This window comes from Juglans regia, chromosome 10 (assembly GCF_001411555.2).
Source record: "Juglans regia cultivar Chandler chromosome 10, Walnut 2.0, whole genome shotgun sequence".
NCBI lineage: Eukaryota > Viridiplantae > Streptophyta > Magnoliopsida > Fagales > Juglandaceae > Juglans > Juglans regia.
The window spans coordinates 6,290,622-6,346,100 of NC_049910.1; the positions used below are offsets into that span (position 1 = coordinate 6,290,622).

Below are 55,479 nucleotides of genomic sequence, written 5' to 3' on the forward strand. Positions count from 1 at the left end.
TCGCATGGATTTGGCCATTAGCATACATATACATACATATATGTATGTATGTATGGATTATTATGACATTTCTATAAATACAGAGAAAATTAATATATTTTGCATTCCTATTATTTTTGTTTTTTCCAATTTTGCACAATGAACTTACCTATCAAAACTGTCAATTTGCACCATAAAAAAACTAACAAATTTTCACAATTTAATACTCAGATCTTGATTTAGGGTTCAGTTTGACATGAATTTTGGAAATAGTAGTTCATAAGGCAGAAATTGTTATTTTTGCATGAAAATACATGGCAAAAGGTTAGGAATTAGGAAGCGAGGTCAAAGGGAGGAGTTCAGAATTCTTACATTCTCAACTACACCCCTTTTAAGCCAGATTTTCTTCCTTGTCATTCGAAGAGCTTGAAGCCCCCAAACGAGCTTGAAGCCCCCAAACTCCTTACACCATTTTCACTACATACATGCAACCTGTGTCTTCCCATGTCATCATCTTCCCATGTCTTCCAATGAAATTACACTCTGTCCAGGAAAATGAATGGGAAAAAAAATTAAAAATAAAGGTAGGTACTGTGCAGAATATGTAGAACATGTCACCAAGAGATTTTTGGACCAATTAAAATGAGTGAAGGGAAAGTTAGTGTGAGCAAGAGTACTACTACTCCTCCTCCAATGCTTTCAAGTCATGAGGATGATGTTGTTGTTGTTGTACCTTGGAGAGTGACATTTTTGGCCAAGAAAGATTTTATAGATTGCCAGAATCATGGCTTTTCTCTAATGCTTTTCACTTTTCAGCACGTGTACTGGGAAACAATCGGGATAACGCATACGTAAGCTCTTTGTTCCTACAGGTTTAGCCATTACTAATTTCATGCATGGCATAATAATCACATAGTGGTAATTGGGTTTTCTTTCTTGGAACATAATATTATTTTTTTTTTTTTACCATTTTCCAAAAATAGTGGAAAAATTGAATTTTTTTTGGCATTTTTTTTTCAATTTATTATAAAATATGAACATTGAGAACCCTAAAATGAAATTTGATTTGCAGGAAATTCATCATCTCTTTTGGAAGCCATTTACATAAAAAAAAATAAAAATAAAAAATAAAAAACTAAATTTCTTTCTAAAATTGTAGCCCCCAAAAGGGCCCACCAGCAAATGATGGCACAAATAGGGCAAAAAAGCTAGCAATCTTTTTAGTGGATTATGAAAGAGCTTAAACTAGATTGTCTTGTACAAATGGTGGCACTCATGTTTCCAGTTGTAGTTGTGACATCCAACCTAGTTGTTTTGTGTCAATTACAAAGGGAAATTATTTTTGGAGAGTCAAAGGCTCCTCCCTCCAATATATGCAGTACACTGTGCTAGTCCCACCACTACACACTAGTTGACATCTCCTATTTCCCATCCAATGGCATCATTTGGGATTTCAATCTTCTTTTAGGCAAAAGGAGAATTTCTTTAAAAAAATATTGGAGGGGTTTTGCAATAGAGTTATTTTATTCTCAAATGGATCATTCTATTTAAATTTTAGATTTTACCTTCTAAATCAAATTATGTCGTGTAAGTACTTTACTAGGTATGTTCTACACACCAGCTTGAAAATATAATTTTTCTTTGCGATATTTATTTACCCGACTGTTTCAACAAGAATGAGATGAGTTGAAACTGTTATTATTCTTGACTTTCGTCCCATTTTCAACCATATGATAATAGCATATATATAATATATATATATATATATGAGAAAAACAAGTCATTTAAAAAAAAAAAAAAAAAAAAAGAAGAAGAAGAAGAAGAAGCGCCCCACTTGAATAAAAACTATGAAGAACCCCGTAAAGGTTATATTGCATATCATTTGAGAACTTTTATCGGATCCATAAGAAGTCTTTTTTTTTTCAAAGAAAAATGTTCAATTGAAAAGAAATTTGCATTTAAGAAAGTACAAAATTTTGTAAAAAAATAATAATTTTTATGGATTTAATTAAATTCTTTAAACCATGAAATAGGTTGCCATCAGTAGAAGATATTTTGAACCATAACATAATAGAATAATTTCATATATAATCATAAAGTGCGTAAACACTGCATAATCATTTAAAAAAATAGAGTACACTATTAAAAAATTAATTTTTTTCATATAGGTCTTATGTTATATTCACTTTTTTCACGTGGAGCACAATTTATGGTTACAAATTTCTATTCTCATATTAATCGTGAATTGTATAATCGCTGCATAATCGTTTTGAAAAAAATTAATAAAATATAAAATTTACATAAAAAAATTAATTTTTTAATATTAAATTTTATTTTTTTTAATAATTATGCGACGTTTATATACTTTACGATTATATATAAAATTATTCGATATAATATTGTATGCTATTTTTCCCAACATGCCCAACAAATCTTGGGCCATTGCGACTTCCACTTTCTGCCTTTCAATCTCTTTCCTGAAGAGGCAAGGTGCCTTTCCTAGGTGGGCTTTTTAGCCCTTAGGTACAGATAATCGTGGGACTCGAACTTGAAGTGGGATCAACAGATATTTGTTGGAGTAAAGAGCATCCTCAACGGAATAGGTAAAGGACTTGAATATCTAATTTTTGCTACAGTGAATGTAAAAAAATATCTATCTTTGATCTATACTATTCATCAACCAAATCTTATTTTAATAATTTTTTTCTACCTTCTCTCGACAATTTCCGTTTGTTCCCTCTCAAATTAAACGCTTGGTCCTATCTCTGCAGTCATCTTCCACCGTGAAGCCTCAAGGGAGAAGAAGCCACGAACTCACGCACCACCAACCCAAGTCTCAACTCCTTTGCCTGCGTGGATGCAGGTTCAACTCTTTGGCCTGCGTGGCAATTTGTTTTGGCTGGGAAATGATATTTTCCAACATGCTCAGCCCTTATAATAATTTAAATTATTTGAATATAGAAATTTTTATATTGAATTTTATATGAGTTTTTTTATATGAATTTTATATGAGTTTAACTAGATTTTTGTGTATATTATTAGCATTAAATAACCATTAAAAATATGATTTTTTAACCAATCATTTAATTATATTTTGATTAGTAATTGGTAAAAGAAGATAACAATTTTAATATAATTTTATTAATATATAATGTATAAATAGATAATTCAATGGAAATAAGATGTGAATAAAATAGACAAAGACATAATATAGTCATATTAGCTAAAATGGGGATTTTGTTATGCCTATTCTATTGAGAATGCTATAAATATCAGCACTTTTGATTAAAAAAAAAAATCCTTCTATTTATTAAGGGAAATGCTATGCATCTGTCCTACACCGGCACACACTTCACATCATTTTTTTTTTTTTTTACACTCAATAGGTTGAGTGTGTGCCGGTGTGGGGCAGATGCATATATTTTTCCATTTATTAATATGAGTGAAGTGCATCCATATTAAAATGTGTAAATTATGCACTCTTTTTGAAAAAAAAATAGAATTTTAGTTTCAGATTTATCTATTCTTTTTAAAGGGTATCATTTCTTTATTGTTTATATCGCTGATATTATAAGGGCGGACTTGAAATAGAAATATAAAGTAAATTTTTTAAAATTCTTTAATGATATGTGATTTCTCATAGATAGAAATATATCCAATTGATTTTTTTTTATATATAAATTATTTTGTCCAAAAAAGTTACATTAGCACTTATTTAGCACGTCCATCCCTTTTCAATCGAGCTTTATTATTTATTATTTATTATTTCTATGCATCATACATCATATTATTATTTTTTTATTTTTTTTATTTTTTTTAAACTAATTGAATTTCTCTATTTATCATCTATATATTATATATTTAGTAAGAAAAAAAAATAATAAATAAAATTTTTCTTCTCAAAAACAGCCAATGCTACATTTCCCATTGGGAAAACATTTCCTGCAGCAATATAAAAAGGCAACTACTCCTGGAAAATGGAGCATTGTCTAATTTTGGCCATTCAAAGCACCCAAGCTGCAAACGCACTACAGTATAAAGTCCTACACTGCTAATAAAATATATATATTAATTTAATAAAAATGATTTGTATAAATTTTAAATAGATAAATTTCGTATAAATCTTTATAAAAAAGTGAACTCTACCTTAAAAATATGTAAAAAAAAATTATTTTTTATTAATGAGACTTACTTTAAATAAATAAACAAAAAAAAAAAATTTGTATAAGACTTACCAAACTTAAATCTAGCATTACTCTTAATTTAGATTTACAGAGAAAGAGCACGAAAGAGGTTGCTATAAGATTCCAATGCTTGTTCACCGATCTCCCCAATGAGAACGGCCTTGGCTTTTCTTTGATCGCCATTTCTCAAACTTTTCTATCTCACTTCTTCTTCTTCTTTCTTCTTTTCGCATAAACTACCCTCTCTCCCCAACCACAGAGTCTCCATTAATGCAATGGCCATTGACTGCATCACAAGCATACCGTCGATGCCTGCTCACCCTCCAAAAGTAGAGCAGCGAACTGAGCAAAAAGACCTAGTTTTTGATGCGTCTGTGCTAAGATACCAACCCAATATCCCAAAGCAGTTCATATGGCCGGACGAGGAAAAGCCTTGCCCTAATGCGCCGGAACTTTCGGTCCCCCTTGTCGACTTAGGCGGCTTCCTCTCTGGCGACCCGGCTGCTGCAACCGAAGCCTCGAGACTCGTTGGCGAGGCTTGCAGAAAGCATGGATTCTTCCTTGTTGTCAATCATGGCGTGGATGACAATCTAATAGCTGATGCTCACGGCTGCATGGACTACTTCTTCGGGTTGCCTCTGTCGACAAAGCAGAGGGCTCAGAGGAAAGTTGGGGAGCACTGTGGTTATGCCAGTAGCTTCACTGGGAGGTTCTCCTCCAAGCTCCCTTGGAAAGAAACACTTTCCTTCCGCTATTCTGCAGACCATACATCATCCCATGTTGTCCGAGAGTATTTATGTAATACAATGGGTCCGGATTTCGAGCAATTCGGGTATGAAAACAGTATTACCATTTTGATTTTTTAATGTTGCTTGTTCTTGAAGTTTGAATTCCTTTTTTCTTGTGAACAGGAGGGTTTACCAGGACTACTGCGAGGCAATGAACACTCTTTCTCTGGGGATCATGGAACTCCTGGGAATGAGCCTAGGCGTAAACAGGGCCCATTTTAGGGAATATTTTGAGGAGAATGATTCGATAATGAGGCTCAACTACTATCCACCATGCCAGAAACCTGACCTTACTTTAGGCACCGGTCCTCATTGCGATCCAACATCGTTAACCATCCTTCACCAAGACCAGGTAGGTGGGCTTCAAGTGTTTGTAGACGAGTGGCGATCTATTATCCCAAATTTCAACGCTTTTGTTGTCAACATCGGCGACACCTTCATGGTAAGAAAGTTTGCAGTTTAGCAGACTCTTTTTTTTTTTTTTTTTCTTTTTGTAGTACTTCTTGCTGCAATTCTGTAAATCTGGGAATTTTTTATTTGTTTAGCTTTCATGAAGCTTGATTAGTGGCCGGGATAATCTTTGCAGGCACTTTCAAATGGAAGATACAAAAGTTGCTTGCATCGGGCAGTGGTGAACAGCAAGAGTCCAAGGAAATCTCTAGCTTTCTTTTTGTGTCCAAAAAATGATAAGGTGGTAAGCCCACCAAGTGAATTGGTGGACAGTACTGTTTGTCCAAGGATATATCCCGACTTCACATGGTCTATGCTGCTTGAATTCACTCAGAAGCATTACAGGGCTGACATGAATACCCTCGAAGTCTTTTCCAACTGGCTTCAACAGAAAAACAGCTGAAATTCCAAACAGACATGGCCACCTTAATGATCATTCTTCCGAACAAAATGACAATGATAAGAAGTTGAGAATGGAGGCAGAGAGATAGTTGGAGAGTTTTTTTCCTTAAAAAAGATGGGAGGAAGACAAGGCCAAAGTTGAAGGAAAAAGACAGTTTTTATGTTTTGTGGTTTGGCACAGTAACTTTTAAGGTTATGAACAAAAGCAAGAGAAAGAGATCTAGAGATATACAAGTAAGGAACCAATAAAGGGCCGTATTCAACAGCTATTTTTTTCTAATTTTCTTTGATAATATAGAAGCTTGTCATCAATAGTCTAGTGTCCCAACACCTTCAAAGTGTGTTTCATAAAGTCTAGTCTAATTAAGTATTTCTCTATTAGGAAAGAATTCCCCAATTTACTGTGTAGCCTGTGCTGGTAGGGTTCGAAAGGACCTAGTGGTCAAGGGAAAAGATTTCAAAACGACTAGAGCCCACCATTGATTGCAAACGGATTTTCTTTTTATTCACTTGCATGATTTACCCTTTTTGTCCATTACTTCGTGAAAATTATAATGGGGAAAAAAAAAAGAAAGGATTCTAGGTAGAGAAACATTTTAAGAGATCGATTCTATTAGACGTAAAACAATACGTGCATGTCTCCAATAAGAAAGATACAAGGAATTGTTGAGAAATAATCTCATATTACTTGTAGATAAGGTTTTACACATGTTAATAAGGAACGAATAAACATCTCTTGTAAAATCGGTTTTATGATATGAGTTAGGCCTATTAATTTTACATGGTATCAGAGCAGAAATCCTGAGTTTAAATATTGACTCTATACTTTATCTCATTTAATTAAATATTCTACGTGTTGGACCACTCATTGAGAGAGCGTCTAGTGCACACGTGAAGGAAATTGTTAAGATATAAAATAAATAATAAAAATCTACATCTTCCTATCAGTTTTAATTTTTAGAATAAATAGTAATTTCATATGATATCAGAGCACGCCACAGGACGAATGAGGGTCCACACTACTTACTTCGTGACAAGAACCAGGAAAAATATTAACCTGCACGTAAGGGATGATGTTGAGGAATAATTTCACATTACTTGTGGATAAGATTTTGGACATATTTATAAGGAATACATAATTATTTTCTATAGAATCGATTTTATAAGATGAATTAGACTCGTAAATTTCTTTAAGAACATGTATGTTTCACGTCGAATGAAACTGATTATAGTGAAAACTAAATACTCGTATAAGTACTGATCCCTCACACTTCAAAACAAATCCAACCCCAAGAGAATAGTTTGATATTGGATTGTACGTACAGGTAGAACAGCTTTCTACCTTGGTTTTAGTTCATGTATATCTGTTGCTAAAATATGTTAGTTTGTCAAAGAATGGTCAATCAAACCCATGGGTGGAGGGTACGTTATGAGACTCAAATTAATTGCATATATATATATATAGAAAAAACTATTGCTCCAGCTAGGGGCTATCGATTTTTTTTTTAATTTTTATTTTGTTTTAATAATTAAATAAATATTTTTTAATAATATTATAATTTTTTTAAAAAATATTAAAAAAAATACATATAAAAAAAAAATCAAAATCAACTGACAGGAGTCCAGCAGGAACTCCCAACAGTGAGAGCAGAGCCTCTGTATATAAACGTACACACATTTTGAGGATGTTCATGACCTCTTTCTGTTCTCACAAGGGGCATAGCCAACAAGTAAGGACGAAGGCAGTCCCATTCCCGTACTACCTTCCAAAAGGGCAGCTTCACGTGCAAACCAGTTTGTTGTTTGTTCTGGCACCACTCTCAAAACCATCTTTTTTTATTGTCCTTTTTTTTTCCCTTATTTAACACTACAACTACTCTTTCTTATATATAACGGTATATTTATAAATAATAATAAAATAATTTATGAATAATAGTTATATAATTTATAAATAATAATAAAATCATTTTTAAAAAATTTGAAAATACTTATATTCCTAAATAGACTCTTTGTTTATTTTTACAGATAAGATGAGATGAAATAGATTAAGATTAAAGATAAAAAATTGAATAAAAAACTGTTAAAATATATTTTTTAATATTATTTTTATTTTAGAATTTGAAAAAATTAAATTATATATTTTATTTTATATTATAAGTTAAAAAAATTATAATAATTAGATAAAATGAAATAAAATATTTTCTGAAAATAAACTGGACATAATTGACATCTCGCATGTAGATGTCACTATTTGTTCAAGCAGTTTATCTATAATTAAACGTGCCATACGGTCAGTTTAGCTATTTATAAATAAATCTAAAATAAAGAATAATACTACTCAATCTAATATATGAAAACACTAATATCACTTTTTGACGATGTAAAATATATATATTTTTCAACATTTATCAGACGTTGCTCAGGTGAATGATCAATTGGCACGATTGGCTACGTGAATTGTTGTATTAATTTTTTTAAATGATAATTACAAACGTGAGTGCGTAAATATAAGATTTATATTAAAAGAAAATTAATTTTTTAATAGTAGTCTTACTATTTTTCAAAACGACTGTACAGTACTTGCACACTTTACGACTATATGTAGCATTATTTTTTTTTTTATGAATAATACTAAATACAGTTATGTGTTATACAAGTACCGCACACTCTTCTTTTAAAAAAAAGTAGAATCTATCCTTAAAAATTTAATTTTTTCATGTATATCTTATATTTATTTATTTATTTTAAAAAGATTGTGCAGCGCTTGATACTGTGTGATTGTAAATATTTTTTTTTTTTTTTTTTTTTAACAGGGGATTAGTACGTATGTTCACAATGAACAAAAGTTAGTGTTTGAATCTAATAAAAAGGCTGCGTTACTTTTACCATCATGGAGATCAAACTTCCAACATGAAACCAATCAAGACGAGGAACCTTACCTGATCCGTAGCGAGTGCTTCCACACACCAAAACCCTTTTTCATGGCATATTTTAATCGAGGAGGACAAGGTTTTATTGTTTTTATTGGAAAATGAGTCATGATCATCAGGGTAGGATATGAAATTAAGATCAAGATCATGCTAATCGCGGGAAACAAAATAATACGCCAATTAACAGTACTACATCATGAACAATAACTATTGTAACACAAAAACAAAAAGTAAAACGACAAAGCAATCATGTACAGCTCAAAGTTCTAAACATGCACATCAAAATTATGAACCTACAATTATTTTCATAATTCTTTATATAATTCTATTTTAAATAAGAGATATTTTTATAAAATAATTTATAAAAACAACATCGTTTTATAGAAATATTAATCACTCACAATTTAAGACATAATTGTTTAACAAGTTATAAAAAAAATACTTATTTACGACTAATTAAATGAGTCTGTTTTGTAATAAATAATCGTTATCATCACAAATAATCTGTCATAAATACTTATTTTTCTTATAATAAGAGGAAAGATATATGACAGAGAAGATTAGCTAAAAAAAAATGTTTAGCCTGGTGAAGATCATGGCGAGCTAGAAAGCTAAATTAATTAGAGCATGTAAGACAAAGAGGCCGTAGCATATTGATGAGATCGATCGAGTTGGGATATCCATGGATCACTTGGATCTTTTTAATTCTGAATATTTTAAGTGCTTTACAACAGTGGATCACATTACATATATAATTACGTGCCAGGATGTCGAACACACGCAACAGTTAATCAATCGCACAAAATCTTATTTCTTCTATTAGTTCTTTGTCTTTTCTTTCTACAATATAATGCAATAAAGAATTGGGTTAGTGATTCTGATCATGTATATCTTCGGGGGAAGACGACGAAGGTGCCTATAATATCTTAGAGTAATTTTACATATAATCGTAAAATGCGTAAATATTGTATAATTATTTTAAAAAAAGAGTAAGATTTACTATTAAAAAATTAATTTTTTTTCATACGAATTTTATATTTTATTATTTTTTTCAAAACGATTACGTAATAATTACACAATTTACAATTATAAATATCTTTTCTAGCTAGGTTGATTACCGTGGAATGACGGTAATTACATGATTATCTTTTCATGAGTTCCACCCATCTCTCTTAATACATGGTTGGATTAGAGGTTTCCAGGTAATCATGATTTATTATATTAATGTTTAACAGTACTACGTACGATATATATATATATATATTATATGTGGTGATTTCACTAGGTCTAGACCAGCCGCTTTCAAAATTTATGCTTTGTTTTTTAGTCGATCTTCGATCCGTTTGGCTGGATTCATGCAAGAAAATACGACTTCTAGCTGATCGTGTATTTTATGTGCATGCATCATGTTATGCATTAAAATGAATTTCTTTAAAGAATTATTCTGTATATATATTTTCAAATCGACGTGTAGAGTATATATTCACATCATTTAAATAGTAATATTTTATTTATAAGATTCAAATTTTAAATCAAATTATATCTTATAAACAATGTGTGATAGTACTGTAAAAGTCTTAGAATATCAGTACTATTAAACGCATGAACTAAAATGTTGACCACTTTCAAGACGCTTGTTCGTTGTGTAAATAAGTGACAAAAACAAAGTACTTTTTGCGGCGATCTCAATTGCCGCAAAAATCCAAAATGCGTTGCAGATATTTTTTGGCGTCGAAGAGCAGGGCCGCCAAGTGTTCGCGACGTCGCAAACGTTTCGTCTTAGCAGCGCTAGAATTTTTGGTTGCAAATAGAGATAACTTTTGCAGCGATAATAGTTATGATTGCCGCAAAAGTCAAGATCGGTAGCAAAAATAACCATTTTCGACAACTTATTGTCGTTAAAAATATTAGTTTTCGCCGCAAAAGGAATTGATAGTGGCGGCGCACTTGAGTTGTCGCAAATAGCCATGGCGAGATTAATAATAGTTTTGCGGCAATGGATGGATTGTCGCATATAAATGCGTTCGCCGCAAATGGAAGTTAAATTTGCGGCCAAGTCATTAGCGTCGCAGACATGGAGGATGAGTGGATTTAGCGGAAATTGCTATCGATTTTTTTGGCTAATATAGGACTGTCGCAAATGATCCCAAGTGTCGCAAAAGATGCTCTAATACATGATTTTAGATTGTTCGAGCCACTCATGAATCGCTCTTTAACTGATCAAGCCATTCCTTAAATAAAAGGCGTTTTTAGCAAAAACTTTTCCAGCAAATGCCTACCAGCAAAATGAACACCAGGTGTTCTGCTTCTACCTTTTTTTTTTCTCCATGGTAATGCTACTTAATTATTTCCCTCTGCCAATTTACTTAATTATTTCCACTAATCAGGAATAGATCTATATGAAAATATGAGTGATATATACATAGATCCCATATCAACATCAGCAATACTATCATTTATCTATTAATGGTCCATATAGAGTAGCATCCACACAGAAGAGATCCCAGAGCTAGTTTCTTTCTTTACATTCAGCTTGCTATAGTGGCATACAAACTAGAATGTAGCAGGATAATTTCATGGTGGAATATATCAAACAACATATATTGTATTCTTGACTGAATTTCAGCACCATATATGATAGATGAAATAAATGGTGCACCATATCTGATAGATGAAATAAATGGTGCTATATAAATGACTTCTCCAGTACCAGACAACACTAGCTCCATTTTCACTTGTTTCTTCAGTGATTGGGTAATTAGATTTTAACACTCAATGGTTGGAGTCCATCTCTCAAAATCACGCAATCAGCGGCAATCTTTCCATATTCTTGCATCGATGCACATGTTCTTAGGTTTGATACTAATGCTTTGACTAACAATAAAAGCAACTAAAGACTAGTAACAACCACCACATAATGTCCAGTTAAATCCAAGCATACATGCATGTGAGAAACTGGATATAAGCTTCCGTATCACCCATCTATACTACTCCAAATCACCACTACTCTTTACAAATAAAACTTGTGTCACAAAATTTGGTAGAGAAAGGATCTTGTAGTATATTAGCAAAAACCAAATCAAAGTCAACCCATCTGGTGCTATGTAATAAATACAGATAGCTGCATATCTTACTGAGCATTAAATGTCCAGACGTTCAAACATGTCTAGATGAGAGTATATACATGCAAGGCAAGATAATGCCCCAAAACATTAGAGTGAAAATGGTTACCTGTTAAACTGTCCCTGTTGCTCCACTGTTAAAGCAGCTGATTAATCGAATCCCATTCTGTTGTCCAGCACCATGTTTTGCATAACCCAATTTGTACACCAATTCCTAGTCGATACTAGTCTTTTTTACAACATCACCATGTGAGAATGAGTACATCAAGCTAGATTGCCAGCAGCCCATTTTACCCAGCACCATGTTTTGCAAAAATCTTACAGTAACCTCCCATAACAAAAAACTTATAGAAATTAACCCAGCACCATTTTACCTAGCACCATCTTTTGCAAAAATCTGACAGCAGCCCACTCATCGATCTCTATACTATTACTTCCAAAATGACTCCCAGCATGAACTCTTAGGCCCCAAAAAACCATAGTCCATCGCAAAATCAGACAGCTCCCCATGTCTCCCTCAGAGACTCTCCCAAAGATTGCTGTTGTGACATTGAGTATGTCATAAACTTGTCGAATTCAGCTTGCTTCTCTAATATTTCTCGAACATTTGCTCTTAATGCCTCAAGCTCTGCCTTGTAGTACTGTGCATCATGCGATGTTCCTGTGGCATTTTCACCACCTTGCTGGGTTCCCGACGTTTCAGGCATCACCATTTCCCCTAATCCTCTAGAATATCCGGGTCTATTGCCAAGAACCTCCCTAAACACTACCGCCACTGCCTCCTTAGTTCGGTTCTCAAGTTCCATCGCATTCAATTTTTCCACCATTTGATTCTTCAACCAAAAGAGATTCAGAGGTTATAATCATTACTTGACATAATGTATAGCAAATACTCTATTTTTCAGTATTAAAGAACCAAAATAGAAAACTTTTTTTTATAAGCTAGTATAACCAAAACAGAAAACTAATTTGGACAATCTGCCTTACGTAAAGATCTTCCGTCATGCCTGTGACAAACCCATTTTTCATCCTCCACCCTTTGCGATTTATGCCATCTCATGGAAGCTGCAGTTTTCTTCGACATAAAGAGTCGTTGCAATCTTGGCTTTAGTGGGAAGTATCGCAATACCTTTTGGGGTACTGATTGTTGCTTACGTGTGGTGGACAACCACCTCGATGCCTTACAGTTAGGGCACTCTTGTTTGTTGGAGTTTTCCTTCCAAAATAATTAGCAATCATTTGGACATGGGGGTATTTTTATGTAACTAAACCCAAGCCTCGCTCCAATGACCGTGCCTTATGTAAAGAGTTAGGCAACTGTGAATCGGGAAAAGCAGTCTTCAATAGTTTAAGAAGCATGTCAAATGACTTTACACTCTAACCGCCAACCGTAGTTTAAGAAGTATGTGGAGCAACTTGACAATGAATGATAGTTTTGAAAAGGTTTTGCAACCATCATAGAGTAGACGCAGAGCATCTTCCACCAGATGCTCAAAAGTGGTTGGTTTTGGTTCGACAAAGGTGCAACTTCCACTATGTGTGGTTGGGTCTTCATGAACACCTAAGCAGGTAGCAGCATGAATGTCATATCGTCGAAGTCATCAATGTAACAATCGTCACCATTGTCTTCATCATCTTCATCGGTGTCATTGAAATTCAGAGATTCTTGCTCCCCATGAAATATCCACTCAGTGTAATTTGAATCTATTTCGGTAATAAATAAATGCTCTTCCACCTCACTTATAGGTAGAAATAAATTATTACAACATCTACGACATGGACACCTCGCGGTGTTATTTCCTGCGGCATGAGCTCGAGCCATTGTCTGAAACTGCCTAACCCCTTGGGCATATTCTGTAGACCTAAACCTATCAGTGACATACATCCAACTTTTGTCCATCTACAGTAATAGAATATCTATTTAGTTGCTAGTAATACACATGTTTAGCTTCAGCATGGGAGTGAGGAAAAACATTAAAGACTATATTTAAGCAAGAAAAAAATACAGGACAAAGAAGATTATAGTCACAAAACTATAACTATAATACAAGAATCATCATGTTGCCGGAAAATTGCTTTTCTCGAAGGATACAATAGTTCAGACCATGGGATGCCATACAAAGGGCTATCTGATTGAGAAGTGGGTAAGACTCATATAGTAAGATTTCATGATTTTTTTTTTTGTAAAGCTCATGTGGAAGTTCATGGAAGGGGCTGTCCAGACAAAATATATTTGCAAACTAGTCAATTCATAGGTCATTAAGACAATCTGATGAACATTTATGTCCAACTATTGTCTTCTATAAATGACATTGATGTTACTATTAGTAAGGATACACCCAGTATGGTAGTAAGTAACTACCTGAATTTCCAGATTTGATCTTAGGCTTCATGCGTAAATGTTCAGATTTAAGAGATTCACATTAGAGTACTCTCATTGGCTTAGGCAAAGTTTGGCTGATATGCCACTTTTTGCCTTATGCCTAATCACTCAAAACTTGGACTTCACATTGGATTAGTTATTTTACTCTCTATAATAAAATAATATATTTTTTTAATTTTTGTATATACTTTTTTAATGCATTATTTAATTATTTTTAAAATACTTTTTATTTTCATTTTCATAATTTCAAACAATCTCTATATCAAAACACAAAATCCATCTATCAACCTAAATTAACTTCATAATCTGTCAAACTGAATTATTATTAAAGGTTTTAAATCTGTCCTGAATTAGTTAAAGGTTGGTGGTGGCAGTCTTTGTGTTTTTGTGTCCTAAATCTATCCTGAATTAGTTAAAGGTTTTTCTATAATAACCAGCACCAACACCAGAGTTTTTAGTCATGAATAACTAAATTTATTAAATGAAATATACTAACAAAAAATCAGCTACCATGATCAAACAAAGTTTTTTCTAGCTTGTGCTATGCATAACGTCAGCTACCATGTTCAAACAAAAAATCATTTCCTTTAAGACGCAGGGAGTTATCAAATATGTTATATCAATTGCAGACCATATGAAGAAGATAAAAAATGTGCTAAGTAGTTACTGACATGTTCTTGTTAAAAATAACAAGAAGAAAACTGTGAAACAAGGTCCGTGCATGGGCTTGTAGAGAACATCTCCTCTTGATGTCAATATGTTCCAATGTTTTCTTGTGAGTATAAAGTTCGGATTGTATTTTTTCAGTTAGATTATTGGTGGGATTTTCAAATTAGAAGTCTCTTCATTTTTATTTATTTATAAATAAAATGGGGCATGCAAACTATTCTAATCAAGTCGACTTAATTATTTAGGTAATTAATCATTTTCTTCATTTTAAGTGATTCTTGGGGTTAGTTCATGACTCGCAACATTGTTCATTAGAAATTCAGCTTTTCGACCCTACTCGAGAATGGCATGATTCCAAATAACTATTCTCTGTATTTGGGCTATTGCAGTTGATTTTAATAGCATTGCCCTTCATGATTTTCTTGTCTCTTTGGCGCCCTCTTAATCAGGGCCCTCTATTGTAAATACTGGGCTAGGCCTATTCTTTGAGCAATATATCTTTTTATTTATCAAAAAAAAAAAAAAATTAACTATTCTCGACCCAGACAAACATGGCCAAATTTCCAACCCAAACCTATTTTGAAAAACCGAATTTTCCAATCGACCAAACCTGATTTTTTTTAATTAGTATTCATTAAGTTTGAAATGGATTACATATATACAAAGTTGGTCCCCTTTTTAATTGAACTTGGAACTTGGAATGCTAGCTTCTTCTTCTGTTTTATTTTAGTTTTTTATTCTTTACAGTTATAGTTTTTGTCACATTTTTTAAGTTCTGATTATTTATTTATTTCATAGGGGCATGCAGCGCCAAGCTGCTAACTATTTGATCAATCTTACAATTACAAGGAGTACTACAGAATTCAATTAAAAAGCAAATCAACTTTAGGACAAACTATAATCATCCATTTTGTATTTAACGTACATTTTATTGCAAAACCAATATTTCAGACACATAGCTCAATGCATGCAAGATATGTTGGACACTTGACAAAAGGATAGACTCTAAGGGAATTTACTCAAACAACTGGCATGCAGGAAATCCATGAACAAATGACTCCATTTAAGTATTCAAAGCTTATACATGATGAGCTACTGAGTATGAAATATCCAGCTGAAACAAACAATGTAATGATAATTTATTGGAATACAATACAATAAACGATATGAAAAAAATATTCCAACAAGTCATGACAGAGATGATCATATATTACAGGGATACACGAATTCAAGTAACCCAACAAAGATGAGACCCATCGAAATACATAGTGTCGATTTTTGTTCTCTTGCAGTGGCTAAGAAAACGTTATGGAAAAATCCACAAATTAGAGTGTAAACTGTTGCATACATTTCACGATGCTTTCACCAAGGACCAAAATCGAACACAAAGACCATTCAATTTAGTATGGCCTACTGTATTTTGAGAGGAAATTCAATCTCGATGTTAGATTGACACAAAACGACACCATGAATGGAGTGGTTGGCAGCTACTAAAAGCAAGATACAACCAAGTTGTATGCAACGACCTTGATGGGCAATTGGTTACTGAGTTCCACCTAGGTTTGATGAAAAGAGGGGTTTAATGGATACCCTTAATCAACTTGATTGATGGCATCACAAGCATTTCAATGGGAAAACAAGGAGAATACAAAGCAATGATCAAACCTTTCGCAATCTGGGTAGACAAAGGAAGGAGCTTTTCACCAATGAAGGAATTGCAAGCTGGGAAATTACGTTTCCATTTAGGGAAACCAGAAATGTTGGGGGAAAACGAAATAGAACTATCGTAAATGGGAACACCAATTGCGGCGGCAATTTTCGTCTCAAGAGGAATAAGCGTCGTCACGAGAGGGAAAACAATTTTACGACGGGCCAACGTCGCCGCTTGACAGGAACATATTCTTATTACTTTTGCGGCGAAATAAGATACTGTTTGGATGACTGCCTGGAACCTTTTGCGACGATACTTCACGACCACTATAATTTCGCAGTAAAAAAGATATTTTGCAGCGATATCTGGTTCGACGGAAGGAAAATAGTACTAGTACAATGGAACCAGATATAGTATTTTCTTGCAAGGCTGAGCAGTTTTTTGCTTCTCTCGCTCCAAATATAGTTGACTGAAGAACATATTATATATAAAAAAAATTTAATTATAAGCAATTATGTACACTAATATGCGCATCCAGTCAATATGATTGGTTAGAAAGTAGATTTTATTAAAAATAATGTTAATTTGAATTTAAAATATAAAGACAACAACATTAATATGCAAATTGGTACACAAACTTTCTTATACATAATAAAACTCATATATATATATATATATATATATATATACACACACAACGAACATCTTTGAAACGAATTTCCTTATAAGCTTCTTGTAATATATATAGCTCCTAATTAATATATATGCGCGCATTATGAGTAAAAGCATATATAACTTAGCATTCCACACTCCTGATCTTTTATGGACAAGTACATGCAAAAAGAACCATATATATATAACGCGCATCATGATCAAGTGCCGCCTCATGACCAGCTTGTGTCCTCCTAGTAGATTTGTGTTTTTCAGTTTTTCTTTTTCTTTCCACCTCTTCACACGTTGCATGCATGCTGTAGTACTTCAGCTCTTTGGACATTTGACGACACCTATACATATATGCATATATATGTATATATATATTTATTTATTTCAGAAGTTTGAATGCCACACACCAAGTTTCGTCATTAATTTAATTCCTTAGGACAATCAATGGTCAAAACGCTATATAGGATGATATGAATAGCATGCAGCATTAATAATATTGTTTCATGTGGTTGATGCTCTTGATCACTTAATTGTATAACCACTCCACATTAATAATCATCTCGCTAATTACTTAATATATAAAAAAATATATATAAATTGTTATATAAAACTATTAATGTCTAAATTTACATAACATATCAAAATAGAGGAAATAATTATCCCCGGCCCATGATGATCGTGATTCGAGTTTCGATATAATGTTCTTTGCATTCATCTATAAAATAATAATAAATAAGTAAATAAAAATAAATAAATAGAGATATAGAGATTTACGTAATTCTGTATAAAAACTTACGTCCACGAGTTGTTTAGGGGCAAAATTTACTATGATAGATGATTTACAAATCTAATAGAGGTGCTATGTGTGGTGAGTTTTGTCGGTCGGGAAGTCCTCCTAAACCTGTGGAGAGGCGCTAAGCATTAACAAAAACACAACTAGTGAATCATTCAACGAAGGAACTCATTAATACTCTGACTTATTGAAATCATTATCGATTAGTATTAGAAAATATTTTGGACGAAAGAGAAATGTTAATATATATTCATAAGTCTCTTAACTATATATTATTTTTTTATAATTCCTTAATATGATTGAAAGATGATCTGTTATTTTTCATTTACTTATTAATCATCTAATATCGCATTAAAAGATTAAAAAAAATAATGGTAATGATTAAAATGTTTACTAATATTACTCTTCCAAATAAAACATGGTGCAACTTTGTCTCTCCAAACAAGAACCAAACAGGCAAACATGCACTCGAGTCTTGACCTCGTTTGACGTTTAGAAACAAGGGGGTGAAAAATATTAGTAGTCTTCTCGTAAAGTCAAATCAAGGAAAATCCTCTTTCAAAAAAAGAAAAAAATCAAGGAAAATCCAATAATTCTATGCTGATACGATTGGGCCTATGCCCATAAATAGCCATTCAATTTTTTTATAACATTTGAGCCCAAAGCGATAGCAAGGAATAACGGCCAAATGGCCCAAATCCTGTCTGAGATTCAGTCCCTCCCTCTCTCTCTCTCTCTCTCTGCCCGCCATCTTCCTTTCCCGAAGGAGCCATTAACGGATGAAGTTCGAGGGTTCAAAATTCTAACGCTCTAGAGTCTCCCTCCCTCTCTCTCTCTCTCAGGGAAAGTAGATATGGGTGTGAAGAACTTGTGGGATATCTTGGAATCATGCAAGAAAACTCTCCCACTTCACCATCTTCAGTATGTATCCACTTTCTTTTGCCTGATTTTTTTTTTCTCGAAAACCAAGCAGACCACAATTACTTTCCTTTCATTTTTTATACGTGTTTTCATTTGAACTCGGGGTTTAGGAACAAGAGGGTTTGCATAGACCTCTCCTGCTGGATGGTTCAACTTCAAAACGCAAGTAAATCTCACTTTTGTATGAAGGAGAAGGTTTATCTCAAAGGTCTGTTTCACCGTATCAGAGCTCTCATTGCTCTTAATTGCAGCCTTATTTTCGTTACAGGTATTTATATGCCTCTTTTTCTTTTCCTTTTTCAATTTTTTCTTGTTTTCCTGAGTTCCCATCAATTGTGTTTTTCTTTTCCTAGATTCTGTTATGTACTGAAGAAAGTACATATCGGTATTAATATATGAGTCTTGTGAAGATTGGGTTTTTGGCCTTTTTTAAAATTATCACTAATGTGCAATTGGTTTTTTAGAGTAATGTGTTATATGTTTTAGCTCTTAATTCGTACATACATGCATACACATGCTATTCCTAATTAGCTAAGTAATCGAAAGAGAATATATTTAGTTAAGATGTCTTTTCTTTCCATGGTATGTTGACACAGATCTGATACCCGAGTTATCTTTGTTGTCTGTTAGATGGATCAATTCCTGCTATTAAATTAGCAACATACAGACGCCGCTTAAATTCAGGAAGTGAGGTGAGAATCCTGTATGCAATACTTTATGTTGCTTACCTTCTTTTCCACATTTTTCCCATGGGAAAACTTCAATTTACCTTTGTGATCTACATCCCTATTTGCAATTCCCACCTGAATTGTTAGTTCCATTGGCACCTCAATCTGAAATAATTATTGCCAATAGGCTCTGCTATCTGAATCAAAATTGGAATGACCCGAATGGCACAAGTGTCACCAAGTAGTTGAAACTGATTTTTGGCATAAGTAATTGTGTAGTATGTGGCTCATATTGAGTGGAACATGTATACAGAGAAAGTAGGCTGATGTCGAAAGTGAAGCGGAGTGGAGTGAGGGGTACAAGGGTATTATTGGAATTTTCTAATACCTCTGTACGGCTAGGGTTAGTATAAAAACATATGATGTAACCCTACTTTTGACAGTTAGTGAAAATTTAGCCCTCGCTCCTGTGGATGTAGGCATACTGTTGAACCACGTTAAATCTATGTGTTTTTCTTGCTTTCTCCTTATTACGTACTGTTCATCGTAATTGCCGCACATAGCACAACAGTAATGACTGTAATACGTTTGATAAAACCTTTCTCTCACCTCAGCTTGGTCCAATCTACCACCAAACACCATCATGTTTGTTGGTGACAACATCGTAAAATTTGTTCAAGGGCGCATGCCATGTTTTACCCAATTTCTGTTCTACTAATGGGCAATAACTACATAGGTGATTTAGACAGCAAGGGAAACATTACAACAATTCCACTAAATTGGAGTACCAACAAATCAATTTACAGTTCATTGGAGGATTCTAATTGGGGTAGTGGGGTGACAGTTTGGAGTAGTCAAGTTTAAGTTTTTGTTTTGTTTGTTTTTCTAAAATTTCCTACTAACTTCACTGAATTTATGATAGCAGGTTACTCACAATGAAAGCAACTTGCAGAAGCTGACCTCATTACGAAGAAATATGGGATCTGAGTTTTCATGCATGGTAAAGGAGGCAAAAGTTTTGGGCATGGCGCTTGGTATTCCTTGCTTAGATGGGTAATCTTTTATGTTATGACTAACGTATAACTTGGTATGTTCCTTAAAACATGTACTTGAACAATTTTTTAGTTGTCAACTTTTGGCCCCCACATGCAACTTTTTAGCACTAACAAAAGACCAGGTTCCACATCTAACACAGGAAAAAATGTGGCAAATATTCTATATAAGGTTATCTCCTGTGAAACAAATGGACCCTTTAAAATGATAGTTGTCTATGAATGTTTTTGGTACTTATGGCCTTCTAATCTTATATTGGTAACAAAAATATCTGGACTAAATATTATATATATATTTTTTTTTATGTTTTTATAAATTTAGGATTGAGGAAGCTGAAGCACAATGCGCATTATTAAACTCAGAATCATTATGCGTGAGTAGAAATTTTGCACTCAATTTCATTTGGAGTATCTGATGTACATTGGAGATTCATATTGTCCTCCATATTCTCTATCATAAAACCTCATGAGCATTGTTATCATTAACATTATCATAATGACCACTAGGATGGATGTTTCACTTCGGATTCAGATATCTTCCTATTTGGTGCAAGGACAGTGTATAGAGATATTTGTCTTGGTGAGTAGATACACACATGCTTGCCTCTTGATCTCTTTGGAGTAAGTTATTTCTGTATACTAATTTTGAATTCATTTTGCTAATAAATTAGGAGATGGCGGCAATGTCATTTGCTATGAAATGGCAGATGTAGAGAGGCAGCTTGGATACGGAAGGAACTCATTGGTACATGTCGAGTTTCCTTGTAGATGTGAATATTGCTAATAAAGCCTCTTTCTGATAATTCTTTCTAATCTGCAATTTAGTAAGATGTGCCTATAATGTGTAGTGGTGTCTTTAACTTTATTTTTTAAGTGATGCCATCTTAATGGGCAACCTTGAGCGAAGGCCAAGAGGGTGGCATTATGTTGCAGAAAAGCAGTAATGGCTCGTCTTTAAGATATGGTTGGAAGCTCTTTTTATGTCCTGCTAATAATTCGTGTTTTAATGCATTACAAGACATGAAAGACTTAATTTTCTGTTTAGGAAGTGTTCTTCATGGAGCTACGCATATGTAATTGTGCATGCATGCATGTATGTGCACACGTGTGAAGCTTGCTGGTATATCCGATTTATCTAAGATTCTGTTAGTATATATAAATGGGTCTGGTTCCCTCTCTAGTAAGTTGTAACAAGCGTGGTGATTCCATATTTGTGATCTTCAGATAACCCTTGCCCTAATGCTTGGCAGTGACTACTCTCAAGGCGTTTATGGCCTGGGTCCTGTAAGTTATAAACTCATTTCTTTTTTCTGTTGGGTTGCATTTTTCTTTATTCTCCTATCAGATCACCTTTAGAGCTGAAATGAACGCTTATTCTGTTGTGCTTAAATTTCATTGTCCTTAGGAGTCAGCTTGCCAGATTGTTAAATCAGTTGGAGACAAAGTGGTCCTCCAAAAAATTGCATCTGAAGGACTATCCTTTGTTTTGAAGAAAAAAGGTTCAAAGAAACAAGGGACCCTTTCCAAGTGCAATAACAAGGAGAATTCACTGGACCAAGAGATGAATGTTAATGGTGAATTACAAAAACCTTATCTTAGGACGTTATAATTGGCCTGCATATGATTATATAATGCTATTTTCAAATTTTCAGAGACTTTTGTCAATCTTCCAAACGAAGAATTCATGTGGCATAACTAAGCCTAAGTTAGATGTTAGTTGTGATTAAGTAATTGGAGATCTAGGATAATGCTCTTTGAGATTTGAGATGAAGTTGTAAGAAAAACTGGTTTTTGAGATGACTATGAGAGATCCTTTATCAAATGCTTTAGTTGATATATTCTGGCATGATAAACAATTGCTTTGTATAATACACATGCCTTTATTCAGAGCTAATCTTGGCCCCTTTTATTTTGAGGTCATAATTAATATTTAGAGGATTTTTTTTTTTCTCTCTGTACAAGTGCGAAAAAGAGTGAAAAAGTTATAGTTTCTACCGTCGAGGATGGTGGTTAGTTAGGAGCTTAGCAACGTTGATAGTGGTGTAAGATGGGCTACATAAGGGAGATTGTGATTGAATCAAAGCTCTTTTAAGTTGTGAGAGAAGGTGGTCTGGTCTGTATCACTGAGAGAGGTAGGAGGCTCAAGCAGGAGTTACTGTTGGGGCTGGGCACTATACAATGGCTTCAAAGAGCTTTGGAGGATAGTGTGAGAGGCAATAGTAAGGATTTTTATGCGTCAAAAAGGGAGGGTTATCGGAGTTTTATTGCTCAATGCCGTGTGAACAACCATGGTAGATTCTTGGAGGTGGCAGTGTATGGGGAAGGGGGCTGTCGAAGCTTCATTCTCATTCCTGAAGAAGAGGAGGAAAGGGGATGGAGAAGAATGTGGGAGGTGTTGAAGGAGGTTACTCAAGCAAATAGAAACGGAGTTAGGCAAGATGGTGATGTTCAAAGGAGGCATTAGGAGGAAGAGGTTTTTAGGAAATTGTATAAGGAAGCTCTTGCTCTGGCAGGATCTTTTGGGGTGCCGAGAATTGGAACAGGCGGCTCTGTCGTGGGTGAGCAAAGAACTAGATCAGATGGCTTTGTCGTTGGGGCTGGGCATCGTGGCTCAAGTGGCCTTTTTTGGGAGAATGATGCTGTCAGAGAGGTGCGGGAGGTACTCTGTATGGTGAGGGAGGTGCAGAATCAATTGGGAAATTTGCAGAGGGAGGTGGTTAAAGTGTTGAGGTGAGTCGGGGCTAATGAGGAATGGGAGGATACGGGGCGTTTTGGGGGAGGAAAAGTGTTTTCTCAAGGGCTTATTAGAGTCGATAGTAATGGGATGGGCCACAGAGATGGGCCACAGAGATGGGCCGAGATGGGCTCAGGCCTGTATTAATTCACAAGCGTCTCACCCAAAGGGCCGGGCTGAAAGGCCTGGGCCCAAACCTTACTTCCAGAAAAAGGCCCGGCAATGGAGGGCTCGGGTAGGTAAATCGGGAGTAGGTTGGAGGCCCGCTATGCAGGTGCCGGTGTTCCGCCGCCAACAGAAGGTGGTGGACCTACCGGAATCGTCCTCGCGACGCCACCAGAAGATGCCAACAAAGGTGGTGGCTCAAGTGGAGGGTGGATTGATTCTGCAGGAGGCATAGAAAACGTCAACTGCAAGGGAGGAGGACCTTCCACCACCACCGAGTGCTTTTCCTCCTCTGGGGAGTGCACAGAAACCGCCGACGGGGTGTGGGGAGGGGATGATGGTACGGCGAGCCACCTTGAGTTGCACAGTGACGTGGTTGTAATGGGAGACAGCGAAATAGGGGGATCTGAGGTCTCGGACAGTGATGATCTTTTTCTTTCAGATGAGGAGAACTCTCAAAGGCTTATTCAGGTTTCAAATGACACTGGTGGAGAACTTGGTTTTGTGTTTGGGGAAGAGAATATGGAGGAACAACTGGTTTTTAGAATGCAGAACCCTATCCCTTTGAAATGTTTGTTTCCAAACCATTCTAGTGCTTCAGATTGGGTGTTTAACACGGTGAAGGATATACATGAAATGGTGGGTCTGAAGTGTGAAGGTTATGAGGAACAGTTCATGGCACTACTTACCGCTATCGAAGCGGGTCACCAACAACATAGGAAAGCTGGTTCTAAGAAACAGCGGGACCTCAGAAGGCTAACCTGGTCCATGAAGTCTAAAGGTAGCTCTAGTAGGGATAGGACCAAAGGGAAGGGGCTGGCCTATCCCAAATGAGACCAAAAATACTATCATAGAATGTATGCAGACTAAATGAGGCTAGTAAGCGTCTTCAAGTAAGAAACTTGTTGCGAGGGTGGAAGGCGGACATCGTCTGTTTACAAGAGATGAAGTTGAAAGTTATTACTACAAAAATTGTACAAAGTATATGGAGCTGTGCATACGTGGATTGAGTATATTTGATAGCTAGTGAGGCCTCAGGAGAGGTGTTGGTGATGTGGGATCAACGGGTGGTGGATAAAAGGGAGGAGTTTATAGCGTTGTTTTTGGTTGCATGCTCTTTTAGGAGTGTGTCGGATGGTTATATGTGGGTCTTTGCTGGTGTTTACGGTCCCAATTTAGATAATGATCGTAGATTATTGTGGGATGAACTAGCTGGAGTACACAGTTGGTGGGACCTTCCATGGTGTTTTGGTGGAGATTTTAATGTTATAAGATTTCGCAGTGAGTGCTTTGGAAATAGAAGAATGCATTCAGCAATGTCAGATTTTTCGGAATGCATCATTGAGTTTAATTTAGTGGACTTACCAATGGCGGGGTGTTCATGTACGTGAGCCAATAATCAGATGTGGTCTCGATTAGATAGATTCTTAATTTCCCCGGGATGGGAAAGTCATTATCCGGAGGTTTGGGAAAAAAGATTGCCTCGGCTGTGTTCGGACCATTGGCCTATTATGTTGAATTGTGGCGGGATTCAAAGAAGACATAGGTAGTTCAAGTTCGAAAACATGTGGCTGAAATCGGAAGGTTTTGTAGAGAGGGTTAGACAATGGTGGTCTTCTTATCAGATACAAGGTACCCCAAGCTTCATGTTTGCGGGTGAATTGGTAGCTTTAAAACAAGATTTAAAGCTTTGGAATAGACAGTCTTTTGGCGACATTGAGGAACACAAAAAGAGTAAGTTAAAGGAGATTCATGAGCTAGAAAGGGTACATGAGTCTAGGTCCTTAACTCTGGAGGAGATAGCCAAAATGTAAGTGCTGGATGCAAATTTAGAGAGGATTGTTCTATTAGAAGAAATTTTGTGGTGGCGAAAGTCGAGAGCGTTATGGTTGAAGAAAGGTGATCGAAGTACTAAGTTTTTCTACAGGATAGCCAATTCTCACAGGAGATCCAACAACATTGAGATGTTGAAGATGGATGAGGTAGATTGTAAGGATGAGCAGATGATTAATAATCATGTAGTTGATTTTTTTGAACAGCTACTTACCAAGCAGGAGAGTTGGCGGCCCAAGCCTGATGGGCTAGTTTTTTATTCTATTGGGCCTATGGATGGTAACCGTTTGGAGAGGCCTTTTGAGGAGGTCGAGGTTTCCGAAGTGGTGAGGAAAATGGCTAAAGACAAGGCCCTGGGTCCTGACGGATTCTCTATGGGTTTCTTCCAAACTTGTTGGGAGGTATTAAAGGATGATCTCATGATGGTGTTCCAGGAGTTTTATTCGGATAGAAAATTTGAGAAAAGCCTAAATGCCACTTTTCTTGCCTTAATACCAAAGAAGGTTGGGGCTGTTGAGATTAAGGAGTTCTTATCCATTAGTCTAGTAAATGGGGTATACAAGATTCTGTCCAAGGTACTTGCGAATCGCCTTAGTGAGGTAGTGGGGAAGATAATCTCAAAGCCTCAAAATGCTTTCATAAAGGATAGACAGATTTTAGACATGGTTCTTATTGCAAATGAATGTCTGGACAGTAGACTGAAAGCTGGAATGCAGGGATTATATGCAAGCTAGACATGTAGAAGGCATATGATCATGTTAATTGGGACTTTCTACTAGACCTTCTTGGGAGGTGTTGTTTTGGGGAGAGATGAAGATCATAGATCCGTTGGTGTATATCTACGGTGAAATTTTCAGTTTTGATAAACGGAAATCCAACAAGTTTTTTTAATAGCTCTCGAGGTCTAAGACAAAGGGATATGTTGTCCCCTCTACTCTTTGTTAATGTGATAGAGGCTTTGAGTAGAATGACCTCAACCCTGGTCGCCAATGGGTTTTTCATTGGTTTCTTGATTGGATCCCCGGGAGGGGGAATTATTAACATTTCACATTTATTGTTTGCAGATGACACTCTTTTTTTCTATGAGGCAGATCATAACCAGGTTCGAGTATTGAAGGCCGTCCTACTTTGTTTCGAAGCAGTCTCAGGGTTGAAAGTAAACTTGGACAAATCAGAGTTAATGCCTATAGGAGGAGTTCAACATATAAGACAGTTGGCTAATATTCTGGGGTGTAAGATTGCCTCACTTCCTTTGACATGTCTTCTCCCATTCGCTAAGCGGCCTCTTTATGGGATACAGTGATCGAAAAAGTAGAGTGTCGATTAGCAAGCTGGAAGGGAATGTACCTGTCGAAAGGTGGTAGGATTACCCAGAGTGCATTATCTAACCTACCAACCTATTTTTTTGTCATTGTTCCCTATTCCAGCAAGTGTGACACTTCATATTGAGAAACTACAACAGGATTTCCTGTGGGGTGGAATAGGCGAGAAGTTTAAATTCCACCTAGTCAGGTGGGGAGAAGGTATGTAGTCCTCTCTCTAATGGTGGTTTGGGCATCAGAACTTTGAGAACTTTCAATCGGGCGCTACTTTTAAAATGGTTATAGAGATATCATAAAGAACCAGAAGCTTTATGGAAGTTGGTGATTGAGAGTAAATATGGTGGCTTATGGGGAGGATGATGTTCCAATGAAGTGAGAGGGGCAAATGGAGTGGGTTTGTGGAAACATATAAGAGGAGGATGGGGGGTCTTTTCTTGCCACACAAGTTATCGTCTTGGAGATGGGGCTAGGATCAAATTCTGGTATGATACTTGGTGTGGCAATGGTGCTCGAAAGGATCTTTTTCCTGCTCTTTTCAGGGTAGCAAGTGTCAATGATGTTTCGGTGGCAGAAGTCATGGTGAGAGTGGGGGAACAAATTCAGTGGAATATCAACTTTAGCTGGGAGGCACATGATTGGGAAATTGACAGTTTTGCAACTTTCTTCGGCCTCCTGTATTCAATCAAACCGAGTATCCAGCATGCTGATTCATTGTGGTGGATTCCAACAGAGAAAGGTCTGTTTTCGGTTCAATTGTTTTATAAGTCACTTTCTCAAGAATCTCCAACTCAGTATCCATGGTAAAGGATTTGGAAACATAAGCCGTCTATCAAAGCAACATTTTTCGTGTGGACGACTTCCTTGGGTAAGATCCTTACAACGAATAATTTGAGGAAATGAAGAGTGATTATTCATTATTGCAGATTGGTGTTGCATGTGTAGGAATGTGGGTGAATCTGTGGACCATCTTCTACTATATTGTGAGGTAGCTCGAGGGTTATGGAACGAGGTATTTAGTAGACTAGACTTGGGTTGGGTCATGCCTGAGACAGTAGTGGCTATGTTGGCTAGTTGGACATATCTAAGAGGCAATCAACAGATCAAGACTGTATGGAAAATGCTACCTATTTGCATCATGTTGTGCGTGTGGCAGGAGCGCAATGAACGGACATTTGAGGACAAAGAGAGATCGTTGGAGGAACTAAAAGCTTTCTTTTTTCGAACTCTTTGTACTTGGGCCATAGCCGTTAATTTTAATGGCCAAGATTTTCATGAGTTCCTTGTATCTTTTGCCTTACGTGGTATAGGGTCTTCTTTGTACTGAACATGGCTTTGCCTATTCTTTTATTAATATACTTTTACTTATTAAAAAAAAGTTAATATTTAGAGATTGCTTCATTGCAGTGGGAATTCATGGCCTGCACCTAAATGGGTCTTTACCCCTAGTTGTCTAGTTAACTGTTGCACCTCAACACATTTGGGGGAAAGCCAACTAACTTTGGATTTTTTCTGTTGCACTTAGAAATCATAATTGAGGGTCCCTTCATCTCTCTAAAGAGAGAAAGTATGCAGGTAGACTATTGTTGTTTATGTAATTAATCTAATTTGATGTAATTAATATGATAAAACGTAGAATTTAAGATGCAATTCTTGGAGATTCCTATAATTTATTCGTTTTTTCCGAAAAAAAAAGTGAAAAATAAAACTAAGAAAACTGTTGCATCCAATTTATTTAGTTGTGTGTTTATGTAATATTGTATGAAGTTGACGTGTCCTGAACATTTATCTCATGCTTTTATTGTATTCTTATCATTCCAAGTGGGAGTCTTGTTTTATCTCCCAGTTGTAGACACAATTTCATATCCATCCATCCATTCATACACGGATATTTATGCGTGTGTAAACTATCTAGCTCTGCATTTATTTTTGTTTAAAGAGATAGAAGATTCACATTGCTGTTGCCATTGTATTTTTAATGATCGTGTAGGCAGTGAGTATAATTTACTGAGGGATGATCAACTCTTGCAAGTTATCAATGCATATTTGAAGCCCAAGTGCCACTCGGCAGATTCTGATGCTGTGCATAGGTAAACATAATTTCTTTTGTTGTAGGTATTGTTGCTAGTTGCTGCATATGTAAGACTGTTTAGAAATGTGTTATGTTGGGATATCTTCTGTCCTTTGTGATATAGACAATTAGTACTACCAGTCTCAGTCTTTCCTTTCTTTTGCTCCGGTTATGACCCAGCTAAAAGCTAAAAGCTACACCTAGGGTGTTGCTTTTGATAATTTTCCGGATGCAGGAAATAATGAAAGGATTAGTTAAACTTCTTCAGATAACCGTATCTCTCTGACTCCCTTAAAATCTTGCAGACAATTATATCTATTAGTTTTTTTTATCCATCTGTTAATTACAGATAATTGAGCACAAAAATTCGTTTTAGTTATTTGACTCTCTAATTGCTTTGTAGTAAATGAATTTCAGTTATTTGACTCCATTTATTTTGAATGCAATGTATTTTGTAGGACTCTTGCTCAATATCCTTTCCAACGTGCTAAACTTCAGCAGATATGTTCTCAGTTCTTTGAATGGCCTGCTGAGAAAACAGGTTCTTCATTTGTTCCCTTTGCTTGTTTATTCATCCCTTATATGCGTATTGACTAATATATTAAATGGAAGGATTTATATAAGCATTATGTTGAAATTTGCTGTCTTAGACAAATAGTAAACTGGCTAAATGGGAGTCAATGTTTTTGGCCGCCGTACTAGTTATATCAAAGCAAGATTCTCAAGTGACGTCTCGATGTTTGATATTTTTTATTGCCACAATCTTGAAGACCATTTCAATTGTTTAATGTTGTTCAAATCCTGGAAATCTATTCTCTTTATTAAGAAAATTGCTACAATTTGTTGAACATTTTTATTTGAGAATTTTCATACTGTACACTTAAAAGAACATGAACCCGTGTCCACTTTTGTGCAATACTTGTTTGTAGATTATAATGGGTGTCATACATTTATGCGAGGAAATTAATTAAAAAATTAGGACGCACAAATATTTTGCCTGCTGTTCCATATGCATATGACATGGGCATACCAAGATACGAATTGGATAAGCATTCATAAATAAAAAGAAGTAATTTTTATTCTTAACAGCTGATACAAGGTATGGCTTGAGTATGGCCTGGGTTTTGGATGGATAGGTTTGTTATAATATTTTTTAAAGACAAAATTTAAAATCTAAATTTATCTACTTGAGGACACATTACACTCTGTTGAAGTTGCCTATTAAAAAAAATCAGAATTTTCCACCCCTGTACTAGTAGTTCCTTTCTCAAAAAATTCTCAATACTTGAAAAAGTGAGATAGGAGGAGGGGTTAAAAATGTAAACATGGGATCCATCAAACAGGAGTCCGAGTTATGAATATTGTGTTTTATATATTTATTTTTATGGCTTCAAAAGTAGTTTAGTTATTTTGCACCTATTTTGTGCCTTTGGCGTTTGGATATATCTGTCATCTCTTGCTAGTGCCTCAATCCCAACATCGATTAAATGGGGGGCTAAATCAAAATATAAATGTAGGCACACGTTGGCACAGTTACAGTTCTGTAAATAACCTAGATTAGTACATGTTTAATATTTAAAATTCATAAAGACAAGCATATAGCTGTGTCCATATTTCTTGAGATTTGGGGATGCGGCATACTTATCAAGGGGCCATGGTGGTACTATCGGAACACATCTTGGTGAAAACCACGCAATTTCACTTGGTTGGAGACTCTTCATCATAACACAGTTCTCATGTGTACAAAATCAGAACAAATATAGGATTTTTTTAGGTAAAGAAGAATCACATACACATGTTACTTGTAACAATTCCTGGTTTCAGAGAAATAGAGTGGTTTTTTCCTTCTTTCTTTTCTTTCTTGGCTTTTGTGTTTTTATGCTGTTAGCTTATTCAAGATTCATGGCTTAGATGAGTATATCCTTCCAAAGATCGCTGAAAGGAATTTAAGGCGATTTTGTAATTTACGTTCAACTTCATCAAATCTAGGATTGAAGCTTCCGCTACACAAGGTACATCTGTTCTTTTTACTCTAGTTCGTCCCGTTTCTCTATCTCTTATGGGTGTCTCAAGATAAATTTATGATTGGATAGTAGTCTCTTTGTTCGCCCATGTCCTACATACTTGCATGGTAAAGCCATCTCTTTCTTATGAATATCAATATTTCCCCATCAACAGTTACCAGTTAAATGCCCTTTATCTGGAGTTATCAAGCACCGAAAGGTTCAAGGAAGAGATTGTTATGAGGTTTCATGGGAGGAGGTAGATGGACTTAAAACCTCTGTAGTGCCAGCAGATCTTGTGGAGAGGTAATGAGTTTCATCATAATGTAGTGACTTAATTCTTGTTGGATGGTGCTGCATCTAAGCAGAGATGGGTTTTGTGCTGCATGCACATTGAATGATATTTTTTGTCTGAGAATGCTATTTGCAAGAAGCATGTGATCCTCTCTAATGAAAACTTAGGTCTTTTTATGATCTGGAGAATTTTTTTTTCTTTTCCCAAACTTTTCACAGTGTAGACAAATATTTAAGATTAACAACATATCTTCTCAAAATCATGGATTGAGGGAAATACATTGAAAAAACCATTATAAATCCATTGTATCAGTATGTAATGAACTTCTGGTAAAAGGTTAGTGCCGTTTAAGGTTTTCTAGCTTTTTCTTGACTCATACAGAGGGTATCCAGTTCTACTCCCAGAATAAAAGAAATAATTGAGGATAAAGATATGGTATCTATCTCCTTTTTGATTGCCTATTAACTTTTTAAGAATGCAAAAATTGTTTCTTATCCTTTTTATCTGTCTGAAGTGCTTGTCCTGAGAAGATTGTGGAATTCGAGGAGAAAAGAGCTCATGGGAATCAAGAAAAGCTTCGAAAACCCAGGCCAAAGAAATCAGAGAAGGGATCTTCTTTGGCTGAAATTGATCTAAAACTTCAAAAATTGTTACATGACATTGATATGGGAAGCAGTGCTGCTGTTCATGATGCATCCTCTATGGTGGTGATATCAGGAAACCAAACTGCCGCAACAAAAGTTAATCAGGAAAACCAACATCCATGGCTTGATCCAATGAGCAGTGCTAAGTGCAGTGATGATATACCGTGGAGTCAAGTTGGTCCGAGTACCACTAAGAGTGAAGTGATTGACCTCTTGAGCCCTTCTCCACTAAGACAACCCCGTGCTGTTTCCAAATTCACCCAATCAAATGGTCAAGGTATTGATGTGATTGATTTGAGTGAGTCAGAAACTGATGTGTCACCTGAACATGAGAAGAAGGCAAGAGAGTTGAGACTCTTCCTTGCCAGCATTAAGGATGACATGTTCTGAACAGTCATGATGGCCAATTTTTTGTTTAAAGGATTACGTCTAGTGTAGTTAGTTTGAAATGTTCATCGATTGAATTATGTTCATCTATCTCTTTAGTTGGCAACAGATTCTTTGGTGTGTGTACTATAATCAGATTTAGAATATGTTCTTCAAGGATAGTGTACGAGTTATATTATAAGGCTCAGACGTAGGATATTTAGGTCCAATTCATTTTCTCGCAGATTGATAGTTCCTGGGTTTGGACCTCTTTAAGTAGATTCGGACTTTTGTTTTTGGTTGGCTATTAGTTCAGCCAGGGACTTGAGCTTGTGATAGACCGAGCATGCTAAAACATGGGTTCATCAGACGTACTTTCATGATTTCGCATGAAAATATGCTCTACTACTGTCTTGAGAGCATTAGCAGTGGATTCAACGTGTGGCAGAGAATTTATTTTTATAAATTTAGCTAATCATTTTTTAATAATATCAAATAACACTCTCTAAATCTATAACTATTATATTAAAATATTGATTTTGACATTTTCATTTATTTTAATTCTAATTGTAATTTGAATATTTATTTATTATTAAAAAAGTGCACATTAATTTTCTAAGGTTGATATTAGATTTTAAAAGAAAAAATTTGCATCAACTAATCAGAACTAGAATTTGAAGCATTCCAACAAGATGATGCTTTTGAGACGAAGAGGAATTTTCTGGAGTTTTGAGCTAGGGATTTGGCGCTTTGTGCTTTCGAGACGAAGATGAATTTTTTAGAGTTGTGAACTCACTTGAAACAAATAGTACGTGGGAGAGCCAAAATAATATTTGGCCAACAATTTGGATTTAACCGTTTTGACTAGTGAAAATGATCAAAGTTAAAAGTACTGTTTCTTTGTTGAGTCCACTAGGATTACTACAGTGAGTTTTTATGCAATCTAATTAAATTTTGACTAAAATATAATTTTGTTGAATCCATTACTAGCGTTCTTATGCCAAACAGTTTGTTGAAATTTAGCATTAACAATTGACTGCATGTGAAAAGTTCTACAAAAGATATCTAACAATTTCCCCTTTTTCTGTTGCACACGTCGATAACTCGCCTTTCATTTCCATTCACTATGTTTTCCCCATGCATGGCCATCATGTGTTATTTTAAAAACTTAGCAGCCCACATGATTAAAAAGTAGAAACTAAGAAATTGAGAGATAAGAGAAGGAACAGAAATAGAGTACTCAAAATGCAATAAAGCACTCAATAGTCTAATTAAGCAAATAATTAAGATGATGAATAATATTATAATAAATAATTTTAATCATCTAATGTCATATTATAAAATGATAAAAATTAAGATGATGAATAATATTATTTCTAAAAAAAAACTTTGAACAATTAGGTCTTAAAAGAGAAGTTGGAGAAAGTTGAGGGAACAAAAGGCTTGGCTTAGACCACGTAAGCCATACGAGACAACTTCCTAATAACCACACCATTCCGCACAAAAACGACCGACACAGCACTCCTGTTTTGCTTTTTGGAGATTTTCATGAATATTCATGTGCATTTAATACATCCGATAACGTGCGGAGTACAGATCGAATTCGAAATGATCTTTTCGGGGTCCATACATTTGACATATCATAAATAACCCATTTCACGTGGGAAATAAAATTATCAAAATTGATTTTGGGCACTAATAGAGAAAAAGAAATACATAATTTACCTACAATCTAATCAGTGTTTGTCTCATATAAGTCATTAGCTTTACTTACCAATGCCTATATACAGTATAGTTTCCTAATTTATATAGGATGAATACTTCATTTAGGACTCATTTGTGGTGGTTTTGGATTGAGAGTTCAGATGAGGTGTTTTGTTAAAAATTAAATAAAATATTGTTAAATATAATTTTTTGTTATTATTTTTATATTTGAGATTTAAAAAAGTTAAATTATTTATTATATTTTTTTATAAAAATTTGAAAAAATTATAATGATGAGATAGATGAGATGAGATAGGTTTTTGTATCCAAATCCATTTCTGTATCTCAAAATTTTGTGAATATTAGTGAAATAGTTTATAAATAATTGTGAAATGATATGAGCTAAAATATTTTATTGGGTATTGAGAAATGAGAGAGAAAATATTGAATAAAAATATTATAAAGTTAAAAATAATTTGAATATAATTTTTTCATATTATTTGTTTTGAAGTTTAAAATAGTTGTATTGATTTTTGTATTTTGTTCTAAAGTTTATAAAAATTATAATGATTAGATACATAAGTAACGTTGAAGATTTAGCTAGTTTGGATAGTACAGTATTCTCATAATACTCTACTATTATTTAGTATTTTATTATTACTTTTCACATATTTTTTATTATTATTTAATATTCTATCATTATTTTTTTTATTAATTTTTTACTAATTTTTACAGAATATCTGAGATTATTTCATTACTCATTACTCAAACCAACCTAAAATTATAAAAAAAATTCAAGTATTTTTAAAACTTTATTACTTGCCCGGATGCAACCTTTACACCTAACGAGTAGCAAAACAGTTCGGCCTAAAAAAAAAACAGAGAGAGAGAGAGAGAGAGGTTCTAAGCCTCCTGCCCTTCTTATCCGAATCATTTATAAAGCAATGAGAGAGCTTCCATCTGGGCCAAAACCTCCAATAACATCGTCACTTCATATGAATGGGAAATGAAAAACTCCTCCACGAAATTCCTTCATCCGAGCCAAGAAGAGCTAACCTAGGGAAGAAAAGGAGAAAAATAAACCACAAAGGAAGACAAAGAACAAGAAGTAACAGGAGCTAGGTGTGAATGAGACTTCAATCTCTACACTATTGTTTCTTCAAGCACAGCGGTCTGTGCCGCGTCGGACACCCTCGGAATAATCGGATTTGACCCGTCTGATAGCTTTGTAGCCACATGTGGAACTGCAAGAAAGATAAGAATTTACAGTTTAAGCTCTTTGCTGCCACATGAAAGTAGCAATGGCGAGCAAAGTAATAATACCGCAACTTTGTTAGACCATGCCATTGCATGCAACTATTACATCTTCACTCCGGCAAAGCGCAACAACAGCCTTAGGTGGAAACCCAGCTTGGGTGAGCATGTCTTGGGTTCAAGAGACTACGACGGGGTCGTCATGGAGTACAACCTCTAGAGAAGAACACCCATTTTCGAGCATGACGAGCATGGGGGGCGCTGAGTCTGGAGCATGGACTACTCACATTGGGATCCAGTTCTAGGGGCATCCGGGTCTGATGACGGGACCATGCAGTGTGGGATCCATGTTGCGAAGGTGGGAGAAGCGTGGCCACTGTGTAGCCTGACGTGGGGCGCAGTCTCGTCTGTTGGGTCGAGTTTAACCCTGCCGGCAGAGCCTTAGTCGCCGTTGGATGTGCTGACCAGAAGGCTTATGGGTATAATATATGTTAAGAACCTTCCTACTACAGTCTACTTGTGATGTAAAATGATGAAGGAACAAGTAGCCAAATACTGTAAGCTACAAGGAAATGAATGCAAAAAAGGTGTTTGATTAAGATCCTCAAGGGGAAATTGTATTATCACGTTGGGAACATTTGAGGTGTCCCTTCCTCCAAATTGTTTCTAGATACAAGAAGATTCTAGACCCATTTTCTCATCTCCCATTCTCTCCTATATCCCTCTTTTCCATAACTAACTCTTACCCATTTGATAAACTTACACACAAAGCAGGAATGGAAATAACAGTAACTAAAGTGCACCGTTTGAGACAACTCCTCAAACGTTGCATTTTGCACTTATGAAATAAACGACAGTTGCTTAATTAAAAAAGGCTAAACGACAGCAGCTCTCCACTCCCAAAATGGTGAGCTTTGAGTCTCCAACTTATTCTTGCATTTCTTCAATCTGCAACGACGTTGTTCCCAGTCTAGAAGACTTCAAACCTTTTTACTTCGACCTGTTGAACTTAGAACCCCTTCCCACTTCAACTTCATCACTTCAGTTCCAACCTAGGGTTTCTAACAGTTGCCTCCCTCTTCACAGCACCTTGCCCACAAGGTGCGGGTTAAGGTGCTGCAACTCCCACAATTTCTCTCAAGTGTTGTTCTCTTCAGATGCACCCACCCACTTGACTAGAACTTCGGTAATGGCCCGATTCCCTTAACGTTTCATGCGACGGTCAATGACAGCTTCGGGCTCTAGTTAGACCTCGTTGTGTGCATCTACTGGAGGAAGAGTGGCTAGGGGTTGGATCTGAGCTCCAACCTTCTTCTTGAGGTAGGACACATGAAAGGTGTGGTGGAGCTTGGAGGTCTTCGACAGATCCAAAAGGTAAGCAATCTCTCCAATCCTCTGTAAAACTTTGAAGGGACCATAAAATCGAGAAGCAAGCTTCATGTTCCTGTGGTTGGCCACGGATTTCTGACGATAAGGTTATAGCCTCAGGTAAACCCAGTCCTCAATCTCAAAGTGCCTTTCAATTTCAGTTCTCCTTTTATCTGCTTGCACTTTCATTCTGTTTCTTGCATGATCTAGGTTTTCCTTGAGCACTTGAAGCACACTGTCTCGGGTCTGTAGTGTCTGGTCAACCTGGTTGTTTGCTGATACTCCCAGACTATAGGCTAGCAGTTAAGGGGGGGTGCATAACTATACAGGGCCTTAAATGAGGTCCTTTTTGTAGAGGTGTGGTATGACATATTGTACCAACACTCCGCAAACGCTAACCATTGCACCCACCTCTGGGGTTTCACTCATGCATAACACCTTAAATAGCTTTCCAGACATTTGTTTAAGGCCCTAGTCTATCCATCAGATTGAGGGTGATAAGTTGAACTGTGACTTAGGGCATATCCCTACAGTGAAAAGAAAGCCCTCCAAAATGAAATCACAAAGATTGGGTCCCTATTCGTGACAATAATCCTTGGTAGACCATGCAACTTAAATATATGGTTTAGGAATAGATTGGCCACTGTTGCAGCTGTATAGGGATGAGATAGCGGAATAAAGTAACCAAACTTAGTGAATCAGTTGACTACAACCAAGATAACATTAAACCCCTGGGACGTAGGCAACCCTTCAATAAAATCCATCGAAATGTCCGCCCATGCTTACTTTGGAATTGGCAAGGGCTGCTAGAGGCCTGCAGGGGGGAAAGTTTCATACTTCACAGCTTGGCAAACAACACACTCCCAGACCACCTTCTTGATGTCTTTTTTCATGCCATTCCAAAAAAAATCCCTTTTGTCTCTTTGATACGTTTTCAAGTACCCCGAGTGCCCCGCTATTGGATTGTCATGTATATATTGCAACACCTTATTTTTAAAAGGAGACTCAGCCACAACCACAATCCTCCCTTTTTTTAGTACTAACCCCTGCTGCAATTGATATCCCTTCAAAGGGTTGCTATTTTGCTGCAATTTCTTCACCAATTCTTGCATTTCAATATAATTCTCATAGTTGGCCCTTAATTCCTCCACCTAATCAGCCATAGGGAACGAAATCATGGCTAAACTGCCTCACAGCTCGCACCCTGATCCTCCACCCGTGATAGGGCATCTGCCCCTACATTCTTCTTTCCCTGTTTATAAGTAATAGTGAAGTCATACCCCATCAATTTAGTGATCCACTTTTGTTGGGCTGCAGTCCCAACTCTTTGTTCCAACAGAAATTTTAATGCCTGTTGGTCGGATTTTACAATAATAGATTAGCCTAACAAATAAGGCCTCCACTTCCTCACAGTTGTTACCAAGACTAAAAGCTCATTCTCATAAATTGAGAGAAGGAATGTCTTTCCTTTTAGAGCCTTACTCATGAATGCTAATGAATGTCCAGCTTGCATAACACTACCCCCCATCCCCCGCCCACTAGCGTCACACTCAATAGTGAATAGCTGTGAAAAATCTAGAAGTTGTAGCACGGGTGGCTGTGTAACAACCAATTTCAGACTATTACAAGTTTCCATAGCCTCGGGTGTACACAAAAAAATATTTTTCTTGAGTAAATTAGTAAGGGGAGTTGCAATGACTCTGTAACCCTCGATGAATTTAGGGTAGTAGCCTGTCAACCCCAAAAATCCCCTTAAAGACTTCACATTAACTAGTTTGGGCCATTCTTGCATAGCTGTAACTTTCTTTGCATCGGCTTCCACACCCTTCTCACTAATCACATGACCCAAATAATCTATTTCAGCCACTCCAAATTGACATTTTGATAACTTAGCATACAACTCATACTCGTGTAACACCTGCAAAACCTTCTCCAAATGCCCCAAATGCTCAACTCAACCATTGTTGTAAACTAGTATATCATCGAAGAATACTAGAAAAAATATTTTCAAATAAGGCCGAAACACATCGTTCATTAACCATTGGAAGGTTGGCAGTGTGTTTGTTAACCCGAAGGGCATCACGAGGAATTCATAGTGTCCATTGAGTCCTAAAGGTCGTTTTCTCCACATCTTCAGGAAGTACCCGAATTTTGTGGTATTCGGATCTTAGATCCAACTTGGAAAACACAGCTGACCCATGCAACTCGTCTAATAATTCATCAATAACTGGAATCGAAAACTTATCTTTCATGGTTTCCTTATTAAGTGCCCTATAGTCGACTCACATCCTCTAACTCCCATTTGATTTTCATACTAACAACACCGAGGATGAAAAGGGGTTGGAACTAGGCTGTACGACCCCAGATTCCAATAATTCAGCCACAATTTTCTTGATTTCCTCCTTTTGGTAATGAGGATATCGATAGGGTTGTGCTGTAATTGGCTTAGTGCCTTCCTTGAGGGTGATTTTGTGATCATGTGCACGTGAGGGAGGCAACCCCTTTGGAGTTTCAAAGACCCCTTGAGATTTCATAAGCAATTTCTGCACCTTTTCCCCCTAACAACCAGAATTTTTCTCCTTTTTCCCTACCAACAAATGCAATAGCAACCCTTCTCGTTAACCGAGTTAAACAATGACTTGTGACTTTCTTCTAAGGTGGACTCCTTCAAAGTCAGCCCCACTAACATAACTCCCCTCCCACCATACATAAATCTAATTGTGAGATTAGTGCAATCCCACATAATTAGGCCGAGCGTTTCCAACCATTTCACCCCCAACACCACATCACAGCCACCAAGAGACAAAACATAACAATGAGAGTTGAAAGAAGTACCTTGTATTTTTGTATGGACTGCAGTACAATATTCCTCATTGTATATAAGTTGTCCACTTGCTATTCTCACAACAATCTTTTACTTCTCATCCACTGTCAGCTTGGTTTTTTTAGCAACTGAAGGGTTGAGAAAATTATGCTTGCTCCCAGAGTCAACAAGAATCACCCACTTGCTCCCTTCCAATTGTCCCACCTAGCCTCATTGTTTTAGCACTAGGTGTCCCCGTGAGGGCATTAAGCGGAATCTCGGGTTCTAGATTCACCTGTTGAACTAGTGCCTCTCCTTCCTTGGCCAAATCCTTCGTTATATCTTCTTCGTCCCCACCTTCTTCAACCCCATCATACCCTTGTAACAAATATATCCGAGGGTTTTTACAAATATGGTTTGGGTTCTATTTTTCTTCACAATGGAAACATAGGCCCCTCCTCCTCTTTTCATCCATAGAAATAGATGAAATCTTCTTAGTAGGTGGATTGTATTTCTGTACCCTAGTGTTTCCATCCCCACCTGAACCATAATTATTAAAAGACCTCCTGCTGGGCTTCCCCCCTTATCAGGAAAGCATCTAAATGATTTCTTGGAACTGGTTAAGTATTCCTCTTGAATTCGAGCTAACCCAAAAGCTGCATTTAAGGTAAGGGGATTAAACATACGTATTGGCAAGCGGATTTCATCTTTGAGACCACTTAGAAAGCAACTTAGTTTGTGATGGTTGGGAAGGCCCCTCAACCTATGAGAGAGGCCTTCAAATTGGACCTTATAAGCTGCTACCGTTGTTGTTTGTTTAAGCTGAGTAAAGGTCTCCATCGGGTCATCGTAAGATGTTGGTCCTAAGTAAACCAACATCGCGCGAATCAAGGTATCCCAATTATTAAACTGTCCTAAGTCTATAACGTCTTGGTACCATACAATGGCCTCCCCCTCCATGTAATAAGAGGCCATTAACAAATGTTGGGCATGTGGTAATTGGTGAAATTCAAAGTATTTTGTAGCTTTGAATATCCACCCCGATGGATTATCTCTATCGAAATGGGGAAAATCTAAACGAACCCCCTTGGTATTGCATCCCTTTGTTGAAACTGATTATTCTCTTGTGGAACTTGCAGGTCTTTATTGGTATTTTGGTTGGTGACAAGGGTTGTTACCAGATCTGTAAGATGGTCTAGGCGCTCATCTATGTGATCCATCGTCCCCCGGATCTGTTGGTAATCTGCAACTAAGCCATCCACCTGACGTTGCATGCCATCTTGTTGTTGGCAGGCCCTGTGTTTTCAACCATAAGGATCGATTGCTCTTAATACTAGTTGTTAAGAACCTTCCCAGTAGATACACTACAGTCTGTTTGTGATATAAAATGGTAAAGGAACAAGTAACCAAACGTTGTAAGATACAAAGGAATGGGTGCAAAGCAGGTGCTTAATAAAACTCCTCAAGGGGAAATTGTATTGTTTTCAGATACAAGAAGATTCTATATCCCTTTTCTCATCTCCCATTCTCTTTATATCCCTATTTTTCGTAACTAACTCTTGCCCCTTTGATAAAATTACACACAAAGCAGGACTGTAAATAATAGTAACTAAAGTGCACCATTTGTGACAGCTCTCCAAACGTTGCATTTTTTACTTATGAAATAAACGACAATTGCTTAATTAAAAAAGGCTAAACGACAGCAGTTCTCCACTCCCAAAACGGTGAGCTTTGAGTCCCTAACTTATTCTTGAATTTCTTCCATCTTCAACGACGTTGTTCCCAGTTTAGAAGACTTCAAACCTTTTCACTTCGACCTATTGAACTCAGAACCCCTTCCCACTTCGACTTCATCACTTCAATTCCAACCTAGGGTTCCTAACAATATAAGAAAACTAGTGGATCCAATTGTGGTGTTCAATGGGCACGGTAGAACCGTAACGTACGTCTGATTTCTCGACGCCCATAGAATCGTGTTTGTAGGCGCTGACGGGTGTTTGAAGCTTTGGAAGATCAACGAGTCACTTGTAATTCGCACATACAAGGGGCGCATGAACAATTGAAGCTTTGTAGGGTTATCCGTGTGAAGAGATGGTGGGTTACTCGGGTGCGGGTCTGAGAACAATAAGGTATTTGTGCATGACTCGAGATGGGGGGGAGCCAATATGGATGCAGGGGTGCAAGGGTTCGAGCCAGGGACTGGACTGGGGCATGACCATGGGTTCGTCAGCAGCATGTTCTGGAGGCAAACGGGGGATGAAAGGTGCACGCTTTAGGGCCTTTGGTAGGGGGTCAGATGGGGATTTGCAACTTTTTTTGGGCAAAAGAAAGCCAATTTTGTTGTATCAGTGATCATGTTCCGACACAACATTATATGGAATTTCAGTCCCAGGAAATATATGAATGCAACATATCTCTAGCACAAAGCGAGATGAAGAGGAAAAGGAAGATGAAGATGAAGATAGAAGTCATTTAAGCTTATCTTTTTATCTCATTTGCTAATTACTAACAAAATGTTTTACAAAAGATTGCAAATTCACTCATGTCACAAGTCTTTTACCTTCTGTCAGCCTGAGGTCCTTTTCTTGTTGGATTGTTGTTAGTGGGAAACCTTTTATCTCTCGGTCGAAAATCATACTTTTTAGTTTTTTCCCTTAATTTAGAGAAATTGTCTCATCACTTACTTTGGAATAAATTATAAATTACTCAGAGTTTATACTTCAAAAGATAGTTTGAAATGGTTTGGTGGGCTCAGAACAAACACTTATGCTACAGGGAGTCCATTTTGCACACACTTTGTGCACCCCCGTTGACATGGTGGGGCAATTAAAAAAAAACCAAAAAAGGCTGAAAGGAAGAGAACGTTTGAGACTTGGGTTACGATGCAGTCACACGAAGATGCTTCAGCTCCCCGCTCACGAACTAGTTGTGCATCCTTTCTCGTATCTGCTGGCATGTCTCCGCCATTAACACGTCATCGCTCGTCTGTCACGTTCTCAAATAAAAAAAATCCTTGGTTTTCCCCACTGCCACTCCTCGCCGTCCGTCGTCAGATGTGGTTGGTTTTAACCTTTATATTTTCCAGTCTTCAATTCTAATCTAACTTTCGTGTTTCTTTATTGTTAAAATTGAAGTTTTTTCTTTCCTGTTATTCATGGCTTTCCCCTGTATTTAGCTTATTCCTTGAACAAAATTTCACTACACAGGTACTGGAACTTTTGAGTTCTATTATGATTCCTTTATTTTGGATGCTAAAATATTTTCCTAAAAACATCTATATATATAAACCTATATCATTTGGTATTTGCCATTTTCAAATTTGTATGCAAAATATAATGTGTGTAGTTGAATGAATGGACTTTTTTCAATAGCGTGGCCATACTTCATACTTGCCTCGAATGAACATTTTTTGTACTTTTGTTCAAGTAAAAGCTTTGATTGGGGCCTTATCTAGACTTGTGTCTGATTAACTTACCAGGAATACACTCTTCATCTATGTTGCTCGTTTGTGAAATATGATCATATATCTCTTCAGCGATAACATGTTGGCTTCAGTGAATTCGCCTGCTAAAATTTTATTGACAACATTCGTTTTCTGAATGTAAATCTACACCCCAATTGAGCAACGTTTTTAAATCTGAATAGGCCTGCTAAAACTCTTTTCTATCCACTACATATGTGTAAGGTTTTAATTTATCCCTTCAATTGAGCAATTTGATGGAGTAGATGATTTTAACCTTTCACATATTATGTGGTGAGCCCTTATAAAAGAGAACGTGTTTATATTTTTCTTGACATAGATTGGAGGGGCTTTTTTTTTTTTTTTTTTTTTTTTACGAAAATTCCAGATCATCCCCATATGTTTATAACCACTACTATGTGATGGACAGCAAGCATCAATTCCCTTAATGTCCATCATGCAAGATTGCTAAACTGTTTTTTTTTTCCATAAGTATTGTCAAGATGGAGAAAGAAAAAGGGCACGCATCTCCATTAACACCTCCTACCATAGATCTACCAACAAATCTATCAACCCAGATATTCATAACCATGCTTAAAATTCAGTATAACTGTTTCACTTAATGTCTACATTTATTACCTAAGTTTTGGTTCACTCTTCAACTAATGGTTGATTTATATGTTAGGTGATAACAAGACCCTTTTATCCACAATTCTCAACACCTCATACCACAAGTCTAGCAAAGCAGGTATTTTGTTATATTATTTTTGAATTATTTATTTGTTCTATTAATATATTTACTTAGGTCTTTAGCACATTATCATTATTCCTTTATGTGTTAGGTGATATCAAGACCATGGTATCCGGATTTACCAGCACCTCCTACCACTCATCCATCAACCAATATAACATCGCGAGTATTTTGAATATTAATTTTGAACTATTAAACTATTATGTTAATAACTATGTTTATTTTTTATCTTCTGTACATTATCACTACTGTTTTATGTGTTAGGTGATACCAACACTATTTTATCTGGACTTCTAAAACTATATGCATGGTTTGCATGCACAAATGTTATATGCGTAGTTACCACTATTTGTTCCTCGTCCTAATCCCAACTCATCTCCACTGACTAGTTGGGTAGTGGATTTGTTCTTTAAGTAGTGTGCTTATTTCTCACTGTGCTTATATTGATTTATACATTTTTTTTTATTGTTGTAAACTACATGAAAATCTTGTATCTCCATTTCACTCTTCAACTACTCCTTTGGTTGGTATAAACTCTGCAAGCTCAAGGCATGTCGAAGAAATTTAGGACCCCATACCTGACTCTGGAGAGGCCGAGACTTTGTCTAGGCCCTCTGTGCGTAATACTGTTGAATCCAAAGATGATGAGGCATCCTGAACACAAAATATAGGGCAGAGTGATGGTGGTGATAGTATTGAAGAGCTCAAGTTGGAGATGGTATTTAGATTTGAAGAAGAGTTAGTTTCTTATTATAAAAAATAGGAGAAACAATGTGGTTTTGGGGTAACGATGCAAAGGAGTAAGAGGGATGAGTATGAGAGTCTGAGATAAGTCATGTTGGGTTGTGCTCATGGTGAGAAGGTACGAAACCGGACCTCAAATGTCGCAAGATCACGTCCAGCATAAAAAACAGATTGTAAGGCGAAGATAAATACTACACTGGTTGATGGGATGTTGAAAGTATTAACGGTTCACAATACACAGAACTTGAGATAGATAGAACCCAGCCGGATAGCTTGCCTGGCCCACAATTTGGCGTTTCAATGATTGAGACTCAATGTAGTTGGGAAAAACCTAGTTGATGAGTAGAAGTAGCGAAGTTGACATTTTTGTAAAGTGGTTGTTATATTATGTTCAATGTATGTAACTTGTGAAATTTGAGTTACAGGCTTGTTGTATTGTATTCAATGTATATACTTTCAGACTTAAGTACAATGTAATATACTTGATGAGTAGAAGTAGTGAAGCTGACATTTTTGTAAAGTGGTTGTTATATTATGTTCAATGTATATAACTTGTGTAATTTGAGTTCCGAACTTGTATTGTGTTCAATGTATATACTTCCAGACTTGTGTTCAATATATATACTTCCAGACATGTTGTATTGTGTTCAATCTCCATTACTTTGACTTGTTGTATTGTGTTCAATGTAATTTGAGTTCCAGACTAGTTATTGGGAAAACAAATCTGTTTTTTGGAGCAATCCTTGTTAGTGCACGAGATTTTTGTTGCTTGTCAAATGAGTAAAAGAAGTTGGTATGTTCCCAACAACAAACAAATTCCATCACAAAGACTATGTCGATTACATGCTAATATGATAAACAGATCCCACACGTTAATATGTTAAACATGAAGACCACGTCCATTACAACAAAGTGAGCGATAGTTTGCTCGAGATTGTACAAAGCTCCTATTACTATGATTGTATCAAATACAATGAAATTAATACAGACAACACCCAATAGATATAAAGAAGTGTACGTTCACGTTGGATGTTTGCATGTTGCCTTTGGACATTTACTTGGTCGTTGTGGACTCCCAACTTCTTCACAATCTTTTCCTATCTTTTTCGAAACTCTTCCTCCTTCCTTAATAATTCAATTTCTATCTTCACAAGTTCTTTTTCTCTTTCAACACTACTATTTGCCTATTTAAAATAGTTGCAGTGTAGTAATCCCTAATTATAAACAAACAAACAACATGTATATAAAAAAATTTTGTACAAACCCAAATGCACGTCAAAGTAATGAAGATTGTTACTACCTCTATATTGTACTTTAGACACCCAAAGAATAATCGCCCCGGATTTCTTGGCGTATTTGATATTCTAAGTGAAGTAGGCTTCCCACAAGTGCACATTGGGTTGTTCCTCGAAGTACGAATAACAAGAGAAGATGAAGTAACTGACGATGACATTTTGTCACAAGAAATTACAACAACTGAAATCGGCAGTTAGGCAAGAGAAATTGATTTAACAACCCATCAACAAATGTGTCAATTAAATGCCAATTGTGTTATCAATATGTATTATTCAAAATATGGTGGGTTGCATGCATACTTTAAGACATACATTTATAAACAAATAAAGAGAAAGGTAGAGCAATGCATGTTCCTCACCTAATAAACTAGAATCAATGGTTTACAGATCAATTTTGTCACTTTTTATTTTTAAATATTAAAATGATTTTCAACTTTTCTGAGATAGAGTTCATAGAATATTAATGTATCAAAAAAAGAGTTCATAGTATATTAATATAAATATGGGGATGCTCTATTGATGAGGCGTATTTAAAAATAATCGATTTTTCTCTTTGAGAGTTTTCACACTGCTCTTTGTTTTTTAATCGCAAAGATTCCCTTTTGTAAATTATTATCTCTCACTTCACATATCGACAACACTTTCATTGTATTTCCTTTCGTTGCTTTTTTTTTTTTTTTAAAAAAAAAATTGCTATACAATGAATCTCATCATTTACTTAATTTCAGATATATTTTTTCCCAAAGTTTTGGTTGTTATTATCATTCTTATAATATAATAATTCAGATGTTGGATGAATATTTCTTTGTAAATTCATTAAAATAGATACACGTAATGGACATGTACATAGTACTGGACATTAGTACACAAAATCTACTTGTGAATCTGACACGAAATAGAAATATAAACACAAAATATAAAGTTCATCATTGTTTTTTGTTACTAACTTGTGGTCATGAAATGCCCTATAAATGAAGATTGATCTCACAAATCCCCTGACATGATAAATACTTCTTCTACAAGCTTTTACAGACACAAGTGCAACCTTTCATCTCACACACATCACATGATTATCGTATCATGTTGAAGATTGTAGTTAATAATAAGAATTATTGCATATAACGAAGAATACTATTGTTGATAAGAATTACATATAAGGGCACTTAACCGTGCATCACATGACAATTCATGTCACCAATTAACAATATTCACATTATCATCATCATTATTATATTTGGTAAGCTTAGGTGGATTGGAATGACAACATCATGATTCATCTCTTCCTAATAAAGGCTATATATCTTATACCTATCTTTGTGAAAACAACTCATAAATCTGACCTAAATTCCTAATCCAACGAACCTTAATTTGGTCTTTGTATGTTAAGGAAATCATATGCAACTTTATATTTAATTTACTAATTAGTATAGTAAAAGACACTAGCTGCCAAACACCAGATTATCCACGGGTAATTAAGCACGAGTTTATGCTAAAGGCAGAGGAAAGAAAAATGAGGGGAAATGATATTATTGTGTTGAGCACCACTAGATACAACAAACTGAGTCTACTAGTTGCAGCCCCTGCCAACCAAATCAACCAAATCTCTAAACAGAACAAACATGACAGTGTAGGAAAATAGCCCAAACAACCAAAACAAATATGGTGTTTACACAACATATCCACAATGCAATCTTGAATAAAAATTTGTAACTGTGCTTAATATTGTCTAAATTTTACCAATCAGAGAGAGAGAGAGAGATACCGATCTACGGAAGATTCACTTTGGGCTTTACCTATGATTAGATTAGGGTTAAGAGATTGGAGAGGAGAAGATGAGAGAATGAAATGGTATCTATTATAATCCCACTAGGTAGAGTTCACCCTTGAAAACTATCTTACAAGGGAAGGTTGCCTAGGGGCTTATAAACTATCAATCAATCTCATACTTAGTTGATGTGGAATTGTAACAACCACCACGCTCCTCAGCCAATGTCCAAGATAGTCACGGCGCTCACACGGACTGGCTGTGTGCTGGGTTTTTGCCTAACTCGGCGAACATTGTCATGCTGGCATCACTCCCCGTGTCGCATGATTGCAACCACTTAGATGTGGGGTGGCTCTGATACCATTTGTTATGAACCTACTAAGTAGAACTCACCCTTAAAAACTAGCTTACAAGAGAAAGGTTCCTAGAGCTTATAAACCATCAACCAATCTCATACTTAGTCAATGTGGGATCGTAATAGTATCAAAGGCTACGATGGAATGGAGAAAATTTTATTTTCACTGGTTCGGCTAGGGTTAGGGTTACAGAAGAAAAGAGAAGCTGCAAAGAAGAGAAACTTCAGTTCAATTTCGGAGAGCACAACAAAGAGGAGAGGGAGACGCTACAATCCCAATTTGGTATGCACCATTTTGAATGGAAGAGAAGATACGAAGAATAGAAGCTTCAATTCGATTTTAGAGAGCACAACGAAGAGAAGAGGAGACGCTCACGATCCCAATTTGGTACGTACCGTTTCGAACATCTGGGAAGATACCATTTTTTCGTCTTCATCATTTTCTTCGTGCGCACGATTTCATTTAACCCATCGCAACCAGATGAATTTCGTGCGCAAGTAGTGCACAAAATCGTCTACGTCTAGCTTTTTCCTAAAAAAAATAGATAATTTGAGGGATAAAGTGCGACTTTCAAAATATTTTTATTTATATCCATGAATTTATGTTATTTGTAATAAGGACTTAAATTGGTCGGATTTCAAGAATTACATCAAATAATGGGATATATGTATTGAGTGGGGCTACTATGCCGCCCTATTCTTAAAAAATAAGAAAAAAATACATCAATATACTTAAAATCACTTTCTTAATTACTAAATAAAAAAAAATTAATACAAGCGGTCAAATGGAGCAGTTCAAATGGGACGGCAGACTATCTTTTCCCTATATGTATTTCGTAAAAAGGGTACAATTAAAATATACCTAATTCAATCTTCAGTACTGAGATTAAAATATATTAGTTTTTTTGGCTATATATTATCAAATTTTCATCATTTTTAAATTATTTATCATTTTTTTAAGAATAAATATAGATAGAAGTCACTATTGAAAGCATCCATTTTGTATACATGATGTGGTATCATCTAGACCACACATTTCTCTAAGTGAATATTAAGAATAATCAACTAGAAGCAGTCATATAGTAAATATAAAATATGCACTGCTATAATAACTTCTCTATAACATTATTCTTTTTTTAAAACGTGGAATTCTCGTTTAATAAATTATAGAAAAACCTTGGAAATTATATAATTATCACTTCTTCTACGTACAGTCGAGTAGCGCAAACGGCGCACAGTCGGCTCAAAAGAAATTATTTTTTTTTTCCACGTCAATTAAAAAAAAAAATGAAGAATGGCAACGCGGGAAGATGAAAACAGCAGCTTCTTCTCCAAGCTACGGCTGTCTGAATGTGTTTCTTTCGAATTTGAGTTCATGTTCTGAGACGAGGGTGTGGAGAAAGTTTCAATATTTTCCTTTGCTTGTTGAAAGAAAGTGGGAAATATACTGGGAATCATCATCGATTTGAATATTTTCTTCCGAAATATTCTTCTACCGAAAATCTTCGGCATTGTCGTCTCACGGTGTGGGTCTTCGGCATCATCGTCTCACGGTGTGGGTCGTCGTCTTCCTCTTCACAGTACTCTACCGTGTTGGTCTTCGTCTTCTTCATCTTCACCGTGTGGTAAGAATCTCTCTTTTTTGGTTTGTGCTTTGATTGTAATGGATGAATATCCTCTGTTTTGAAGCTCTGTTTTGAAGCTCTGTTTTGAAGCTCTGTTCCGAAGCTTGATACTGTTAGGATCAGTGGATTCCATCCTTTTTTTCTTGCTTTTGTTAAGCATGAAAATTAAATCTGCATAGTGAATAACTCCCATGAAGAAACAGAGAGTTCTTGATGCAAGGGGAATGAAAACTCCCGACCACGGACATGTTTCAGGCATCAAATGCTAATTTTTATCCTCAAAATTCTACATAGTTTAAGCTGCATACTAGACACTCGAAAGTAGTTATCTTAGAATGATTAGTGCAGAAAGGTATTACAAGAATGTAGAGCACAGTTAGGCTTCGAAGGAAAAGGGATTTTAGTTTTTTACCGCCATCATAATCATCTGAGCCTTGCATCAATTTTTGTGATTTACATGAAAATCCACTACCTGGCAGAATTCATTTGATTTTAACATGAATGGTCCTTGGACCAAATGGCACCTCTTCATCCCCATAAACAAAGGGTGGCAGGTGGGTAACTGGTTAGGTAAATTATGTATTTAAATCTTGTAGTCGTAACATTTAAACCACTCATAACCACTCTTTTAGTTTGATAGTTGAGAGATAAGTCTAACACTATACTAATAATGTTAGTATAGGTTTAAAAAAAAAATAAGAAGAGAAATTTGTACTTATGCATGTTATGGAAGCAGAATATGCATGCAATAATTATTAACTTGTTCCTACTATGGTTGTCTGCATGAAATAATTAGTTCTAGAAGTAAATTAAATGTTTGACTTGTTGCAAAAAGTTGAAAGAAGCCGCTATTTTTCAAAGATGTTGAATTCTTTGAACTTTTTTCCTCCTATAAAAAAGGTTGTACAATTTTTTTAATGCAGCATGTGAGCATGGAAAAAGGGAAGGAAAACCCATCTCTGTCAACACCATGTAGCTCAAATCCGTCAACTGCGGTATGTTATATGCATCTTAATATTTGTTCAGACTTTGTCAACCGTGTATTTGCTAATTATCATTATTATTGTTATGTTAGGAAATCCCAACAACTGCTCCAAACTTTCCAAATTACATGCACGGTTACGGACCAGGGCCTGCATGGTCACCGGCTTTTATCACATATCCAAATGCATACCAATGTCCAAGCAACATTGTTATGGTGATGCAACTTCATTGTTTCTTGTTGTAATTTTTTTTCTCCTTTTTTTTGGAAGTTTAATTGCTATTTTTCTTAGCAGAATACTGGTTATCCATTTCAATATGGGATGAGACCTCTGACTCCTCCCATGGCTACAAGCTCCGGAACAACCGAAAGAATCGAAGAGGATACACCCGGGTGTAGGGAAACTGAAGCGCCATGTTCCTCCTCTATGGTTTATGAACAAGGTGAAGATGATAGGCCAGAGTCAGGGGAAAGTGGTTATGGCACTGCTGAGACACCTTCGTTAGACCGAATGGATGAGCCTGATATAATTGAGGAGCCAAAAGCGGGGATGGAGTTTGATTCTGTTGAGGAATTAATGAGTTATTATAAACTATATGCGAAGAAATGCGGGTTTGGATCTATGACTCAAAGGAGTGAAAGGGATGACGAAGGGAGTGTCAGATATGTGACTATTGGTTGTGCCCGTGGGGGGAAAGCGAGGAATAGGACAATGAATGTCGCCAAACCACGACCGACAGGAAAGACTGACTGTAAGGCAAGGATTAATGCCTTAAAAGTTAGGGGAAAGATGCAGTTGACCACAGTTAATAATACCCACAATCACGGGCTGAGTCCACAGAAATCTCGTTTCTTCCGGAGTAACCGCGAAGTTAGTGAGACTGTAAAAAGGGTATTAGATACGAACGACCTAGCTGGCATTCGAATGAACAAGAGTTTTGGATCTCTTGTTGTGGGTGCGGGAGGATTTGAGAACCTGCCATTTTTGAAAAAAGATTGTCGCAATTACATCGATAAGGCAAGACATCTACGACTTGGAGCAGGTGGTGCTGGAGCGCTTCGAGACTATTTTTGTAGGATGTAGTACAAGAACCCCGGATTCTTTGCCTTGATGGATTTAGATGATGATGGTAGGTTAAAGAATGTCTTTTGGGCAGATCCACGCAGTAGAGCAGCTTATCAAGATTTTGGTGACGTGATAACATTTGACACCACGTACTTGACAAACAGATACGGGATGCCCTTTGCACCCTTTGTTGGTGTAAACCATCATGGCCAGTCGATTCTTTTGGGAGCAGGGTTAATTTCTAGTGAGGACACAGAGACTTTTATATGGTTATTTCAGACTTGGCTGCAGTGTATGGATGGTATAGCCCCACCAGCTATTATTACTGACCAAGACAGAGCAATGAAAAATGCCATAGCCATTGTATTTCCAGAAAGCCGACATAGATTTTGCCTCTGGCATATACTTAAAAAAGTCCCCGAGAAGCTTGGCTCTCATCGTGCCTACAAAAGTGGCCTGAAAACTCAACTGATGAAATGTGTGTATGACAGTCAAACTATTGAAGAGTTTGAGAAATGATGGGAAGAGTTAATTAGCACATACAGTTTGCAAGAGAATGTCTGGTTGCAAAGTTTGTACGCCGAGCGCACACATTGGGTACCAGTATTTCTGAAGGAGTATTTTTGGGCTGGCATGAGTACAACACAACGGAGCGAAAGCATGAATGCTTTCTTCGACGGATATGTTCATGCGAAGACAAACTTGAAGGAATTTGTCGACCAGTTTGACAATGCAGTGAAAAAGAAAATCGAGAATGAAATCAGTTTGGACTTCCACTCATTTAGCGTTACAATTCCATGCATATCTAGATCACCAATCGAGAAGAGATTCCAAGAGTTGTACACAAATGCAAAATTCAGGGAAGTTCAGCAGCAAGTTATGGGTGTGCTCGATATGGATCCATCTCTACTTAGAAGGGATGGATCCAAGAAGACCTACCTGGTAGAAGATGAAATTTCTGTTGAGGAGTTCACGAAACATGTTACATATCATGTGGACTTTAATGAGGAAGATTGCGACGTTAAGTGTTCATGTGGGTTATTTCAAATGAAGGGGATACTATGTAGGCATGTCTTGGCCATATTGAAATGTAACGGGATAAAGTACTTGCCAGATAGGTACATTTTAGATTGATGGAGGAAAGATATCAAACGGAGATACACGTTAATCCAGAGTACCTATGACACAGGAAATCAACGGGAAGATACTAACAGATATTCAAGTCTGTTGAATATTTGTTATCGGATGATTACTCATGCAGCGACTTCAAAAGAGTATACTGAAGACGCAAGTAAGAAGTTATATGCAATGATTGATTTATATCATGGCAAGCAAGAACCCCCTTCAATGACCAAAACGGATTCCAATGTTGGTTTAATGACAAAGGACACAACTACAGTTGGTAGTTCGCAGAAAGTACTCAGTCCACGAGTTGTGCGCGGAAAAGGCAGACCCCCATCTCTGAGGAGAGCATCCAGAATGGAGCAAGAAATACGGAAGGTTAAAACGAGGACGAAGAAAGTAAATGTGAAGGGATCCAAACGTAAAGAGGTTCGACAGGGTTAATAACAAGAGTATTTGCCACATGCATGTTTATTTGGGTTGATTTATTTATGCAAATATTGTGCTGATATAGAGTTTTTACTTGTTACTTGACCATTAGCGAGATGGTGAAGATACGCCATCTCATAACACGAGTCGGAATTTATTTGGCCCATCTGAGATAGTTGATGCTGAAGGAAACGTGCAGGTATAGATAATTTTCTTGCAAACTTGCTGCCTTACTTTGGAAAATTTCTGTGCAAACATTCATTGTTAGACTTACATTTGACATATTTTTTTTCGTATCTATGTATGACTAGACTATTCCAGTCAGCTCAGCTTTTGACATTAGTGGATTCCAAAATATGGTTGGGAGTCAAGAAAGTGTAATACTTCTAACCATTTTATATTTTTAATATCACCGGTATTGATGTCACATTAATATTTGCTATTTATTATTTACAGATGCAACTTGGAGTGGATGGATCACAACCTTTGCCGAAATGATTTGAGTGGAGTGAGTTTTAATTCCTGCTAAAGGTATTTGTTGAAACTTTATTTGTTTGTAAAATGCAGCTGGAACAAACTCGCATATTTTAATTCCTGCTCAAGGTATATGCAGCTTCTAACATACCATATGGACCCGTTATCATTTAGTAACATTTCCCTAGTCATGACCATTTCATTAGCATTTCGACATTTTTTTAGTTTAGGCTATAAATGGTATCAGATGTAACATTAAGCCATATGTCTGATATGTGATTGAAAGAAGGTTTGATAATTGGGTACACATGTTGTCTGGTTAATACTTTGTCATAACTTTTGGATATGAATAACACGGAGCTTTGTATGAGAAGATAAGGTCCTCAGTGCTCACCATAGCATCAATAATTTTATGCCTGTACATATATGTCTAAATATGTGTATATATATGTATTTTTTTTTTAAGTAAGAAGTAATTTTATTAGAAATGCATGTATAGGCGAAGCTCGTGTACACAGGAAGTATACAAAACAAAACACCTAAATACATTCTAAGAAACAGAAAGCGATGACAGAAAATCATGAACATAAGCTCCATTAATTACAAAAGCAGAAAACCAAAGCACCAAAGAGTGCACAAAACCAAAGAGTGCACGAAAGTAATATATATATATATATATATATATATATATATGTGTGTGTGTGTGTGTGTGTGTGTGTGTGTATTAACCTGCCCATCTTGTAGTTGGGAGTTTTGAAAGAAATTTAGGGAAGTGACAGCTCAGCTTCTGATTCATTGCTTGGTTTGGGTTTGTACTCATAGTTTCTAATTGTCTTTTATGGTTCTCAGGTATCGCATTTCTTTATATTCTCAATGGAGGCAGAGAGGGATGTATGCAGCAGGATTGTCCAATTGCTCCTGGTTCTTAGCAAAGGATTGAGACATACCATATATAGCCTGTAGTATTTGATATATAATCAGCCGTCTAAGTTTTCACTCTGGCGCTGTACTTGTCTAATGCTGATGGCATTTTGTTTCCATTAACCTTATTATTGATTTCTATACCATTTGCTGTCACAGAAAGACTGCTTTCATGTGTTGCGTAGGAGTGATCCTCCATTCGTTCCACCTGCGGTCTTTGTCATGCAGGGACTTGCTTCATTTGTATAAGCCATCTGTTAATCTTCTTCTATTTCCTTTCATTTTATCACAATAGTAGTATATACTGAATATTTTGAATGTATGCTGGTGGCTGTTTGGAGTTATCTACTGCTGGATTATTGGTTAGTAGCATACCTATCCGATGAAGGAACCTGTGTTTATCTCCAATTTTAGAAACATAAATGTAACGCTCAAGCCCTTGATAAAACTATATGATATTCATGGTGAATGTAACATCATGTGGCGTCCAACTGTGCATCATTCTAATAAGAACAAATAACGACATAGTGGAATGACAAAGTACCTAGAAGAAGTGAAGATGTACCATACGCAAGTCCATATAATTGTCACTTGTTACATAATGACTCATAATTGTCCACTGGGATATCACTACCTGCGTATGCAGCAGAAACTTGTATGCTATATATCCGCCTCTTTACACGTTTATTTTGCACAAGAAAAAGTAGCTGCTTCTCCAAGTTTATACTCACAAGTTTATGAAAAAGTACCTAGAAGAAGTGCAAGTTTTTCAGACCAAGTCCTTATGGCTGAACAGAGAAGAGAAAGTCCAGATTAATGACCAATAAAATATTTAGACATGTAAACCAATAATCATGATATTTCTGACTTCTCCAAATATGCAATATAAGTGTACATTGAGACAACCATCTTGCAAGGTGATGGTAATAATATACAAATCACCTTCCAAAAGCTCTTTTATAACACTTAAACTGCTGTTCTCTAAGCTATTTACAACACTTACACTACAAATTCAGACTATTGTAACATAAACCACTACGAATTCAACAAGTAACAACAAACAACTATCACAAAACTCCAATACAGTCGGGGTAGCATTCGTGAACGCCTTAGGAGAGCTTCTCTCTCAACAAGGACCGACTCCTTTTTCCGAACCTCGTCATTCCAGCTGGCTAGCAACATCTCTCTCTTCTCGATCTCATCTACTATTTTCTGGACTTCAATCTCCCTCCTTTCGACATCGATGAGTCTCTTATGGAGCTCTTCCTCTTTCTTT

General features: G+C 36.2%; 4 protein-coding genes and 1 pseudogene across 6 annotated transcripts; 4 read left to right on the forward strand and 1 right to left on the reverse strand.

Annotated features, from left to right (window-relative positions):
- The first annotated feature begins 4,257 nt into the window (after positions 1-4,257).
- LOC108996743 (gibberellin 20 oxidase 1-like) lies at positions 4,258-6,191 on the forward strand. Its single transcript, XM_018972764.2, has 3 exons — positions 4,258-4,995; positions 5,075-5,393; positions 5,538-6,191. Exons 1-3 carry the CDS (start codon positions 4,439-4,441, stop codon positions 5,802-5,804), a joined length of 1,143 nt encoding a protein of 380 aa, XP_018828309.1. The 5' UTR covers positions 4,258-4,438; the 3' UTR covers positions 5,805-6,191.
- Positions 6,192-11,417: 5,226 nt separating this feature from the next.
- LOC108996825 lies at positions 11,418-16,765 on the reverse strand. Of its 2 annotated transcripts, XR_004802503.1 has the most exons (3): positions 16,573-16,765; positions 12,843-13,755; positions 11,418-12,688 (listed from the first exon to the last, which is right to left on the reverse strand). XR_004802503.1 is itself a non-coding variant. In XM_035694351.1 (2 exons), the coding sequence occupies exons 1-2, from the start codon at positions 12,882-12,884 to the stop codon at positions 12,350-12,352; spliced, it is 381 nt and encodes a 126-aa protein (XP_035550244.1). In that variant the 5' UTR covers positions 12,885-14,246; the 3' UTR covers positions 11,647-12,349. The 2 variants fall into 2 exon arrangements, 1 of the variants encoding a protein (XP_035550244.1); XM_035694351.1 differs by lacking the exon at positions 16,573-16,765 and having other exon boundaries at positions 11,647-12,688; positions 12,843-14,246.
- A 1,923-nt stretch (positions 16,766-18,688) lies between these two features.
- LOC108996824 (single-strand DNA endonuclease 1) lies at positions 18,689-32,459 on the forward strand. Of its 2 annotated transcripts, none has more exons than XM_035694955.1 (14): positions 18,689-18,935; positions 19,046-19,203; positions 19,566-19,627; positions 20,526-20,656; positions 20,978-21,029; positions 21,163-21,235; positions 21,327-21,400; positions 21,880-21,939; positions 22,061-22,229; positions 28,697-28,796; positions 29,236-29,318; positions 30,689-30,789; positions 30,956-31,086; positions 31,590-32,459. In XM_035694955.1, the coding sequence occupies exons 1-14, from the start codon at positions 18,868-18,870 to the stop codon at positions 32,107-32,109; spliced, it is 1,782 nt and encodes a 593-aa protein (XP_035550848.1). In that variant the 5' UTR covers positions 18,689-18,867; the 3' UTR covers positions 32,110-32,459. The 2 variants fall into 2 exon arrangements, with proteins under 2 accessions (XP_035550848.1, XP_018828397.2); XM_018972852.2 differs by having other exon boundaries at positions 18,711-18,935; positions 20,529-20,656.
- Positions 32,442-41,566, forward strand: LOC108996758 (annotated as a pseudogene).
- A 7,550-nt stretch (positions 41,567-49,116) lies between these two features.
- Positions 49,117-51,706, forward strand: LOC118349616 (protein FAR1-RELATED SEQUENCE 5-like). The gene is made up of 4 exons (XM_035695089.1): positions 49,117-49,209; positions 50,133-50,204; positions 50,285-50,407; positions 50,487-51,706. Exons 2-4 carry the CDS (start codon positions 50,142-50,144, stop codon positions 51,273-51,275), a joined length of 975 nt encoding a protein of 324 aa, XP_035550982.1. The 5' UTR covers positions 49,117-49,209; positions 50,133-50,141; the 3' UTR covers positions 51,276-51,706.
- The last annotated feature ends 3,773 nt before the right edge of the window (positions 51,707-55,479 follow it).

Coding starts and splice junctions, on each gene's coding strand:
- LOC108996824 (XM_035694955.1), top strand. CDS start 18,868: ATGGGTGTGAAGAACTTGTGGGATATCTTGGAATCATGCAAGAAAACT. Junction 19,204..19,565: donor CAGCCTTATTTTCGTTACAG/GTATTTATATGC, acceptor GTTGTCTGTTAG/ATGGATCAATTCCTGCTATT. Junction 31,087..31,589: donor CCAGCAGATCTTGTGGAGAG/GTAATGAGTTTC, acceptor ATCTGTCTGAAG/TGCTTGTCCTGAGAAGATTG.
- LOC108996825 (XM_035694351.1), bottom strand. CDS start 12,884: ATGAAAAATGGGTTTGTCACAGGCATGACGGAAGATCTTTAC. Junction 12,689..12,842: donor GCATGACGGAAGATCTTTAC/GTAAGGCAGATT, acceptor TTTTGGTTGAAG/AATCAAATGGTGGAAAAATT.
- LOC108996743 (XM_018972764.2), top strand. CDS start 4,439: ATGGCCATTGACTGCATCACAAGCATACCGTCGATGCCTGCTCACCCT. Junction 4,996..5,074: donor CCGGATTTCGAGCAATTCGG/GTATGAAAACAG, acceptor TCTTGTGAACAG/GAGGGTTTACCAGGACTACT. Junction 5,394..5,537: donor ACATCGGCGACACCTTCATG/GTAAGAAAGTTT, acceptor TAATCTTTGCAG/GCACTTTCAAATGGAAGATA.
- LOC118349616 (XM_035695089.1), top strand. CDS start 50,142: ATGGAAAAAGGGAAGGAAAACCCATCTCTGTCAACACCATGTAGCTCA. Junction 50,205..50,284: donor GCTCAAATCCGTCAACTGCG/GTATGTTATATG, acceptor TTGTTATGTTAG/GAAATCCCAACAACTGCTCC. Junction 50,408..50,486: donor GTCCAAGCAACATTGTTATG/GTGATGCAACTT, acceptor TTTTCTTAGCAG/AATACTGGTTATCCATTTCA.